The sequence below is a fragment of the Balaenoptera ricei genome, chromosome 7, assembly GCF_028023285.1.
Source record: "Balaenoptera ricei isolate mBalRic1 chromosome 7, mBalRic1.hap2, whole genome shotgun sequence".
Lineage (NCBI taxonomy): Eukaryota > Metazoa > Chordata > Mammalia > Artiodactyla > Balaenopteridae > Balaenoptera > Balaenoptera ricei.
The window spans coordinates 54,852,333-54,924,421 of NC_082645.1; the positions used below are offsets into that span (position 1 = coordinate 54,852,333).

General features: G+C 37.1%; 1 protein-coding gene across 3 annotated transcripts; it reads right to left on the reverse strand.

Moving 5' to 3' along the window:
* Positions 1-7,910: 7,910 nt before the first annotated feature.
* GALNT3 (polypeptide N-acetylgalactosaminyltransferase 3) lies at positions 7,911-52,608 on the reverse strand. 3 transcript variants are annotated; one of them, XM_059928006.1, is made up of 11 exons: positions 52,337-52,608; positions 28,404-29,027; positions 24,468-24,640; positions 20,828-20,977; positions 18,942-19,176; positions 18,203-18,320; positions 16,581-16,781; positions 14,443-14,574; positions 14,134-14,235; positions 10,298-10,450; positions 7,911-9,420 (listed from the first exon to the last, which is right to left on the reverse strand). In XM_059928006.1, exons 2-11 carry the CDS (start codon positions 28,916-28,918, stop codon positions 9,298-9,300), a joined length of 1,902 nt encoding a protein of 633 aa, XP_059783989.1. In that variant the 5' UTR covers positions 28,919-29,027; positions 52,337-52,608; the 3' UTR covers positions 7,911-9,297. The 3 variants fall into 3 exon arrangements, with proteins under 3 accessions (XP_059783989.1, XP_059783990.1, XP_059783991.1); XM_059928007.1 differs by having other exon boundaries at positions 52,273-52,340; XM_059928008.1 differs by lacking the exon at positions 20,828-20,977.
* Between the last annotated feature and the right edge of the window lie 19,481 nt (positions 52,609-72,089).

The window sequence follows — 72,089 nt, forward strand, 5'->3', positions numbered from 1 at the left end:
ATAGCTTTTAAACAAAAATGATTTAAGATCAACTATTTAAGCTTCCATCTTGAAAAGCCAAAAGAAAAAAAGAGAGAGAACACATTAAAGTCAAATTAAATAGAAAAAAGGAAACAATAAGAAGAATAGAAATACATGAACAGAAAATAGAAAAATAAAGAAAATCAACAGTCAAAAGGTGGTTCTTTGATATAAATTAATAAAATTGATAAACATATAGCAAGACTAATCAAAAGAGTAAGAAAAAAGTACAAATTACTGATATCAGGCATAAAAGAGGCACATCACTAGCAATCTTCCAGATATTAAAAGGATGATAAAGGGGATGTTTTAGATAAATTTATACCAATAAATTTGCAATTTAGAGAGAATAAACTAATTCCTTGAAAAGTATACAGCAAAGTTGATATAAGAAAAGCTGAAATACTTAAAGAACACTAAATTAACCCTTCATTAAAAAGAGAGGGTTAATGTCTAAGATATGTAAAAGAAGTCAGACAACTCAACAGCAAAAGAAGGCAAAACAAAACCAAAAAAATACGGTTAAAAAATAGGCAGAGGAATTGAATAGACATTTTTCCAAAGAAATATACAAATGGCCAACAAGTACATGAAAATGTGCTCAGCATCACTAATCAACAAGGAAATGCCAATCGAAACTACAATGAGATATCACCTCAGTCCTGTTAAAATGGCTATCATCAGACATATAAGAGATGAGAAGTGTTGATGAGGATGTGGAGAAAAGAGAATCCCTGTGCACTGTTGGTGGGAATGTAAACTGGTACAGCTACTGTGGAAAACAGTACGAAGGTTCCTCAAAAAATTAGAACTACCATATGATCCTCAAAAAATTAGAACTACCATATGATATATATCCAAAAGAAACAAAATCACTATCTTGTAAAGATATCTCTACCCCCATGTTCATTGCAGCAGTGTTTACAATAGCCAAGACAGGAAAACAACCTAAGTGTCCACCAAGAGATGAATGGATAAAGAAAATGTGGTATATATACACATGGAATATTATTCAGCCATAAAAAAGAAGGAAATCCTGCCACTTGCAACAATTTGAATGAACTTTGAGGGCATTATGCTAAGTGAAATAAGTCTGACAAAGAAAGACAAACACTGTACAATTTCACATATACATGGAACCCCTCCCCGCCCCCAAACTCAAAGATACAGAAAACAGATTGAGGTGCCAGAAATAGAGCGTGGGGGGTGGGTAAAATGGGTGAAAGGAGTCAAAATTTTTAAAAAAAGAAAGAAAGAAATCCAGGCCAAGATGGTTTCTCTAGTAAATCCTATCATTTAAGGAAAAAATAATATTTCTATTACACATTGTCTTTCAGAAAATAAAGGAGGAAACAACTTCCCAAATAGTTTTATGAGTCAACATAACCTGAATAACAAGACCTAACAAAGACATTACAAGAGAATTCCAAACAAATGTCTTTCATGAACATAGATACAAAATCCCTAACAAAGATTGGCAAATTAAATATTTTGATGTATAAAAAGGACATTGTAATGGAGGTTTTAGCCAGAGCACCTAGACAAGAAAGAAACAAAACACATAAAGATTGGAAAGAAAAAAGTAAAACTATTTCTATTCAGTTATGGCACAATCTTATGTACATAAAACCTTAAGTATTTCACTAACAAACTATTGGAACTAATAAACAAGTTCAGCAACTTTGCAGCCTACAAGATAAATGCAAATGCAAATACAGGACATAAAATCAAAGACAAAGAATCTAGAATAGCCAAAACTATCTTGAAAAAAGGAATAATAAAGTTGGGCAACTTGTTCTACAGGATTTCAAAACCTATTATAGAACTGTAGTAATCAAGATAGTGTAGTACTGCCATAAGGAAAGACATGTAGATCTAGACAAAATAGACTAGAGAGCCCAAAAATAGACACATAGAGTGCACTGATTTCTCAACAAGGGCACCAATGCAATTCTTTGGGGAAAGAAAGTTCACAAATGATATTAGAACAACTAGAGATCCTTATGAAAATTAAATAAATAAATCTCAAACTCCTACATCACTCCATATATAAAAAGTATTTCAAGATGAATTATTCACCTAAAATAAAAGCTAAGACAATAAAGTGTCTAGAAGAAATAGAAATATATCTTCACACCCTTGGAGCAGGTAAAGATTTCTTAGAACACACAAAGCAAGAAACAGAAAAGAAAATGTGAAAAATTACACTTCAATAAAAAGAAGTTCTGTACATTAAAACACATCATTAAGAAAATAAACAATCAAGCTTCCGACTGGGGGAAAATATTTACAATACGTATGTCTAACTAAGGACTTGTATTCATAATATATGAAGATCTTCTACAAATCAATAATAACAAAATCTACTCAATAAACATGCACAAAAAACTTAAACACTTTACAAAAAAGATATATGTCTGTCCAAAATGAACATGAAAAGGTGTTCAAAATCATTCCTCATCAGAGAAATAAAAATTAAAACCACCATGAGATACATGTCCACGCTCACTAGAATGCCTAAAATCAAAAAGGCTGAAAATACAACATACATACAACATACATCAAATCTATGATCCATTCCTAGGTATCTATCTAAAAGGAGTAAAACCATGCATTCACAGAAAGACTTGTACGTGAATGTTCATAGCACTCTTGTTCAAATTAGCCAAAAACTAAAAACAACTGAAATGTCCATCAATGGAAGATGGATAAACAAAGCATGGTGCATCCATACGCAGACTATTACTTGGCAGTTAAAAGGCAAATCTACAGATACATAAAACTTCATGGATGAATCTCAAAAACATTATGATGAACAACAAAAGCTCTGTGCATTTTATTGTGTATAAATTATGTCTCAACAAAAACTTAACTTTATACCGCGATGAAGAGCGGTCCCCGCACCGCGATGAAGAGTGGCCCCCACTTGCCGCAACTAGAGAAAGCCCTCGCACAGAAACGAAGACCCAACACAGCCATAAATAAACAAATAAATAAATAAATAAAGTAGCTATTAAAAAAAAAAACAAAAACTTTATAAGACAAACTAAAAATTGCTTCTGGTAGAAAACAAATTATCTAACTCTACACAGCACAGGAATGAAAAAAATATAATATCTTTGACCTGAGAGGCAAAAAAAGAGGACAGCGAGAAAGTGCTCACGATATGATTAAGTGGAAGCATTTTCATACATATAATATGTATAATCATTTAAATATGTGTGCTTTAAACTTTAAAGGAAAAGACAGCAAGGAAAGAAATCATGTTATAGTTTACAAATCCTAGGATTTGTTCTAAAGTCATCTGTCATTTTTTTTTTTTTTTAGCTCCCTGGCATCTGAACTCCCTTCCTATGCCTGTGAAATTGCTGCCTTCTGCTGCAGAAGCCCCAAAGCCAGATACCAACTTTCATAAGCTCCATTCCCTTGCGGGGAGGGCACATGAACAGCCTGGATACTGGCAGTGGGAATTCACACTAGCAGCCATGGCAGTAACTTCGGGAATCCAGTCACAACTGTAGCAGGCGGGTCATCTAGTAGCCAGTGTCAGCAGTGGCCAGTGCCAATGCCAGGTGACTAAGAGGGGCAAACCGTTCCTCTGGTGTTCGGTAGTGGTGGAAACGGCATCCTCACCAGCGTCCTTCTGCAGCACGATTTTAGCTTCAAAGCTACACGCTTTGCTTTGTCCTGCCCATTTTTCTAGCGTTAACTCCAGTGTTCCAAATGATTCTGTGAACCTACTCAGTACCCTTTCAACAAATTCCTTTTCCACAGAAGTCATCCAGAGTTAAGAACTCTGATGGAAAAATAAAATAATAAAAGCACTCTAATACAGAATACGAAATAATGCTTCTTCCAGTTAACAAAATTTTACAAATAAGTAGAAGTTATTTGGTCTTTTTTTTTAAAATTATTTAATTATTTATTTATTTATTTTTGGCTGTGTTGGGTCTTTGTTTCTGTGTGAGGGCTTTCTCCAGTTGTGGCAAGTGGGGCCACTCTTCATCGCGGTGCGCGGGCCTCTCACTATCGCGGCCTCTCTTGTTGCGGAGCACAGGCTCCAGACGCGCAGGCTCAGTAGTTGTGGCTCACGGGCTTAGTTGCTCCGTGGCATGTGGGATCTTCCCAGACCAGGGCTCGAACACGTGCCTGCTGCATTGGCAGGCAGATTCTTAACCACTGCGCCACCAGGGAAGCCTCTATTTGGTTTTTTTTTTTAAGTCATTGAAAGTAACTTTTTTTTAAACACCTTGGATTCCTCTCATACTTTCAAAGAAAAGTGTTTTTCACAATTAACGTTGTTTTAAAAGGGGAGACATTTTCAAAATATCCACCGGAAAAAAAATAGACGTCTCCATAATTTACACAATGGATAGCTGAGGTTCCAAAGGAATACCTTAAAATTAAGAAACTGTTAAATAGAAAAAAACACTCTTATAGCTAACATATCTGTGACTGATGTGCTCAAGGGATAGGTTTGGGGACATGCCTATCAGCCTTTGTGTCATCCTCAAAGCTTGGGAACATGCTAAACATCTTACCTTTCCTTATCAATTGTGAATTGATCAACCATCAATTTTGCTGAGTTTATTTTATATCTACGCAAAATTTCCACATACATAAACTCTTTAGGTAATGAGTTTCATAAATTTACTGTTTGCTATGTGAATTAGTACTGTTATTTTTTGGTTCCATTATTCTTGTACTATAGGAGTTTATACATAAATCTATGTTCTCTGTAAAACATCTTTTGAAGAAATAATGTATAGACTCAGATAATTTTTCCTATCAAGATTTTTTTTAAAATTTGTATCTATCTTCATCAGTCCAAGCAAAATCCTTTCTTTGTTGTGGTTCTTTTTATTTTTGCCCATTGTTCCTCCGCATCGTCCACTCCTAGGCTCATAGCCCTTCCTCATTGGCACCCACTCTGTGTTTAAAATACAGAGTGGTTTTATGTAGAAGATGTACACGTTACCTAAATTGTAATGTGACATGAATTTCATTGTTTCTTACCTTGCCCTCATGAAGCTGACACTTAGTGGAGATAGAAGACAAGTTCACATATAAAATAAGACAATAATTTCAGGCAACTGTAAATGTAATAAAGGAAATAAACAGGGTGATGCAGTAGTGATCGAGTTACTTTATGAAGGTAATCCCTTCTGAGAATATGTTATTTGATCTGAGACCTGAAGCATGTAAAAGATACCGTTGTGAAGAGCATCCAGACAAAGAAAGCACAGGCTCTGAAACAAGAACAAACTTGACATGAGACAAATGGAAGAGGCAACTGCTGTGTCTGGAGCACAACGAGCCAGAGAAACCTGGTCATAGATGAGGCAGGAAAGAGGCACGGACTGGGTCAGAATGACACAAAAAAAATCAGGGAAATTAGTTAAGAGATCATCTTACTCCATGTGAGATATGATGGTTTGGAGAAGGGCAGTAGGACTGGAGATAGAAGCATGTGGTGCCAGAGAAGCCCGGAGACAAAAGGGTTTCAAAGATTTTAAAAAACGAGGTTGTAGTCAATCATTTCAAATGTTACGGTGCTTAGTTGTATCAGGACAGGAAAAGGGATATTGCATTTGGCAACTTGGAAGTTGTCAGTGATGAGGTAGATTGGAGGTCATTGAAGAATGAATGGAAGTTTTTCATTATTAGATTTGACCCTCATTCTCTTCTGGTAACATCCAAACTCCTATGAAAATGACAGTAAAGATATAGAGAAAATTCATAAATTCATAGGAAGAAAGAGAAGAGTTTCAGTGACAAAATTTCGGAGTTTGGAAAGCAAACCAATTAGTAGTGAGTGTCAACAGAATGAAGGAAGGTTAATTCAAAGCTAGCAGTGGAGAAAACAGAGCAGTAATCCATTTTACACTGCAAGTCCATTGAAATAATAAAGAACTGGTGGTACTAGGTGCCTCTGGAAGTGAGGGAGAAAATAGAGTCTAAAGAGGAGGACTAGCTAAAAGTCTATCTGCCAGACATTTAGACCCCTAGTTCCTCTCCTGTACTCAAAGCAGAAGCTGAGAGATTCACTCACTGGAGAGGGTAAAACAGAGAGGGTATCTAGAACAGGTAACACAAAGCACAGTTGAGGACAGGAGTCTTATATTGAAAACATACCCCCAGTCTTCTTCTCCTAACGACATTTGGGTCTATACCCTCCAGGAAGGTGATTGGAAGATTCTTCTCAGGGGATCTAACCAGCCATTTTGTTTCTCAGTACAAGAGTCCCAATAACGTCATCTACTACGAAAGACCACAATCAACAAGCCCTCCCCATACTACAAAGTTTTCCAATAAGTATTCAGTGATTCTCTGTTAAAGATAGACAATAAAGAATCACCAGACATTTAAGGCAAGTATCCATTGTGAAATGCAGAAAGTAAAACAATATGGGAAAAATGTAGCTCAGAGGAAACAGTCAATACAGTAGATGAAAACACAAAAATTTTCAAATTCCATTAATATTCTTAGCAAAATAAAAGAAAAATTGCATTCATGAAATAACAGAATGGTATACAAGAAGCATTAAATAAATAAGAATATGAACTGGTTTACAAGAATTATGCAACAAGTTTCCTGCATAACCACACTAAAAATGTATCATCTGAAGATATTTCGTTTTGCTTTCTTTAAGGTCAATTGTGAAGCAATTTGATTTTTGCTTTCTCTTTTCTAATTCTTATCTACACATAACTTAGGAGCGTTTTTAAAAATAATTTGACTGTTTTCTAGCTTCTTCAAAGCACCCAACGTTATTTTCTCAGAAATAGTAGCTCCTATCTTTTTGAACTTATATTTTGATGGTTCACATAGTATTTAATTAAGTTGTCTATCAACAGTAAGGCCAATTCTCTGTCAATACAGGGACTTAAAAGTTCATTACCAACAGCTGTAGTAATAAGCAATTTTAGTTTACTGCTTATTTTCTGCTGTGGTTAATTGTGTGGTCACGTCACGGCTTTACACCCATAAGGTTTACCTGAGTAGGTTTGGTCCTCTGGAATGAAGGCAACATACCAGGTCTTCTGCAGCCACTAGACCATTTCCCAGGTAGCTTCAAATTGAACAAGAGTTCCACAGTTTCACACTTGAGTGCATTCAAATCTCTCAGGTAGATGGCAACCAGATTCCATAAATAACTTCCTGCTAGCACTGTTTCAAAATTCAGATTTTAAAAGATACTACCTTCTACGTGAAGGGCAAATTCTTAATGAAATGAATTATATGACACTTGAGCAACAGCCTGAGGCTCCCAAATCAGGTAAAAAGGATTCTCCCTGTGAATGCATATAATGAAGACATAATAAAATCAACCTAATCTATATAGATTTTGGTTGGATCTTAACATGACGATACATGACTAATACACAGAGGGAGCTCAGATTTGTTTTTTGGTTGTTTTTTTTAATATGCTTGACTTAAGCTCATAATTTATAAAATACCTTTGGGGATTTGTTTTGTTTTGTGAGATACAATGAACTCTAAGAGCAATATTTGCTCCTGGATGTTCACTCTAGAGTTAATGAATTGAGAAACAGAAATTATACATGTATGTGGGCTCTAGTGTATATTTCAGAATACATATTAGTATTAGAAAAAGTAATAAAGAAATACCTTTACTTACTAAAGAAATATTCAATATGAATAGTGAACTGTCATTTGCATCATAAAATATAACATCATAATGTCACTCACTGTGCTATTTCAAAATTATTTGTCTTTCTGCTCCATAAGACCTAAGCTCGAAGGCAATATTAGTCTTACTATGCCTACCATAACTTCTGGCACAAAGTTAGACACACAATAAATATCAGTTGAATTAAAATAAAAGTTGGCACTGTAATAAATTAAAGAGTGCAGAGTTTTTTTTAATGTAAGTTCAAAGTACAAACAATGAGAAGATGGAGCCAATAATTTAAAAATATTTTCTTATGTACAACTGAAGACAGGTTTAAAACATAAAGCCAATCATACATTACTTCTTCAATAAGAATAGATCTATATATAAAATGACCAAAAATTGTTAAATCTTCTCAGTAAGCATCACATTTTAAAAAAATTACTCTATCATATGCTTAAGGAAAGTTATCAGAAATTGGTACAAAATTTTCTAAATATCTAACACAAAATCTTCTCCATTCCCCACTTTTTATGCCATTACTATTAAATGTTTTTTCCCTTCAGAAATATCTGATGACTCTGCAGTTGGTGCTTAGAAATTCAGGATACAAAATTCATGCTTCCCCTAGCTATTATTCATTATATATTTTATCCAAAAAATAAAAAAAACTTAAATAGTTACAATAGTGATAAGAATTTGTTTTATTGTGTTTTCCATAGATAGTAATAAGGTTTTTTGGTGAAAAAATTCATTACAAAGACAATCTGTAATTGAATCAGTAACAAAAAAATTTTTGCTTTAAATAAGTCAAGTATTCCGCATTTGAAATTCAATTTCATAAACATTCAAGATTAGTGAATTTTGATAGGAAAAAAAGACTAACAGAAAGGAAAAAGACACCTTTTTAACAGATAGCGACTTAGAGGTTTTTCAAAAATTTCTTTGGGAAAACACACAGTATAGTTATTTTTTTAAGTCTTTTGCTTCAAGTCAAGTGAACTTTAGACTAAGAAATATTTTAAAATTTGCCAAGAAATTGAAGTGTTAAAAATAGTCTTCTCCTTATTCACTTAATTTCATGTTTAAGGAAATATTTGACAGATAAGTTAACAAAATGCAAAAGAAGTTTACCTGCATTTTTATATAATAAATTCTAGCTCTATAAAAAATTTCCTGGTTTTACACAAAGGCCAATTTTTGACCTTCATTGATCCATTTCTATGTAGTTAAAAAAATACAGTATCAAATCTTTCTCCCTCCCCCCAAAAAAACTAGAAGAAAAATTTTAAATTGTGAGTGTGTGAATGTAGCTATGCATATTCTCAAGCGTACCAAGCACACAAACATCACTTTACTTGGAAAATTATTTTCATCATACTGTAAACATCTTTTCCTCTGCATCTGGACATTTCAAAATAGTCTTTGGTATTACTAGCTATTGTGCTTTGAAATGGAAACTTAAGGGACTTCTGTAGCGGTGCTACATAGACATTTTAAGATATAAATAAGAAAAATGCACTTGGAATAAGTTACAATTAGCTGCTTTTGCATAATTTTCAAAAACTACAGTGTATGCCTAGTCACAGTTTTATGAGAAAGAATATCTCCTTTTTCAACTCCTTAATTTTAAGGAACACTTAATCATTTTGGCTAAAAATCCATTTTTGGAGTGGATCTGATGGATTGCATGGCACTAAGCTTGGATGCTCTCCACTTGCTGAAAGGCACATTTTAAAGAATGGATTATATAGAAGTTGGTCCTAGAATAAAAAGAAATACAACAAACATTAAGTTTCAAAACTCAAAGTTAACGGAGAAATATAAAAACACTTTATGGTCTCATGGAAGCCAAAGTGAGACTTACATAACAAATATACACCATTGTTAACTTTTAATCTTTCTAATATCTACTATGTCTGATAAAATCTTGTTGGTTTTTGGTGTAGGCAACATCATTTATGCCACCACTGTTCAATTCACAGAAGGTGTTATATAAATAGGAGAGGTATGCAGAAAAAGGTCTCAATCAAGTTTTCAAATAAAAAATATTTCATTGATATAATTATAAGTGACAAACTCTAAAAAATCCTGTCATAAAAGTCATTTTATAGTGTTATAGAATTACACAAAACAATATTCAGCTAAGAACTGCTAGTTTCCAGCTAAGCTTTAAAACATAGGTTTAAAAACAGAAAAAAAAACCTTTCACATATTCTCTCAATTCTAGATTCATGAAAAAGTACTAAAATAGGGAAGGAAAGAATTAATCACTTTAGGTAAGAAAAAATAATTATTTTTCTCTTCTCTGCCAGGAAAACAAAAGTATGACTGTCACAAGAAGCATCATAAGAAATTCTAAAACATATACGAACAAATATTATTAATAATCCACAGACATGTTGAACTGCATAAATAATGCTCTAAGATGTTTTACAACTATTTTGCTCCTAAGAGTATTTAATTCATAGATATCTTCTTTCTTACCACATGGGTAGACATACATAATGACAAAGTTAACAAAGACAGAAATTCTGACAGATAATATTAATATAGTATGTTTCATGTATTTTCCCAGATAAGCAATTAGAGCTAATCAAAAGGATTACATAAAGGGGTGAATTAATTGTACTGAGGTACCTTCTGGATCTCCCATATCTGTTCTCCAGTGACAAGTGTCTTGTGACCTTTGTAAGCACATGCCTTCAGCTGAACGACACCTTGAGCAGCATGAAGACATAATTCCTTCTGGATGTTATGCCGAATTTCATGTTGAACAGAGTATTCAAAGTACTGTGAAAGGAAGAATGCTGTTACTGACGAGAGCACTCTATAGCCTCAGTTGCAAAATTGTCAGCCAAAAAAACCAAAAATCAGCAACTCACTGAATAATGGAGTCATGTGTACTTCACCAAAATAATACAATGAAGTAAGTATCAGAATCGTAACCTGAGTTTTTGGGACAGAAGATATTATAGCCTTTCTCCAGCCTATCACCAACAGACAGTTACTTAATTACGAAGGTATTGTCTTCCTTCCCATGTCAGAAATTGTAAGCTATCAGGTAGGATGGAGGCTAGAATAGGTTTGCCACAGAAAAGAGCCTGGAAACGTTTAGCAAGCCCATTAACTACCTCTTTCTCACCACAAGTGTTGCTTCTCTCTTATTCATCTCAATTAATGGCATTTTCATTTAACCTAGAAACATTTAAACAGGGTACTCTTGGGAATTCCTGGTGGTCCAGTGGTTAGGACTCGGTGCTTTCACTGCCATGGCCCAGGTTCAGTCCCTGGTTGGGGAATTAAGATCCTGCAAACTGCACGAAGGTGGGGGGCGGGGGGCACACGATGACACTTTTCCTGCCTCAGTTTCCTTGCCTGTAAAATGGGTAATTTAATAGCTCCTACCTCATAGCGTTATGAAGATAAATGGTTTAATACATGTAAAGCATTTAGACCAATAACTGGTACATGGTAAGCATTCAATACATTTTTAGCTATTGTTACTATTATTGATGCTTCTCTCTCTCCACATGTCCAATTAAGTAGCCCCTTAGACTTACTGAATTTTCCTCTCAGATGTTACCATCCCACCCATCCTTACTTCCACATCCTCACTTCTTTTGTTCAGGCACTCAAAATCTCTACTGCAATACCTCCAGGTACCTCCAATTTCTGCTCCTATAATTCAGTCCACTCTGCTGCCAGTTAGTCTTTTGTAACATTGATTTGATCCCTTACATTCCCTGCTTAATGATTCACAATCACTACTGTTGCTAAGATAAAGTCCACACTTCTTAACTGGTACGTGAAATCTTCCACTTTCAGTCTAACATCAACCATTGTCCCAATTATACACTATGCTCCTTTCACACAATTCTACCAATGCAGAACATATGTATCCATAACTCCACTTTGCTTTACTCCCTAGAATATCTTTCTGGATCCTTTTCTGCCTAGCTAACTCCTTTTGATCCTTCAAAAGCCAATTCAAATATTACCTTCTTTCTTTAGTTTTCCCTGAATTTGTCCTATGCACAAAATTACACTCTTCTCAGGCTTCCCATAGTCCATCAGAGATAACTTTCATAGCACTCTATTGGAATTGTGTGTGTAGCTAGCTGACTTCACCATAGACCAAAGTCAGGCAGTGTATCTAGTAATAACATCCATTATACATCAAATACTTCATAATGTTGACATTCCAAAGAAAAAATGAGTGAACATAATTGATTTTCAATAGTGAAATAATTAGTCTTAGCACTAATATTTATTGAGCCCTTATTATGTGCTAGGCGGGGACTGTTCTAAACCCTTTATGTATATTAGAGTAGGCACTCCACAAACATTAGCTGAATTAATCTTGAGTTCCCCTGGTCTTAGCCTCATACTTAATTTATCTCACTCCACAAATATAATATGTTTATAACTGATAGCTCTTCAGATGGAGACATTGAAAAAAAATGGGTTTAGATCACGAAAACAGCACTCTGGCTGTACTTCTTTAAGAAAGATAAACCTTAGGATTTCAAAGATGAAAAGAAAGGCTGACCAGAACTTTACATTACTCATATTATTTTTTAAAAACCATTAAGAGGGAAGTTATAAGGAATGGAGAATAGTTGAAGATACTTAGACAACCAAAGAGTATGTTATTGTCTAACTGAGAACACTGGAGAGAATTTTAACTTAGAACCAGGACAACTACACTGGAAGAGAAAGGGGAAGAGGCAAAGCATTGTGTTACAAAGCCATAATGAATTAAACTGCACTGCACCAGTATATTAGTCAATTTAGTCACATTATCAAAATACTTATTTTCATTTGGCATAGTCCAATACTGTTACAATGGAGTTTTATGCTATAAAAAAAATATCATTATCTGGTCAAAACAGTAGAAGGGAACATGAGGAAATGATCGAGTTAGATGATATCTCAAAAACATCTAGCACTCAAGGAACTACAATTCCCAAACTAGTTTAAATGCAATGCTTGATTGAAAATAACATTTAAAGGAAATAAATCAAAATAAAATCAATGGCTATGTCAGGGTGATAGAAGCCAGAGTTATCTTCTTAAAATATAAACTAGAAAATATAATTCTTTAGCTCAAAATCCTCAGGTGGCTTCTGTCACACTTGGAATTAAATTCAAGTTCCTTAACGAGGCCAGCAAAGCCTTATATGACCTGGCCCCTAATTCATGTCTCTGATCTCATTTTCCACCCCTCTCTTCCTGGACCACTCTGCTCCAGCCACACTGGCTTTATGCTTGCTCCTTTTACCTGCCGCTGGGCCTCTGGCCTTGCGTCCTCTGCCAAGATGCTCTCCTCCTGGAACATGGTTCCTCTCCCAACTCCTCAGGCCTCTACTCTAAGGTCACCTTCTCAAAAACGTCTTCCTGAACCTCCGAAAATAACTACCCCCCCGGAACACACATTATCCCCCTACTCTGCTTTATTTTTCTTTATACCTAAAATTACATATTTATTTTTTCCTTTCCTTCTAGAATACAAGCTCCACAAGATAGAGACTTTGTCTTTTTCCCTACTATAAGAGTGTGAGTTACATTATAGGCGCCAAACAAATACTTGTTGAAGGAATATGTGAATTACTTCAGCATCCCCAAATTTCTAAAAGATGGCTATATGCTATTTATAATTTAAAAATTATTTTAGAGACAGAACTATAAAAACATCTTTATGGCAATGATAGGAGAAAAACAGACAAAGCAATGTATAAAATATATCTTCAAGTTTTATGATAAAATAGATGTAATGCTAGAGGAGGCCTGAAATAAATTTATAAGTATTTACATTTAGTGATAGGATTTTTACGAATGAGGAAATATTTCTCATTGCTCAAAACCTTAATTTTTACTGGATAGTCCAGTGTTATTTCCAAAAGAATGTAACTATTTATATAATTATTTTTTCTTCTAATATATAGTGTGTAAGGAAAATTTTAAGATATGAATATATATACACATCATCAACATATATGTACATATATGTATGTGTATCTGTATATATCTGTGTGTGTGTGTGTATCTCCATCAAACTTTTAATATCATGGACCACAAAAATACAGTATGAACATGATGTTATTTGCTGTCAAATCCAGTTAAATATAGCCTTTACGTATAATTTAGCAAAATCACCATGCTAATAGTCATGCAACATCAAAGATTCACACAGAAGATCCTGTTTTTCATTTCAAATGGCATTATTCTATTATTTTCTCATTTGCCTTTCTACTAAATGGGTAAGCAACCTCAAACTGCTTTCAGAGGCAGAATGAAAATCAAAATAAAGTACTCTGCAACTTCTATATGAATTGCCAAACTTAATCTAAAAACATTTCACATACCAGTTTACCTGAACATAAAATTGATTTAGGAATTCTGAAAAACATGCAACAACTTACTTCTGTTTGTAGGTACTAAAGAGAAGGGAGGATTTTTAGTGCAGTGCTCACCTGGTTTCCCCCAAGTCCATGACACGTATACAAAATTAATGGTTTGCCTCCTTGATTATTTTCTCCAACATCCAGACATAGAGGCTGACCAAAACTTTTAATCTAAAGGAAAATTTTCAAGTTATAAATTTTTAAAAAAATCTATGTGGTTTATATTTTTTTGCAATTAATTTCAGGAAGTGGTGTTAATAATAATAATATAAAATCTCAAAAGCAATAAAACAGAAAATATTTCAGCAATTTTTCTGAACCACATAAATATTGGTGGCAGGGAGTCTACCAAGTAAAAAGGAACAGGAAAATACTCACATATCCAGCTATAACAGGATTAAGGTCTGGCACATACGCTTCTGGATAAATATTGTTCAGATACCATGTAAAATTTTTACACTGAAGGCGGTGCTTTATTTCAAATCTTTTTGAAAGATCACCAAATGACTTCTGGAGAAAGATGAGACGTGAAGGCGGATGCTTAATTAAAACAGCACTGATAAAGTACTTCGAATGCTACTATTTGTATTTACATTTAGGTCTTGAAAAAAAAATTCTGGGCCAAAATGTAAGATGCGATTTAACTACAGTCACCATTCATTCAGGCAACAAGTATGTCTGGCTGCTCACTTCTGGCTTCAAAGAGAATCAGGGACCACTGCAGTGCTGACCTAGTGCTATTTTATTCTTCCTTTGTGCCACAAACCTCTGTCATGGGACAAAGATCCCTAGCGAAATGCTGAAGGCAAAAAATGGTAGTGGGGGCATCCAAAACTGATCCTAGTTTTATACGCAAAAGTGGCCTGTAAAGTGTGGTGTGAGAAAGCAGGTATAGAGAAACAGTGCTAACGGTGCATGATGTAACATAACTCTTCTCCAGTCAAGACCACAAAAAGCAATGCAGTTGGGAATATTTTTTTCTAGTTTTAAGGGTATTGCTTACTCCTAACAGCATCTTCTAATAATATCCTAACAATAACAATGTTTTAGTAGAAAAAGTCAAGTTTTTAATCAATTGTATTTTATTTTCCTTTACCTTATTTAAAAGGACTAAGAAAACTTAAAAAAAAAAAGCACTATTAAATTGAAAAGGTATTTGGTACAGGCAAAATTTTAAAGAAAAATTACAGTGGGTGCCTAAATATATGAAAAAGTAAATACTCAAGCTTATCAGTTCAACTAAGGAAAATATTTTCTCTGCCACCTTCAATGTTTTGAACGCAGGTGTTTTAGCAAAAAGTATGAAACTCTGAAGGACTTCTGGGTAGCTTATGCATTTTACCATATGGGTCTACTTGCCCTATGTTAAAAACAAGGGTTTGCTGGCTCACTTGCCCCTTTGTTGGTGACAAGAGAGCATAAGCTGAATTTAGCATCCACTCGCCTGGTTAGCCAAGTACTTTTGTGCAGTACACAATCTGCCCGATTTGTTTTGGTGGCCCTGGGTAAAAAGTTAGCAATCTGACCCAGTAGTGCTCTGACTTTGCATGGTACTGACATGTTACAGGGAGATACCAGAGACCAAAGAAAAAGTGAAATGAGGTAACCAGATCTTTCTTTATGACATTCGAAATGTTGATGCCCTTTAATCCCAATATATACCTGCTTGCAAATCGGCACTGTTTCTTACAAAGAGTTGGATGCCATTCGCCGAAGCATGTCCTTAAACTGTCTAGCTTATTTACCACATCCAATATTGAAACTGCTGGGACTCAGTTCTAATGCATTAGGCATGATGATTCTGCAGAGCTTTGATCTAGGACAGGTCAATAACAACCACAGTGCCATGCATTTGTTAGCACTTATTTCCTTATTTCACAGCTGCTCTGGGAGACAGACAAGTATTTTATCTCAAGACAGGGAGGGAGAGAGAAGAAACGTGGTGGAGCACATGCTTCACGTCTGGCCAATCTGTCAACCACCCTATGAAGCAAGCACCATAACCATTTCACAGTCTCAAGGGGCTTTGCCAAAGTCACCCCTCCAGGGAGCAGTGGAACCAGAACTGGAAATAAGAAAGCTTGATACTTCTGGTTCATTCTCCTGTCCCATTCTGACACTGTCTAGCTCTCCAGTTCAAAATGCCACTTAGCACCTTGATTTAGGTGCTAATCACATCACCTAAAACCAGTTAAAAGCAGTTCCACTTAACCTTATTTTCTTTGAGTAAAATACTGAACCAAAGCAGTTACAAAAACTAAATATCTTCCATATTAAAAGGGTAACATCAGGTAGAATGTCTCAACTTTTTAAATGCAGTTTACTTGACTTTTTAAAAAAAAAAAAAGAAAAGAAAACTGACATCAATGAGTTATATATTTTTGAGCTCAAAAGCCCAGCTTTAAAAATAACTTTTTAAAAAAATGTTTTATGCTTGAGTTGACTCAAACAGGTAAAAGGACATGTGGACTTGTTGTGGATTTTTACCGTAATTTAATTATTTAGTCCTAACTTACTTGTTTAACAATTTTTGCTGCATCTGTGTTTCTCCTATAAAATATTTCCTTATATTCATCCATCCAGACTTCTGCAAGGCGAACTTGGTTGCGAGCAATCACCTGAGTGCCTTTTGGAAAGGTATGAGGGCTTTTGCTGCGAAAAACATGTCCAACAACAGAGCAAGGCATAATCTCCAACTGCCCACCACATTGCCACACCTGATAATTAATGATATTTGTTTAAATTTACAGTATTTTAGGAAAATCAAAGTGTTGCTTTTAAGTTCACCTTTAAGATACTAATAAAAACAAAATAAGAGATTTATTGCAGCTTTACAAATAGTCTCTGCTCACTGCCAGTTCAACTTAAGTTCTCAAAGATAAAGAACTATTTTTAAATGGTACAGACACAAGAGACAAAACAACTCCACATCTTCAGAAATTACTTTAACAAAATAGTGATTTCAGATCTCTCATAAAAGTAAAGTCCACAATTTCTTCTTTTTTTTTTTTGCAAAAATTATGCAAGCTCTCTAGTATCCACAGAAGACCAATGGCTCTTCTGCATTTGACTTCCACAGCAGACTTGGAGTAAGTGAGCCCAGACTCTATTTATCTCTTGTATATTCAATTTTGTGACCAAGAAACAATCGTTATTACCAAAGCACAATCTATTAAACTTGATCATTATAAAAACTTCATACTATTTAGAGATAGAGGGTCAAAAAAACTTATTTGCATTAACTCTAAAACGGCAAATCGCTAAATCAATACCTACTCACTTAAATATCTTGACAGTTTGTTCTGCCATAAATGAAAAATCTAAAAGTCATGTTTAATAATATGTGCTAATATTAGGGCAGTAGTTGTATTCTCTCTCTCTTTCTTTTTTTTTTAAACAAGTGAGAAAGCTTGGTGATATGTTCAGTTCAACAGACTGCTTGAGATCCAACAAGTGCTGGGGCTTGGGAATATTTAAATGAATAAAACAAGACCCCTGCCCTTAAGCAGCTCAAACTTGGCCAAGATCATCACTGCCATTATGTGATGAAGCCAGAGCCAAAACTTAAATCTTCGAACTCCTAGTTCAGTTCTTTTTCCACTACATTCCAGCCTAAGTGATAAGAAATGAATGACAAAATCATTGTAGAAAATAAACTCATGAAATCAAATATGTACATGTGGAGATCATCCAAAACCTTTCTTTTATTTCTCATATTAACTTTTAATATGTATAGGGAAAAAAAGCTCGTTTAATCCAAAGAGTTAAGTTCAATGTCCTTTAAAATTATACATAAATGTTTTTCCATTCTGACTCACTTGATAATCAATCAACCAATTTCCTGAAGCACTAGATTTAATTATATTTATCTTGGCTGGAATTCAGTAGCTACAAGTGCATTAATTGGTGTTAATGCCTGGACACAGGCGTTTAACTGATACTTCTTGTTACACTGGCAGCAATAAATAAATATATTTAGTTACACTTTAAGAGGAAATATATTTATTCTAAAATTTCTAACAATTAAATTTTAGAAAGCACAAAAAGTAAAGACTACATTCATCCATGATAATCTGTATCAGCCAACTAGAAATATATATTTCATTGTTTAGTATGAGCGCTATATTTATAAACTTACTCTGAAAGACATTTCTATATTTTCACCTCCCCAAATTTCCATTTCTTCATCGTAAGTTCCAATATATTCAAAATAGTCTTTTGATATGGAAAAAAGTCCTCCTGCAAAAGTGGGTGTTCTGAAAAATAATCCATTGTCAAACTTTGTTATAAAAACCAAATAAGAAAAAAAAACATATTTTAAGAGCAACTGAATCAAATGTACAAATAAATTAAAGAGAGACGACAATTTCAAGTCTTTATATAGATTAATAAAAACTAAAAATGCTATCTTCAAAGTCAAGTTTTGGGGGATGCGGAGGAAGTACTTTAAGTATCTTTCTGTAGCAGAACAAAATTATTGTGTCTTCTAACCAAACTTAAAAGATTCTCAAGGGAATTCCCTGGTGGTCAGTAGTTAGGACTCCGTGCTTCCACTGCTGGGGACCCGGGTTCGATCCCTGGTAAGGAAACCAAGATTCTGGCCTCACGGCTCGGCCAAAAAAAAAAAAAAGATTCTTAAGTAATGATTATAAGGAAGACATAAGAGCTCACTTAATTCTACTTCCTACTCAGTAACATCATGTATAAACAAGTACATAAATATATAAACGACTTTCCTATTCTTTCCATACAGAATATGTGTACTCTTTATTTTGTTAATGTGAATTACCTTTGCAGAAATTACTGTAAAAAGCAAAGAATGCATACATATTCAAATACTTGAACTGTATATAAGACTTTGAGAGTAATCATCTTACTTAATTGGATAAGTTTCATCCTTCCTTCTTTGCTTCTCATGATCGGGAAGTGACTCCCAGCCAAATGAAAGGCTCCAGTCAAAATTCCCACGGTTGTGGTTACTTCCATAAGGAGAAGGCTTGTTGAATTCGAACGTGTTCAGATCTATGGATGCAATATCTGGGCTCACGACAGCAGTGTAGTTCTCAGCTATTCTGGCCAACAAAGGTTCTAACCAGCCATAGAAACACTCACCTAGAAGGAATACAATTTTAATTAATTCAATGAAAACACTCAGGGTTTTTTTCCTTTTGTGTTTTGGAAGAGGGTTTACAGAGAAATGAGAATAACCAAGTCATTAGTGTTTTGAACATTTATATAGGGGAGATTTCTTAAAGGTTTCTTGTGAGATAAGGGTAGGATGAAAAATATAAGACAAGATTAAGCATAGTTAGGAAATGACTGATTTTTTTAACCTTACAATGGAAGCAAAATGATACTGATATATTTAAGTTTCAGACTGTGTATTTCTCTTTAAAATGGGCTATGAATCAAGGATAACGTTTTGCTGATCCGTACCACCCAGCTCCAGAAGTGTTCTGATTTACTTAAGCTTGTCTCCCTGAGTAAGCTACAGTAACTGAAATCTTCATTTCTCTGACAGGGTCTTAGGAGAAAGCAAGTAAAGGAGTCAGAATATTCTTGATGTTAGCAGTTGGAGACAAAGCACCATTCAAACCTGCCCAGCCCTGATGAAAGAGAGTGGAGGAGTGGCATGAAAGGTCTGGGTTCTGGCCCCAGGCCAGGCTGTCTCACATCACACATAGAGTTCAGGAGATGCGGCATGTACAGTGCTACTCGGGGCTTCCCATCATTCAGTGGAGTTTGGCAGTCATGGTCCAGGAGGACCATCAGACACATTTGCCCAGAGGGGAAGAATGCCCAGTCTGACAGTACTGTAATTTTGGACCAGGAGAGGGAATGCTGGCGAAGCAGCCATTTCCTTTTGAAAACACCTCTCCTGGATTACCTGTAGACCTTTCTTAAATGCGAGGTATTAAGAGAATACTGAATGTGAAAGCTCTAAAGAGACCCAAGCAAATCCAAAAGCCCTTCTGTAACAATTAGCATAGGCTCAAAACCATTTGCTTGGTCAAACATAACCTAAAGGCGGGCCAATCCAAAGCTAAACACTCATACAAAGAGTAAAACTCACTAAACTTAGAGCTCGAGGGAATAAGTGACATTTTAGTAATACCTAACATGTACATTAAACATTGACTCTAAAAATACTAAGTACTTTATTTAAAATCACTGACACTGAAAAAAAATTAAAATACAAAGAAAAAAAACCCAGCAGCAACAAAAACAAACAAAAACTAACAACGTTCATGGGAAAGATACCAGAAGCTGTAAAGGGGTGCCCCTCACTTGGCACAAAAAGGAGCGTGTGAATCTTTGGGGGGGAAAAAAAGAACTGAAATATAAAAAGTAAAAGTGTTAGGACTAGGACAAAGTTTAATGATAGGGTTGACTACACTTAAACAAACAAAACTTGCACTCACTTCAAAGTGTAGTAATCAAGAATAATAAGGAAAACCACATTTTTTTGACAAAATGAGCATATGAAAAAATCCTAGGCATGGATAACTCGCTGGGGAAGCTGGTCACTGGAGGCCATAAAGTTAAGGAGCCTCAAACAAAAGGACGTAAGATCTTTGAATAAGGGAAAGGAATTTCCTACCCAGAGCTGTAATCTGCTTGGGCTGTCACTGCTATAATCACTAGCTGAAAATGATGTTAAAGAAAATGCAATTAGGCATTTAAAGAAAAGGCTTCCTTACCTTTTAAATTAGAGGGAGGGGGAGGGAAAATGTTACAACTATGTCTATACATGTATACTTACAGTGAGCATCTAAAAATGTGAGTGTTTCAGCTGTTGCTACTGTTGCCCCTAGCAACCTTGCAGTGATCAGACCTTTTCTCTCCTTTTGTCTGACTATTTTTACGATAGAAAATTGTTTTATATATTCCTCTAGTTTACCATGCAAGTACTCTGTAAGAAAAAAAAAATCAAGATTAACTCATTTCTAAGTATATTTTCATATATATGAAAGCTAATAAAGAAACCACAGGGCAATGAGTCCTCCACATGCATAATCTTAACAGTTGTACACATCCATCCTTAAGACAAAAATTATATCTTCAACTCTTATTGGAAAACAAAAATTATATATACAGATCTTAACTTTTGAACGATTATAATGCGTGACATTACCACACATAGTTATCCTGCCCATGTCATATCAGTAAACACAATGTGTTTTGGGGGGGAGACTTCCAAAGGAATAGACCCCAGGAGTTAAGAAGACTCATTTAGAGGCCAGAGAAAAGGGACAAAGGAGTGAAAGAAACTGAATTTGGCCAAAAAGATATTTGATTCTTATTTAAATTGGCATTTAAATCTGCAAATGTATAGAAAAATGTCAAGTATCAATAAATTCTCTGATATTTAGGCAGTGGTCAAAATAATTTAAGACCAAAATCTTGAGAGAAAGATGAGTAGGAAAATCCAGGGCTACAGCAGTTTGGGAATATTTCTACAAAGAGTCAGCAAAAAATTTTTGAAAGCTCTAGAGTCTCCTGACACAGAATTTTTTCCAGTAAAAATATGAAGGAAGAAAAGAGTATGTAAATCAGGAATGAGGTTAGAAACAGGCAAAATTTTAGTCATGGGTGTGTATAATTTAAGATACTCAATATTCCAATTTGGATGACATACATACTAAGCAAGAGTTAAAATAGCAGGTAAAAGAAAAACACATCAATCAAGTCAGTCAAGTGTTGTCCATATTTTTAAACAACGTCTTAAGCCTGCTTGTTCACCATTGAATTCTTGACTCTTTGTTGAGTATATAATGCAGTTCTTCAAGTGGCCTTCTTGGACCCATAGCACAGACTCAAAAAAGATTTGGGAATATTGAGAACGCCAGCAAACATCCTGGGTAGATGTTTGCTTTTGCCAGATTTCAGAAGCAATTGCAGGTGACTTTGACTTTATCTGTAATTATATATTTTTAAAAATTCTCCAGTGGTGCAGATAAGAGAGTTGCTTATTTAAAGCTTAAGCATTCATGAAGGAGGTAAGAGTCCAGGAATAACTTTTGTGGAAAAATCGTCTCAGAGTAACAGATTAACTTTTTTAACACCTTCTAAGTACCTCAGAATTAATACTCTGAAAGACAAGTAGGATTGTAATTTGTCTTAAAAATATAATCATAGCTATTTCTGCTTTAATCATAGACTTATAGAGCAGCAACTTATAAAATAGAAACATTTTAAAGGTCTTAATGGGAGTTGATTTTTAAAACGGAGTCACTACAGATTCCTTCAATAAACCCTCCCACTGTCCATATGTTAAGAAATTTTTATTCACCCACAACTTCTGAACTTCCTATAAATTCTTACCTGCCCTTTAAATTTAGCCCCCATCCACACCCTAATTTTATGAAGTTAAAAACACAAAGCCATGAAATCAGATTTCCTGGGTTTGATTTATAGCACCATTACTTTTAGCTATGTGACCTTGGGCAAGTTATTTTACCTTACTGTACCTCGGTTTCTTTACTTATAAAGTGAGATAATAGAAAAAATGGGGCTAATAGGACTAACCCTCACAGGGAATTGTTAGGAGGATACAATGAAAGATTATTGTACAAATAAAACATTTAAGACAAGGGCTAACTAGCACATGGTCTATGCTCTGAAAATCTTAATTATATTTTGTTTGCTATCATTGGGATTTAGCTATCTGTTAATTGATTACCTACATATTTATGCTGCTTTTCCTTAAGCAAATTGAAGTCAGGGACTATGGTTTCTACTGCACAAGCTCTTCTATGGTAATTAGGGACACATTTTCCACAGTGGGGAACTCATTAGATAGTTCTTTGACTGATTCAATAAGACAAATTACATTACTATTCAAAGATAGCCCTCGCCAAGAAAACTTTTCCAAATCTATTGTTGATTGCTATAAAGAATTATAAAAAATACTCAGACCCTTTGACCAAGCAGTCCTACCTCTCCTAACTTATCTAAGGATATAATTCAAAAACAAAGGAAAATAACATAAGCACAAGGATATTTATTGTAGTATTACACATAGTAAGGCTAAGGGGTAAATAAAAGTGAATGGTTAAGTAAAATGTATCTAGTCCATTTTTGTCATTAAAACTAAAGTTTTGAAGGTAACAGAAACAGGCTAATAATGTTACATGAAAATGTCAGATTTCAAAACTAGATTTCTGACATGGATATAATTAGATAAACATTATATGTTTATGTAGACAGTGATTAGGAAAGAAAAGGAAAAGATTAAAATGGTTGAAACATTAGGTTAAAAATGTTATGCTTTATTCACTTACAACCACGTCTAAAGTCTGGATACATCTTATAATTAATTGATGACATGTCACCTAATAGGTAGTGGGGTTTTTTTTCTCACGGTCTGTAAAGTAATGATCTACCTTACGGTAGATGGTGCTTTGGATTTGATGGGAGAGTGTTATCCTCAGTTTACAGATATCAGGAAACTGCTCATTAGTGCTGGAGCTAGAATTTGACTTTAAGGAATGTAGTTCCAAACTTCGGCTCATTCAGGAATAAATTTTGCAATCATTGAAATAATCTGTATCTGTTTGGTACTTAAAATACTTGTAATGTTTGAAAACTCAGCAAATTATAATATTTGTTCGATTATCCTTGTGAGTCCAATTTAAAATGAGTAACTTAGCAACTGATTATTGACATAAAATTAAGTGAAAATTCATTAAAGATTTTGGCTAGCTTTGTAAATGGTATTGGAATATTTAAAAGCGCCAAAATAAAACAGGATGTGGTAGCTCTTCAGTAATTTTTAACTACTCTTTGATATTATTTATTAATTAATATATTATTTATATTAATTCTTCTAATCTTTAAAACAACCCCAGGAGTTATGTACTACTTATGTATTCCCTCATTTCTAAGCTATATAATTATATACTTCTTACAAGCAATGACATGTTCATTTAATTGGCTGTAAGGGTCTTTCATTCTACTGGTATGTAAACTAATGATGCATTATACAATAAGTTTGATGAAATATGGCATTTCCCCCATTTTACAGATAACGAAACTGAGGTATAGGGGGGTTAAGTAACTTTCCCAAGTTACATAGCTGGTTAGGACCAGAACTGGGATTCAAATCAAGGCAGCCTAACTCAAGGCTCAAGTGTGTGCTCTTAACCACTATGTCTTACAATAAAAGTCTCACACTGAGGACTACAAAGTTATAAATAATGGTGTTTCACACATTTCTGAACTCCAAAATATTTGAATATGGACTTCCTTGGATTCTCCCTTCATCCATCATATATAGCATCCAAGACACTATATTCAAGATCTGAGGTGGCATACAGAGAGCACAATATACCCAAATAGACTTTGGACAACGCCACATGGATTTACTCAGGAAACAATCTAATTTGCATGTGCTTTCTTACCATCTATGCTAGCATCATCCACCAAAATGATCTCCTTCAGCAATATGGCAGGTGAAGAGTAGAGCACGCTGTGGACAGTTCTAAGCAGCGTGGACCATGCTTCATTATGAAAAACTATTATGACACTGGTGGTAGGCAGGGGAGGACAGCGCTTAAATTTTTGTTCAATACATCTAGAAAAAGTCAAAGTAGAAGAACAATTATGAATTTTATTACTTTATTTCACAGCTCTACCATTACTAAATTATCATTATTTAAACCTTTAAAACAATAGAAATGATAGTGGATACTTTATTTTTATGTAAGGTGATCTTAATGCTATATAAAGGCAAATAGATCAAAACAAAATTTCTTACAAATAGACCACTCACCCAGAGATCATGTCCACTGATATTGATCACATGTCACGAATTAAAACATGCTTTATTGTAAGCTTTCTCCATAATATAATTTTAAATACAAATAACATTTTAAATAAGAAAAATAACCTAGAAGTGAGACAACCTGTAAAAATAGCAAATACTTGTAACTGCTCAAATACAAACCAAGTTTTTTTCTTTCCTTGTAGAAATCATGCATTTTTCTTAACATGTGAAATTTTTAATCATTAAATGAATATTCATCTTTGTAGAGATTACCTTAAATTAGATACTTTCCTAGGAATGTAATATTTTCTAAGTTTAATCAATTTCCTTAACCTGTAACTGAACCAAAAGGGGAAAAAATTGCTTACTATAAAGCCCATTTCCTTCAGCAAAAACTTAAGTACCTACCATATGTAACATGCCATGCTGTGTTAAAGATTTTGCTCCAGTAAGGAGAGAGACCCTAAATAGTTTTTGACTGATTAGTGGTATTACTCATTCACTAAAAACTTTAGTTATAAATTTATCTTGAATTCATTTTGAGAGCAATGTCATCCTCAATGAAAATAATCTTCATATGAAGCCATTGGGGTGTGTGTGGGTCTGTACAATCTCCAGCCTTTGAGAATGGAGATGACCACAGTCCCTCACCTGCTGAGTTGAGGTGAGGATCAAATGAAATAACATATAGGAGAGGGCTTCAAAACACTGTAAAATCAAACAGAGTGAAGCTGGGACATAAAACATGTGTGGTCTATGGTAAAGATAAATAAGTAAAATAACTGGATCTTTGATAACCATAAATGGTTGTACAATTTTAGACAACAGATTATAAAATCCTCCTACACAGTCAAAAGCCACTATAAGTAGTGTGTGAACAATCAAACAGTGCTGTTCAAACCCAAAGATAAGGAAGTAAATCATTCACTCATGGAGGTACGAGCCCAGCACACTTTGGTTGCCCTGCCAGGGCCAATGGGGAAACCAGAGCCCCCAGAATGGTACTAGAGGCCTGGGAAAGCCAGCCTAAAAGAGATATTCTACAAACTCTCATTAATTACTACTTTTACAGCCATACCTCAGTATGAATGTGTTTCAAATCCTTTCCAGAGAGGACGTCTTTAGGTTGAAATATTTGTAGTGATAAGAAAGGAATTAAATTAGGGATAAAATATTGAGAGGGTGTCAACACCACTGAGTAGGAAAAGAGGAGGAAGGTGAAACTGATTTTGCTCTCTCGGACCATCATGATTTTAAAGTGTTAACATACATGCATAGCTAGAAGAAAATAATCACATTCATCCTCACTGGTAGATGAAAGCAAATGATTTATTCTAAAGTGAATTTTGGATAAACTATCAATTAAAAATGACGTCCAAACACAAACTACCTATTTATCTATCTTCGAGTTAAAATTACACGGAAACAAATGACTAAATATAAGCTTGTATTTTTAATACATAAAGTCTTATAAGCCAACATAAAAGTATAAGTACAAATTATGAAAAACTCCATACTATAGTATTTCTTTTTTAGGAAAAAACTTTATAATTTTGTCTTATAAGCATTTTGGGGAGGGAGTTTTGGGATTTAAAAAAAATTTTTCCTATATTTACTTGCCACGTGACTAATTAATATAGTATTAATATAGAATTATAAAAAGGTTTTGAAGATTTAAAGTATGACACTTTACAAAAATTCACACTAATAAAGTGTTATCTCTTTAATCTCACAAGGCTTTCCCTCAGTTTAAGCAAGGATTTATTTGCTTAACTGATAAGTACTAATATCAAGTAAAAGTGTCATGTTATATCATCAATGCAAGTGATAATAAAATTTCACAGTATGATTTCATAAACCCCATTTATTTTGAAACAATTAGCATGCTCAACTTATGTTTAAAAGTTGTTTCACATGTCATTTAAAGTAGTGAAATTCAAATAACTTGCCAAAGTGATTACAGATTCCCAGTCAAACCATTTGAAAAATTTGGCATATAGAAATGTGCTTAAATTATCAGTCACAAGACCATCTGGCTTCGGGAGAAATGATCTATATTTCTAATGAGCATGTAAAAGATTAGCAGTTCTTCAGAAAATGTGTTCCTTGATGATATAAGTTAAATTTAAAGTATGAAAGTATTAAATCTTCACAGTTCTAGGTACACATTCCTGTCCAAAAAGAAAGGTTCTTTGTGTGCTTAGCTATCTTGCACTTACATATTGATTATCATTATTGAATATTACTGCAGTTTCTCAAAGCTATATTGGAGAAAAGGCTTATCCTGAGCTCCCTTTGTCATGTCAAAGAATAAAAATCATGCTTCTTGATTTGTGATGGGGATTGCTTTTCAATCAAGACCGCTCCCAAAATCAGTAAAGGGCCATATTGCATTTTAACCTATTAGCATAAAAAAGGAACTATACTATGCCCTGTCAGAACAACCAGAATATTTTACATTCGTTTCTTCACACATTCATTTAAAATGATGAGCAATTTAACCTTGAATCTCACAGATTAGAATAGAGCAACAGAAATCTAATCTACACAGCTTCAATATTGAGGATGGAGCAGGTATTCATGATCATAAACCTAGAAAAATATGAAGGAAGCAATAGACCTAAGTCTACTAAAGTACTTTTCTTCAGATTCACTTATAAATTTAATTATCTTATAACTAGAAAGTGAAATATGTAAGCACTGTTTGCTTACAGTTTGTCTATCTTGCACTTTTAACAAATCTACAGATTGTTTGAAAGTGCTGAAATTCATTTTAGCTATTTCAGTTCAAATAGAGCATTTGAACACTACCTCAAAGATAACAAGATGGTTAACTAAGAACAAAGAGACAGCACAGTAGAATCGGGGGCTGGGGGGGATTTTAATCAAAATACTGTATATTTGAGATAAACATGTAAACAAAGTAACAATGAAAAGCAATGTTGGCCTCTCAGAAGCGAAAGGGAGAAAACTCTATAAATACAAGAGCTTATTCAACAAAACTCCAGAGAAAGAATCAGAGTTGAATTAGTAATTAAAACAATACTGTCTCTTAAAAGAAAGGTTACAAAACACAGGACATTCTGAAATGTAGTTATAGCACTAAAAGTAGCCACAAAGTCTATGACTTAGCTCATAAACTATCATAGCTCCAAAATCTTGGCACATTTTTTAATATTTCTATTCTATAGCAATACACAGAAGAACAGAAACAACTCCACCTCCCACATTTCCCATAAAATCCACCCCATATTTCCTCCTTAATGGATGAGAAAACTAAAGCATTTAAGAATAAAGGATTTCCTTGTGGTTCTATAGAGGTCAGATCTAGAATTCAGTTCTCTAATTTCTAAGATGATAATTTTTCACATCTGCAATGCCTCACTAAACACAGATATAGAAATCTAGCCTCAATAACAATAAGCAAAAAATAATTAAGACAGGTTAAATAAATGGTATTTGCCGATTCTTTGCCTCAAAGTGGCTAAAGAACAAGCAACTTCCTTAACTAATGCCCCTCCCCTGAAAACACTCCTGATAAACACTAAACAATGAATATTCTTCAACGTACTCAGGAGGTCGAGTGTCTGGTCCAAGATCTCGGTGTAAAGAAATCCTGTCACTTGCAAAAGCATTAAAACAGTGTTTTGCTTCTCCACGTTCTTTTTCCTTCTGCTCTTCAATACTTAAATTGGTTGTCTTGAATGCTTTGCCAGAAGCACCAGGTGCATTAGAATCCTGAGGTGGGCGGTCAAGAACGGGTTTCAATTCTGCTGCTGTATAATATCCTTGCAAACAGGGTCTCTCACCAGCATCAATGTTTTGCCTGACAGGTGCTCCTATTTGCATTTTTGGCATTGCATCTTTAATATTGTTTACAGCTTCTAGCATTAAATCAAACATCTTGTTTTTGTTTTTCATGTTTCTTTCCATCCTTGATTCCTCTTTGGAATATTGAACACTTACTTCTCTTTGCATTAAAATCAAAAATATTATAAAGAAAAAAACTACTGCACCAAGCTTCCAGAACTTTTTATGGTAATGTCTTTTAAGATGTAGTTTTACTAGTCGTTTTAGGTGAGCCATTCTGACATTAAAAGCTTGTCACTTGACAAATAACAGTTACAGTTTCCTCTGTTACGTATATTTTTTATCATAGATTTGCTGGCAAGAAGGTTTCCTTAAATTGCAATACCTATAAACAGAAATGACAGATTAGTAGCTATTCATTCCTATAGGCATGGTTCACTTCATTCACTCAGCCAACAACTGAACATAAGCTATAAACAATGTACTCTTATGGTTAATAACAATACAAAGATATCTTGCCCTCAAGAAAATTACACTTTTGGAAGAACACAGTTGCTATCATTAACTATAATCTATTGGGGTTATAAAATATTAGAGACTTCTCTCCAGTAAAAAATACATTGTTAACTCTGCCTAATATCTGCCATGTAATATGCATAAATGAGTTTTATAAACATATTTTGAGTTTTTAAAAAAAAATCTTAGCTCAATAACCAAGGGGCTATAGAACTTCATTAAGCTGACTGTAAAGAAAGGGGTAATCCATAAGAAAGCAAAGGTACACTGACAGGTACTGTCAGGCATACATCTAAAACTGTGGCTTTTAAGAAGTTCACCATCAACCTATGAACTTCAACTAAATCAATTAAGATGATAAAGCAGCTTCATCACCAAGTAAACTGGCATTCTCCCAAATTTGCTCATCTGATAGCACTTGAGTTTAACAGAACCAATAAAGACTGGAAAATTAAGATAATGTGTTATTATATAACAGCTATTTTCAATAGCTCACACAAATACAAAAAAAAAATAAGAAATAGAAAAAAAAGTGGCAGTGAGCATCACTTGGAATTGTCTCTAAAGAGGCAATAGAGATCATTAAGTTATAAAAGCAGTATCTGGTGTGACAAAATGCTGCTTGCAGTTGATCCTAAGAACAGAGCAGCATGTTTACCAAACCCTAGTATGGGCCATCAGGAGCAAAAGAAACAAAAAGTAAAAGAGGACATTCACTACTGCCTGAATCACAGTGAAGACGGACTTTCTTCATGATGTCTAAAAAAACGTAATGTGAAGGGTTCAGTACATGATTACATACCATGCACCATTATAGTCAGTCAAGTAATTAGCAGAGACAAAAGGGCAAGGAAAATGCCTTTGCTCCCTAACCCTAAACACATTTTAAGGAAAATGTCCTTTAGAGGAGTAAAAATTAACACTTTATTTAACTTCTTTTCCAAAGTTATCACTAAATTTAAAATAAGAAAACCAAGTTCTGAGATGGATTCTCTGGTCTCTAAGCAAAAAATTTGAAGCTGAATAAACAAAATAGGCAGAACTTGAAAACTTAGTTCTACATACTATTTCTAATTGGACTGCTCTATATGTTTTCAGTACAGACTGGACACTTTGGTTCCAACAGAGACCTCATTTATGATGTTTTGCCCATAAAAATGAGTCAGGAAAGGGCAGGAGGTGAGGCTGGAAGGTCAGTTAAAGACCAGCTCACACAGTGAATTTGGAATCTACCAATTTTGTCCTGAATGAATAGAATGGAACGTACTGAATGATTTTAAGGAAGGATTGTAATCATATTTATGTTTTAGAAAAATCACAGGTTCCTCGGCCCCAGTAAAGGTAATGTATACCAAAGAGTTGAGGGGAGCAGGAAGGATGGAGAGGGCTGACTCAAGAGAGTCCAAGAAATGAGATCCAATAGGACTTGGTGAGAGAAAGAAAAGAATGGGAGGTGGATGGGTAGAGTGATGACATTGACAAAGGCAGGGAATATAGGAAGAAAGATTTGGGATGGGATGTTCAGTTTTGGTCATGACAAATTTAAGGTGCTGGTACGGTTTCCAAGGTGAGTTCCCATGAGCAAAAAGATACATAGGACTGAAAATTAGGGAAAAGCTCTGTGCTAAAGATGAACTTTGACAGTCTTGGGGTACAAAAGAGTTCACCTACAGTATATAAAGTAAAGAAGGCCAGAGAAACAGCTACAATTAAGGGTTAGGGGAGGAAAAAAGAGAACCTGGAAAGAAAGAGCAAAAGGAATGAGAAAACAAAACAAAGGAGAATCAAGGGAGAATAGATTGTCAGATAATGTATCCATGTCAAGTGGATACAATCTACATCTTACCCTTGAGAGATGTTAATTGTTTGACAGTGGTTGATCTTTAAAAGTAAACTTCAGGAGACCTGGTCCAATGGGCTTTAGTGCAAACCAGAAATGAACTTTGGCAGAGAATCCAATAGGCTAGTTGTAGTCATGCCCCCAAGATCCTAGGGCTTAGGATTCAGGACACTTTCAGACTAACGGGGCAACAATGATCTAAGAGGTTCCAGGGAGCTAAGGATGGCCAAAATGTTGAGTTTTCATAGGATAATGGTTTCCCAACCTATGAAATACAACCTGATCACCTTTCTCTCTTCTAATGGCCTCATTAGTTCCACCCTTCTTTCTAATTCCCCATCCTACCCACAAATATGATTTCTGGCATAAAATATTCATGCTTGACAACAGATAAATAGATATAAATTAACCTTTGTTCATCCTCCTTTCTGTCTCTGAGACAACCATCAAAAATCCCCTTCTCCAGTGCTATTTAGTGATACTAAATTTCCTCAGTAGCCAGGATAAGCTAGATTAGGAATTTGAGAAGGAATGAGCTGATCTCCTTAGAATGTTTTAACACAACATAGAACAGGAAAGAGTCCCAGGAAAGTACAGAGTAGAAGGAGATGACAGAACGAGATCTTTCTCTTTTTTAAAAAAAATTAATTAATTAATTTATTTATTTGCTGCATTGGGTCTTCATTGCTGCGTGAGGGCTTTCTCTAGTTGCAGCAAGCTGGGGTTACTCTTCGTTGTGGTGTGTGGGCTTCTCATTGCGGTGGCTTCTCTTTGGTGCAGAGCACATGCTCTAGGGCACGCGGGCTTCAGTAGTTGTGGCTCGTGGGCTCTAGAGCGCAGGCTCAGTAGTTGTGGCTCATGGGCTTAGTTGCTCCACGGCTTGTGGGATCTTCCTGGACCAGGGATCGAACCCATGTTCCCTGCATTGGCAGGCAGATTCTTAACCACTGCGCCACCAGGGAAGCCCCAGAATGAGATCCTTCTACAGTAGTGATGGGTTTTCCAAAACATTTTATGCCAGAAATCATATCTGTGGGTAGGATGGGGAATTGGAAAGAAGGATTGAATTAATGAGGCCAGTGGAAGAGAGTTCTTTTTTAAGGATGCATTATAAACTAGAGGAGTTCATCAATAGGGTAATAATCCTATACTGTGTGCATGTTTATCTATTTAAGGGAGTCACTTAGTTAGTTTTTTTTTTTTTTTAAGTCTTTTATTTATTTATTTATTTATTTATTTATTTATTTATTTATTTATTGTTTTTGGCTGTGTTGGGTCTTCGTTTCTGTGCGACGGCTTTCTCTAGTTGCGGCAAGCGGGGGCCACTATTCATCACGGTGCGCGGGCCTCTAACTATCGTGGCCTCTCTTGTTGTGGAGCACAGGCTCCAGATGTGCAGGCTCAGTAGTTGTGACTCACGGGCCTAGTTGCTCCGCGGCATGTGGGATCTTCCCAGACCAGGGCTCGAACCCGTGTCCCCTGCATTGGCAGGCAGATTCTCAACCACTGCGCCACCAGGGAAGCCCTCAGTTAGGTTTTAGTATAGGATATCTCTAATGAGAGAGTCAAGACAAGCTCATAAAGGACATGAATAGTATCTCCCTTACTCATGGTTGTTTTTTTTGGCACTTACCACAATGTTGGTGATGTAATGGGTACCCAATAAATGTTTGTTGACTAGAAAAGGGATAAAAGAAGACCAAGATTTCATTTACTATCAGAAATAACAGAAATAGTTAACTTTTGTTAAATGTTGATTAGGTCCCTGATACTTTAACACTTACTACATAAGTTCTCTTTTAGTCTTTCCAACAATCTTGCAAAGTTTATGTTATTCCCATTTTACTGACAAACATTGAGAGCCAAATAGATTGAGTGGCTTGGCCTAGGTCATTCAGTTTAAGTGGAAGACCAGCATTTCCCCAACTGTATTCCAACTCAGGTCTGATGTAAAATCCTGAGATTTTCACTGAAGTTGTCTGAAGTAAGGTCTTTATAAAGGAGTCAAGAATCGATGCTATAAATGTAAGGAAGTAAGGGGAAAACCTAGGAGAAAAAAACTACAGATAGCCTCACATCACCTCAAGTGAGGTTTTCTGGACAAATGAGTTAAAAAAAAAAAAAACTATTTTCAGAGCATGTTTTTGGAAATAAAGATCGAGGAGGATGAGACTGTAGATTTTGACAATGGCAGGTTAAAAACTGAGACTGCTTAGTGGTAGAGTCTACTAAAGTAGGAACATGATGCTTTGCTTTTTTCAGATTATTTCTAAGGGAATAATTTTCTTTTATTGATTGCTGATCAGTTGAAGATTCCAACATAGATCCCCCAGGGACTGTGTATGGCTTTTCTTTGCTGCTAATGTACAATATCAGCCTTCCATTAATGATAAATTACACTCAACATTAAGCATCTCCATCAGTGGTCTTCAACTCTGGATACACATGAACAGAAAGCTCTTTAAAACTGCAGTGCCTTAGGCCCCATCTCTACAGAATTCGATTTTATTTATTTTTATTATTTATTTATTCATTTATTTTTGACAATCGTGTCTTTTATTGAGAGGAAGGAACTCCAGCTGTTTGGATCACTATGTATTATTAAAAAGAGACTTCTTAAAACTTTTTTATAGCTTTACTGAAGTGTACATGATGCACAAGTTGTACACATTTAAAGTATATAATTATTTTTGTTGTTCTAGGGATGGGGCTTAGGCCCTGCTTTTGTTGTTATTTTCAACTCTCCATATAATTCTAAAGGGTGGCAAGGGTTAAGCATCACTGGTTCAGGTAACAGGACTTTGGGCAAAATTAGCACCTGATAAGAAAAGGACTGCATCTGGATCTAGAGACTGTCATACAGAGTGAAGTAAGTCAGAAAGAGAAAAACAAATATCGTATATTAACGCATGTATGTGAAACCTAGAAAGGTGCTACAGATGAACCGGTTTGCAGGGCAGAAACTGAGACACAGATGTAGAGAACAAACGTATGGACACCAAGGAGGGAAAGTGGTGGGGGGTGGGGGTGGTAGTGTGATGAATTGGGCGATTGGGATTGACATGTATATACTGATGTGTATAAAATGGATGACTAATAAGAAACTGCCGTATAAAAAGAAAAAATTAAAAATTAAAAAAAAAAAGAAAAGGACTGCATCTAACCAAAGGCAACCACATTATTAATTTCTAATACTCCAAAGACAGGTTTTCAAAATAAACTCTTGATGTAAATTGAGCAAGTTATTTTGACATGGAGGGATAAGATAAAAAATTCAAAGCAAGAATGACCCAAGGATTCCTGAAAAGTCTAAGGGATTAACTGCTGATATAAATGAGGCATTGAGGTTATATTCCAAATTATGATGTTGTAAAATCATTTTTAAAATATTTTATTCCCATAATAAACATGGAAAAACTGAGACTCTGAACAATAAAAGACATAATCCAAATTAATTAATTAATGAGATAATCCTAGTTAATTAACTAGGATTCTTTATTTCTATTCCTGGGAATAACACCATGTTCCTAGACCACACTACTTGCCAAACTTGAAGACCAATATAAAAACAGCAGAAAGAGAAAAACAAATACCATATGCTAACACATATATATGAATCTAAAAAAAAAATGGACATGAAGAACCTAGGGGCAGGATGGGAATAAAGACACAGACCTACTAGAGAATGGACTTGAGGACACGGGGAGGGGGAAGGGTAAGCTGGGACGAAGTGAGAGAGTGGCATGGACATATATACACTACCAAATGTAAAACCGATAGCTAGTGGGAAGCAGCCACATAGCACAGGGAGATCAACTCGGTGGTGCTTTGTGACCACCTAGAGGGGTGGGATAGGGAGGGTTGGAGGGAGGGAGACGCAAGGGGGAAGAGATATGGGGATATATGTATATGTATAGCTGATTCACTTTGTTATAAAGCAGAAACTAACACATCATTGTAAAGCAATTATACTCCAATAAAGATGTTAAAAAGAAGAAAAAAAAACAGCCAGCGAAACAAAGCAAATCTCTCCAAAACCAACTTCTAATTGGATTATTAAGTTTGAGAATTAAAAGAAAAAACTCAGCACAACAGCAAGCTCAGGATATTTGCACATTAGAAATGTTGTATTTGCACATTAGAAATGATTAGCAGACAAAGGGTTTGTTCCTCTGGTACTCTTTCTAAAATCTTTAAACACACCTTTCCAAAATGGTCAATTGCTAATTATAAAAGATCACATTCGCAGAAGAAGAGAAGGGAATACCATAAAATAGTTGTTTAAAACTAGAAAAAAAAATTAAAATTTGGAGATTTTCTAAATTCCAAATCCCTATAAATGTCTAATGTTAGAAAAAAATTAAAATTCAGAGAACTTCTGGTCTTAAAAAATATTAATCTATATCTTAGTATATATGTAGACATTACAAAAAGGCATTAATAATAAATAAAGATATCCACAAAATGATACTTTGAAAGGTTAAAACAATATGCACAATTCTAACAGTCTGTGAGACTGGGTTAAAATCAGTGAATTGTTCTCAGGAGTAAAAATATGCTTCCACCTGAAGAGAAAAAACACAAAATCTCATAAATTAAAATAATATAACTACAAAACTGTGCTGCCAGGTATCTGGACCATGGCTTCTTAAACTATGATGTGGCAATAAATCATCTGGGGATATTGTTTAAATGAAGATTCAGGTGGGAAAACATCAAGATAAGATCCATCATCCATCATTATAGTCATGATTGTCCCTTCACGTGAAAAAGCACACACTGCAAGATTAGTTGTTAGCTTAATTTTTAAATTCCACCTAAAAAAATCTTCTAAAGCAGTGAAACGTAGGACTTCATAACTGCACATGAGAGTAACATTTACTAAAATAAGCGGACTGTGGTTCTCTCCATTTCTTGTTTCTGTGTTTGTGACAATAAACCTTTACAACTCCAGGGATTTAAGGTCTGGTTCCAGTTGAATTTAATTGGCACAAAGCCTAATTGTTATGTGAGACTTGTTTACAACTTGAGTTAAAGCATGCTGCAAAGAGTTAAGAATAACTACACAAAGCAAGAAATTACAAAATTACACCCTCAAATCACAGTGTAGATTGTAGATTAACAAAAGTACACTACTGTGAATTAATACTCATTGGGTCTTTCCTATGTATTATCATCTGGATTTTCTAACTGAATTTAAAGACAAAACAAAACAAAACTTGCCCTGATAATAAACCCTTAAGTGCTTGGGCAGAAATTTTAAGTGCCCCTCATCTGCTGGTGAAAATGTTAGGGAATGGAGCAGTGGTAGGAAGTCATTTCTGTTTGTATTTATTGGTGGGATCAAATTTCATGGTGATTTGCTACTGTGGTTTGTTAGTTTTGATTATGTTTTAGTCCACATTCACATCCTCGCCAACAATTCTGAGAGGAAGTAACTTCCGGATGTATGACAAGTGACAGACACTGATGCAAGGCAAACCGCATTGAGAAAGCCACACGCAGCGGACGTACCTCAAAGATCCCAGCTAAAGATCAAGTAAAGCTGCTCTGGGTGGCTGGAAAATGCCACCAGCAGCCAACTAAATGCATGAAATTGTCATAAAGTAGGATGACTTTTGTCATAAAGTAGGACGACTTCTGAACCTAGGTATCTTCAGGTTATGAGACAAAAAGCCTAGTGACAGATTTGACTTCCAGCAACTGTAAGGCACAGGTTAATAAGGAAAAGGGCATGGTCTGACATCCAACTTCTCAGCCACACCTGGTCAGATAAATATCTCCATTAACTTTATCTTAGGTGAAAGGCTGTAGACAGGATCTTGATTTGTGGACCAGATAATCTATCTTTACAGTTTGGAACAAACAAGTAATTACAGAGCTACACTTACCCATGGGGCTAACAGGGTAGGTGGGGAGGGAGGCTCACATACTATCTCCTGCCACATCTGCACCTATGAATGAATTTCACATAACACATAAAAGATATACTATATTATTTACAGCATACTAGAGGGTAGAGGAATTTTTCCTCTATTGGAGTGATTCCAGGGGTTCCACAGATTGTCCACTTAACTGATTTTTCCCCCAGGCAGAAGCACTGCATTTTGAAAGATCTGTCCGTCTAACTATTTACCTTGAAACATAGTTGATGGCTTTGGGATTAGCCATCCCCAAGAAACTACATAGTGATTTGAACAAGGAAAGTTTTATCTACTATTAAGAGAGGACTGGAGTAACAGGGCATTGGCTAGTAAGAGTTAACAGGAATGCTAAAGAACACAGGAGTGGTAGATATAAGGGGCAACCGCCACCTCTAAGGCTGAGATGAAGACCCAAGGAAGAACCATCCCGTCTTGAGGGCTGAGATCCAGAGATCTTAATGGAGATGGCAGAGCACTGGCTCCCTGATGGTGGAAGAGTCACAGAGATGCCTCACTGGTGATACTCCCTCTGGATCCTGGAAGAAGCCATTCAGAGAGAGGTGTCAAACCCTGGAACTTGCTAGGTGCTGAGGAAAACTGCTGGCTGCTGATGGAGTTGAAAAGCTGTCCTCTGTAGGAGTCTAGTGCACTTTCATGTGCATCTTGGGCCAGTGTAGCTCCAGGCTGGTACCTGAGATACAAGCTGGGCAGTGGCCTCCCTAGACACCCAGTGCTGTGGGGTTCCCAGTGTGTACATGTGTAGGGCTAAAGAAAGAGTATGGGGAGTGGTGACCTCGGCTGGGAATAGGTCCATGATGTCTGTGGCTCCAGCCAGTACACAAGTCAATCTCTGGAGAAAGTGCAGGGGGCAAGAAGGTGCCAACTCCAGAGAAAGCTGTGCCATGCAGTTACCTAGCACTGGAGAAAACCATGTGGGGCAGTAGAGGAAAAGTATGCCCAGCAAGAACCTGGCTAGTGAGCCACCCTGAAACCAGGAAGAGAAGCTCCTTCTACCTTCAGTGTCCCTCCCGTGTCCTCTACTGAAAGGCTCAGGAGAAATATTTACAGGGCCCAGCTCCATCATTACAAGCAGGCAAACAGAATGACTTTGGAGCTGAGAGAAAATAAATTGATAAGCAGCACAGTCTGCCCTTTTGATGACTCAGCCTCTCTGCCACACATCTGAACTCCTGGACAATAACAAAGTAATTGTTATTTACTATCTCCTGCCACATCTACACCTATGAATGAATTTATATTCCACCTAACAAGATGCAAGCATCCTTCTCACCAGTGAAGGGGAGACCTCAAAATGAGGAGACACAGAGCGCCAACAGCCATTGTATGCATTGTTGTGACTATGTGAATTACTTCTCAAATTCTGTCACAGTCCCACCTAATATTCTGTCACCTAAAGACTAAACTGTAACCTCTAACAACTTCTATGTAATATTTTTTTAAAAAGAAAATGGGGGGACTTCCCTGGTGGTCCAGTGGTTAAGAATCCGCCTGCCAATGCAGGGGGACATGGGTTTGAGCCCTGGTCCAGGAAGATCCCACATGTCGCGGGGCAACTAAGCCCGTGCGCCACAACTTCTGAGTCCGCGCTCTAGAGCCTGCGAACTGCAACTACTGAAGCCTGCGCGCCTAGAGCACGTGCTCGCAACAAGAGAAGCCACCTCAATGAGAAGCCTGTGCACCGCAACGAAGAGTAGCCCCTGCTTGCCACAACTAGAGAAAGCCTGCGTGCAGCAACAAAGACCCAGTGCAGCCAAAAAAAAAAGAAAGAAAATGGGAAGAAAAGAATAAAATCAGTAGCATATACAAATAAACACATACATATAAAAAGCAAAGGAAAAATGTGCAAAGCTACTACAATCCTCATTTATCTAATTGGCCACAAGGCCATAACTGATATCTATGTCTTCCTTCTTCCACTACGCATTCTGAATTTACCCTGTCCTCAGGCATTCCATGCTGTTGACGTTGGCAGAAAAGGCAAATCCCTATCTAGAATATTTGTCTATTTTAATGAGGAAAAATCTGCTCCCTCAATGATGGAAAATGTCATATATAATCAACCTGCCACCCAGTGGCTGGCTGGTGCCTGTAGGCACTCAATGTTGGCTTCTCATTGGCTAGGAGGAACTCAGCAGTAGTGCTAGCAAGGTCAACTTTAGAAAGAAGAAGTCCACGTTGCTTAACCCATGCACACATAGCCTCCATTTCTGCCACCGTGGCCACTATTCGTGGGCTCCCTGAGTAAGTATCGGAGTGGCCGGGAGAAAGGCTGACTGACATCCACAGAGTGTGTAATTTGGCCCACTTGATTATTAAGAGCAGTAGATGTCTTATGGTAGGCATTAAGATGGGACATGAATTTCTTCAGGGTCGACTCTTTTTGAAGGGTCCATTCTCATACCTCTTCCTCAAAATTCCTTGTCACCAATCTTCCAACCCTGTTCCTCCCAAGTCCCTGACCATACAGTCAAACCATTAGGAACTGCCCATGGCCCATTATATATCTTTACTTCTGGCCCTCTCTCATTCCAGATATTGTATACAAATCATATCTACTATTCAAAATTCTGCTGGCTGGGAGAATTTTCCTTCACTGTCCTTCACGATTGCTCGTGAGTAGGGCTACAGTGTTGCAGCTGTCCACTCTTGAATGGTACCAGCATAACCTGTAGACTCCTCTGTAAACCAGGCTTGAGGTTTTTCTTCTTCTATCAACGAGACTAAGGAAATCCTCAAGAGGCCAAAGGCATGGGTTGGAGGAAAAGAGGCAATACAACAGGAGTTGCTATCAAAGGAGTCTGAGTCATTTGCTCGTACGACTTACTTGTACTTTCCAGAGCTGCCCAAGCTCTGTCTCTTACATACTACTGAGGCCCAGGGCAGGCCTCCCCCAAAATATGCCTCAATGGCATACATCCGATGCAAGAAGGACACTTTGACCTTCCTGTCTCCCAGAAAGCAGGAAATAAATCTCTCATGTGAACAGCGCAGTCCCTGCATCTGGAGGTAGAAGGACACCTTTATCGCCAGAGACAGGGAATTTGAGGCCAAGAAGCCTGTATTTAAAAAAAAAAACAAACACTCTGTTACTTCTTTAATTGACTACTCCAAGCCCAAACTCTGTTTAGATTCTTCACTAACTAAGCACCCAAAGCCTAAGTTTCTTTGTCCTGTCAATTCCTCACAAATTTATTGTTTGTCTAAAAAGTATAAAAGCTGCCTGCTCTGGCCACTTCTTAGGTCCCATTTGCTATGAGAACTCCATGCACACGAATTAAAATGTGTTTCTTTTATTCCTGTTAACCTCTCTCGTGTCAGTTTTATTATTAGTCCAGCCACAGAACTCAAGAGGAGTAGAAGGGGATATTTCCCCCTCCCCAACAATACCATGTCCACTTGTTGGCAGACTGCTGCTGGGCATGGCCAACCTTGTGGCCAGGTAGGTCAGACAACACCCAGTTAATGATGAGAAGCCAGGTCCATATGATAAACTGACACCCCATGGTCATGTATTCAGGATCTACCTGGTAGCAAGCCAAAAGCAGTTTGTCAAAGGGTGAATAGTTAGCTGAAGAAGTCAGAGATTTTCTTCAATATCTCAGAGATCTGCATTGTGATTCTGCTATTGGTTCTTGCCAGAGGCTCTGTGCAGCCTCACTATTTGCTACAGACTTAGAGAATCATTGAATCTGCTATATCTTAGAGCCAAATTGGTAGCACAGCAGGTACTGTGTCCTGGACTTGCTGCACAGCCTTCTCTTGCTCTGATCATCATTCAAAACTAGCAGCCCTATGGGTTACTCTGTAGATAGGTTGAAGGGGCATGTTCAAATGTAGTATATGTCACCTCCTAAATCCAGAAGGGCCTTTTGAGCATAGGGACCACCGAATATCCAGAAATGTTACTGAAGTGCTCTTGAATTTTTGTGGGGCTGGATTATTACCCTTTGGTTCTCATATGCTTTACTAAGACATCTAAAGTACTTGCTACTTTCTGCTCATTGGAGACAATCAACATGATATCATCAGTAGTAGACCAGTGTGATGTTTTGTGGAATGTTGGGATGATTAAGATTTCTAGAACAGAAGAACTAACTAACTAACTAACTAACCCTGAGGCAAAACTGTGACAATATATGGTTGGCCCTGCTAAATAAAAGCAAATTGCTTTTAAAGAGGGGATATATGTATACGTGTAACTGATTCACTTTTTGTTGTACAGCAGAAACTAACACGACATTGTAACAACTATACTTACAACTATAGTTGTAAGCAACTATACTCCAATAATAATTAATTTTAAAAAAAGGCAAATTGCTTTAGGTAGTCCTGGTAAATCCATGAAGTCAATAGCCGCACACCAAAAGCCAGGGGCTGTGTTGACTTGATCAAGTAAAGACATTGTATCTGGGTCAGCAACTACAGTTGATCCTTGGACAACATGGTTTTGAACTACATGAGTCCACTTACACGTGTATTTTTTCAATAGTAAATACTACAGTATTACGTGATGTGAGTTTGGTTGACTCTGCAGATGCAGAACTGCCAATACAGAGAGAAACTACATAGTTGGAGGGCCGACTATAAATTATATTCAGATTTTCAACTGCTCGGAGGGTTGGTGCCCCTAATCCCCACATTGTTCAAAGGTCAGCTGTATAGTATTTGGAATCAGCCAATGATTAGATTTATGATAGTCCAGTCATTCTCTAAGATCCATCCAACTTCTACACAGGCCAAATAAGTGAGGTAAATGGAGACATGACAAACATCACAAGTCTTATTTCAGATCTCTGATGGTAGCATTAATCTCATCAATTCCCTCCAGGATATGGCATTACTTCTGATCTACTGTCTTAGAAGGGAGAAGTTCTAAGGTCTTCCACTTAGCTCTCCTTCCACAATGGTCCTAGATCCATGATTTAGAGAGCAAATATAGGGATTCTGCCAGTTATCTTGTATGTCTATTCCAATTATACTTTAAGGAACTGGGGAAATAAGCACAGAGTGGATCTTCTGACCGCCTGGGCACACTGTGAGTCAGGCTTGAGCTAAAACTCCATCTATTCCTTGGCCACTCTAAGTCCCCATTTTGACTGGTGGACCACAAGGATATTTTGGGTCCTCAGGAATAAAGTATGAAAGGTCTGATTATTTCCTTTTCCCCAAAGTGCAATCTAACAAATGGCTACAGGTCCCTTTGAGGAAGGCTTAACGGAGGGTTTATGGTGTATGCTTGAGGCAGTGATGCAATGTTCTTCCTCAAGGGCAACAGGCCTCCACTTCAATCAAATGGCTCTGGATCTGTGAACTGACTTGGGTTTGGAAACTGGATGAAAGGTCATGACTCTCAACTGTGGCAACTAAAGTCAACTTTTTTGCTACCAGACCTAGACTTTTTCCTGTTATATACACAAAGTGACACTGGAGACTGCCATCTATTTCATTCATTACCTGCCACGAGAAGTCTGCTGATGAATTTACCTTAGACTTTACCCACAGAACCATCTGTGGGCCAATGCCTTCTGATTACACCTATGTCCCTGCTTTCCATTATTGTACAGGTAACCTACTTCATCTGCGTTAGTTAAGTGCTGCCACTTGGTTTCTGCTACTATGGGATCCCACCATCTCCACTGAAATCAGGGAGCCAATCTCAATGGGTTACCAAGGAGAGCAGCTACAGAATTTTTTCACCAATACAGGGGCTCCCTCATTGTTTTTTCTCAATACTTTAATGAAGGAAGTGTGTACTGGGCCTTGTCACGGAATATAGTTGGAAGATGGGTGTGCAAGTTGCATACAATAAATCCAGTCAAACATTCCTTCTTTGAAGGAGTCCCAAAACTCACTAGTAGTAGACAATGTCTGTCCACTTATTCTCCTTTTGAGGCCTCATAGCATTAAGGGATAGGGGAGCAGGGGAGTAAGATTGCTTGCTCAAATTGCTATCACTTTGCTTTCACCTTTCTATAGGTTTATGCACAGCTCATTGAGTAAATGCTCATTCTCCACCTCTCAACTTGCATTCCCCTCTAGAAAGTGTCAGCAAACTTTCTGTAAAGAGCCAAATAGTAAATATTTTTTGCTCTGTGGGCCATATGGTCTCTATTGCAACTGCTCAACTCTATTTTTGTGGTGCAAAAGCAGCTATAGACAATACATAAATGAAAAGGCATAGCTGGTTCTAATAAAATTTTGTTTACAAAAACAGGTGGTAGACTGAATTTGGCCCAAGGGCTGTAGTTGCCAATCCCCCAGTCTAGAAATTCAAAAAGACTCCCATCTCAACATTTATGTATTTCCCTTACTTATCCCTTCTCCATTAGCTGCCACATCCCCAGATGTAAAAGAACAAAATATATTCTCCACAAATCCATAACATTATTTTTTTAATTTATGCACAAAAGCAATGTCTGCCTTTAAGATTAGGGTAGACACGCGCCTAATTTGAAGCACACAATATCCCGCCACTGATCCAGTTACCATCTGAAATTTCTGCATTACCCACTCCTCATGGTTAAAGTATGAAAAGACCCTTTTAATATATGTTTCAGTTGGAAATAAACCAATGTCAGGCTAAACTTTAATTTTTCTTTCAACAGCCGGCCTCAAGTAGGATAATTTTCATCAGGACCATACCTAGACAATTACCACATACTGAGGCCTATGAGACACATGCTGAATGCCAAGCTCCACATAGGGAAGGGAGGGGTACCTAATTCTGTGGGATTTGTACTTAATTCTTTAGGCAAAGGGGAGAGGCCTTAATGGATTTTAAGCAGGGTGATGACCTAATCAGAACTGAAATTTAGAATGATTGTTCTTGAAGCTGTGCTGAATATGGATTTTCTTTCCTGGGGGGAGGGAGGGTGGGAAGACCAGAGAGGAGGCTAGAGGCGATTAGGAAACTATTAAGAGCAATCCAGGTGAGAGACGAGTAGAAGGGGTGTGGAGGCTTGGGATAGGATTCGGAAGGTAGAGTTAGCTGAACTCAACAAATAAATCAATGTGGAGGCTGGGAATGCTGTTAAATTATAAAGTGTGTTAAATATGGGTTCTTGACTTGTTGAAAAAGACCAGCTAATGACATGCTCTCTACTCTGGATTATCTGCAGAGGTAGACCTGGAGCTAAAATAATGGAGCAAGAAGCCATGAACACCAAAGGAGGTGACGACAAAGTTCAAAAAGATGGGTCATTTCTGAAAAAACAAAGGTCATGGTCAAAAGCTCAAAGACAACAATTTGCATTAGAAACCCTCTCTGCACTATTAATTGTCCTCCAGAAGGGCCCACTTACTACCAGGTGTTCTTTTACCCTTTACTCATATCCCATTTGACGCAGAATTATCAAACATGCAAGGTCTCACACTACTCCAGTCTCCGTCAAGGTATCAATCAGGTATGAGAATAACTTCTAGAAATTTATCCCACTGATATGCTAGTACTCAAGTGAAATGACAACGTGTAAGCTTGCACATTAAAGCACTTTTTGTTAACATCAAAAGGTTGAAACAGCCTACAACTCTACCAAAAGGGAACTAGATAAATAAATTATGATAGAGTCCTATGATGGAATAGTATGCCAAGTTAAAAACAAAGAAGCAACTTTATATGCTGATATGGTGTTAATTCCATAATAATTAAATTTAAAAAAGCAAGATTTATTTGCATTTCAAAAACAGAGAAAATATATACATATTGCTTTTGTTAAAAAAAAAAAAAAAAAAAAAAAGCATTGGTTGCCTCCAGAGAGGAAAACGGCGTATCAGAGGGCAACAGCGAAAGGAAAAGGGCTACTGGGGGTTGGGGGGTGGGGGGCGGTGTTCCATACACATTAGGGAGTAAATAAACACCAGAAGTCAACGTATCTAAGAAATACGAACTCCGTCAGAAATGTCAGCAAAGAAAAATCCCCAACAATTGCTGTGGAACAGGACTAGAAAGCAATAGTCCAAATAGAAACAAGAGGACAGAGAGCTCCGGGAAGGGATCCATAAATCTGATAGGTCTGATTATGTGGAAAAATCTTACTGAGAAAGGGTTGGATTATATAGAAATAGAAATTCATATATGGAAAACCTAAGCACATTCTTTTTTCTTAAGTGAGTTTATTATTAACTCCACAATTTTAAAAAATTCTACAAGTAAGGAACCATGTTCATAATACACGTGCTTGGCTCAGCAGTGAACAAGATTTACACAATAATAAATACATACTAAAATGCAAACAAAATGTGAGAATTATATTGCGACATCTATTGGGAAGTCAAGAAAGGGAGGGCAAGGGGTATGTGTGTGAAAAAGCTTAATATTTATGTACCATAATGGATAGTCAGTAGGTAATGTCAAATATTGATACATTAAGAAATAGCAGTATAAGCATATTATTTCAAAAGGTAAATATGGAAAGAAACATCTAAAAGAGGTGAAAGTGGTTGCCTTTACGTAGCAGGACTGGGGGAGATGAGGGTTGAGTGGATTTCTGTTGCTGTTGTAAAATGGCTAATAGTCTTACTTAATTTTATTTACATATAAGTCAGGGGGAAGTACAGGATTTGGAATGAGACTGCTTAGATTTAAATCTTGGCTCTGACATTTCACTAGCCTTGTAGATAGAGGCAAATTACTTACTCTTTCAATTTTCCTATCTCTAAAGTAGGGGAAAAATAATATGTACCTCATAGAGCAGCTTTGAAAATTAAATGATTAATTCATGTCAGTTGCTTAAAATATGCCTGGCACATAACTGCTCAGTAGTAAAACAGTAACTAAGGACTAATACTTCTTAAGACAATAAATATTAACTACTGTTACTTGATAAAAATATAAAGGTGTTAATAACTAAAATATTTTTTAAACATATGAGCCACATATTAAAGTCTGCTCCTTTTGTGAGGAAACTTTTTTTTTTTTTAAGTTAATACTCCCAGGTACTAAGTAGGACTTTATTTCTTTAGGCTACAATCTTCACTTTAATCCATAGTTGGAAGGGGGAGAAGACCCATGAAAAATTCCAGTCATAGTAAGAGCTTAAATTGGAATCTGAAGATAAATTTTAGTTAGATTGGCCAAAATGGGAGGGAAGAGAGTTCCAGGCAGGGAGAATGACGCTTACAGAGACCTAGAGGCAGGAGGAACTTGGCAATTAAAAAAAAGGCTAATAGAACTAGAACAGAGAGTGATGATGCGAGAGGTGTGCTCTGGGCAGGAACTAAATCATGCCAGGCCTTTAGGCCACGTTAAGGAGTTTGACTTATCCTGTTAAGCAGGGGGTAACAAGACCAAATATTTTGAGAAGATCCCTCTGGGTGCAGTGTGAAGAATCAATCAGAAAGAAGTTCAGATAGGCAACAGGGAGGACCTTGCCAAAGTCCAGGCAAAAGATGATGATAGTGCTAGGAATAGAGAAAAGTAAATGGATTTGAGAAATATTAATTAAGAGGTAAAACTGACAGAACTTGGAGAAGGGAGACTCCTAGGAAGGAATAGTTTGCCTTTTTTTTTTTTTTGGTCTAGTCTAATTAAATTATATTCTTCAGGTAAAAGCTGACCTCCTAAACTTCTCACCAATACTAATGTACTCAATTGTAGAATATTTGCAAACAAAAGCTGTAAGACATTTCAATCACAAAGTTAACTTTTCACTTCTAAATGGTAAAATCCAGATCTTGGAACAGAGGCACAAAAATAACATCACAAAGGAATGAGATGGAAATAACAGCAACCTAAATTAAATAGCCTAATTAATTAAGTACAGTGAAACAAGTCTCCTACTTCCCAGTTTCTGCAGTTGCTGCCCATAAAAAAGGCAAATATGCTGCTGCCCAATGCCTCTCCCCTTCCTGTGCCACTTTTACTCTAATATTTTTACTCTACAATAGTCTTAGAGGAAAGAGAAATTTTACATGCTCCGCAAATAATCTACAAGTTGTGTGTGTGTACACAGGTGAAAAAGCAGACTGTATTATATCACATATGTAAGTCACATGATAAAAGGATACCTCACCCAGCTCAGGTGTATGTGGAGGAACGTTGGTTGGGTTGTGCAGTGTCCTCAATGAGGTGAGACCTCAGTTGACTCTTAAGAACCGGAAAAAATTATAAAGATAAGAGGAAAGGAGCTCTCAGCGGTGGAGAGTAACAACAACAACAATAGAAAAAAACACTGAAATCTGTTGCTGGAATAAAAAATTTTGGTTTACGGAGTATAAATCCGCAGTTAAACAAGGGTCATATACTGTGGGACCATTTTAAGGGCCATAGGTTCTCTATCCTGTGAGCTATGAAAAGTCACTACATGACTTGAAGCAGAGGAGACAGAAGTTCAGGTTTACATTTTTAAAGAGATCCATCACCTCAGGGGTTCTGCTGAGGATGGATTTAAGCTTAACACTATCCACTGAGATATCAGGTAGCAGGTGACTGTGGTACCAAAGTCAAAAGTTGATGAAACCCTTAACTAAGGCAGTAGAAGTAGTAGAGGAATTTGTGAAAATAGGTAGAAAACCTTGAGCAGACCCGGTGATCTGATAGTTGTGGAAGTTAAGAAAAGAGTAGGGCTTCCCTGGTGGCGCAGTGGTTAAGAATCCGCTTGCCAATGCAGGGGACACGGGTTCGAACCCTGGTCCGGGAAGATCCCACATGCCACAGAGCAACTAAGCCCGTGTGCCACAACTACTGAGCCTGCATGCCACAACTACTGAAGCCCATGCGCCTAGAGCCTGAGCTCCGCAACCAGAGGAGCCACTGCAATGAGAAGCCCGATCGCCACAACTAGACAAAGCCCGCGTGCAGCAACGAAGACCCAATGCAGCCAAAAATAAATAAATAAATTATTTTAAAAAAAAAAAAAAGAAAAGAGTGAAAAATGACCTCTGGATTTCTGGCATGACACCTGGATGGTAGTACAGATCCATTACCCATTCTCCAACATCCCAGGAGCCTAATGTGTTTCAAAATTCAGAATATTTTGGATGTTAGAAAGGAGATATGGTTTACACACCCAATATAACAGTGTACCCCCAGCAGGGCCTGGGACGGTACCATGTAATCAAACACAGAACTATTTCTGCAGCAAGACACATCCTCCAAGCAGAGTAGATGATAAATAGCTTCCTGACAGTTCTCTCAGGTTTTACAGCAAATGCATTCAAGTTTTGCTGAAAAATGAGTTAACCAAAAAAATTTTTGCTATCAGAGATTTTTTGGTTTTGGAATTGTGGATAAGAAATGGTAAATGTACTAATACTCATAAATAAAATACAGGAAGTAAAACATTGTTTTTTGTTGTTGTTGTTGCTGTTTTGATGGGATAAAGTTTCTGGTTTACACATGTAAAATCTCAGGTAATTATGACATCTTAAAGATGTCCAGCAGGCAATGGGATAGATGAGATGAGCAAACTAGTTTGGGCAGTTTGAAACAATTATAGGGAAAAATGTGTAGCTGGGAAAATAATCTCTATTTAGTGCCAAAAAATATGAGCCCAACCCAGAGAATGACTGAAGGAGACTTCATCGAATTTCCAGTAGTCACTAATGACCTAGAATTCAGAGTCCTACTTGTCTCTGCTTTGCCATAAGTTAATGCACTTTGGTCTTTTGCCTTTCCTGGCATTGATTTGAATTCATTGTTGCTATTGGCAGTATATTAATTGTGTTAAGATTACCCAAATCATATAAAACTAATTATTCTGATACTAACTAGATGCATAATTAGATAGGTGATTGAAAATACTTCCTTCTCAATCAGATTTTATAATCATAAAAGATCTGGCATACCAAATGTATTTTTACACTTTATGGACCAGAAAATTGAATATGTCTGAAGATGATTTGGGCATTGATCATTTCCAAAATATTAAATACATCAATATTTTCTTTTGGAGAAAAATTCCTTTTACCAGGAATCTGAAGGCATGTTAAAATTAAAAGCTTCTATGGAAGGCTTAATCATCCAATCAGAGCTTCCAAGCCTACATCCCTACAGGTCCTAGGGAATCTAATGTCTTAATTTCTCAATCTTTTTTGGGGGGTGAGTGGTATGAGTCCCACAATATGTCTCATATTTGTTTCATAGTGAAAGAAAAATATATATTAACAGACTACAAACCAAGCAATAAACTTGCCTGTTTAATGATTTTTTTCAGACTCCACCCAGCATTATAACTCAGCCATAAAATTTAGAACTTATAATAGAGCTGGACAGAATTCTTTTTCTCTCTCAAACTTTCACTTGATAATATTTGGTATTATCAAGATTATACCTGGTAACTTCAAAATCCCTTCAGAAAAACCTTTTCAGTTTTTCCTATCCCCAAACATACTATAATATGCTGAGAACCCATTTAAGAAACAATAATGTACAATAAGATTTCACACAGTTCTTAATGTTTGAGAGTTTTAGTCTAGCACCAGATCCTAGAGTCTCAAGCCCTCCAATAAATGTTTAATAAGGATTATAGTATATTTTTAAAAGTACAGTTTGATTTTCTATCCTGTGAATGCATGGGTGTGTGTGTGTGTAAGACACAGTAAACTGGCAGAAAAATCAGCCTTAAAAAAATGTAAATTCAATAGGATACCGCTATTTTTATTGCAGGTTCCAGCCCATTGTGGCCAGAAAATCGATGAAAATCAATGTCGTGTTTTAAGACCAACGTTTTTTAAAAGTAAATAATAGAGAACATCCATGCTGTAGGATTAAGTATTGTTTTGTAAACCTCGTTTCATTTATATACACACATACTTGAGTGTATTGTGTTGAGGAATAGAATGCATTTCTGAGGATTGCAGTCCAAAAAAAAAAAAAAAGTTTAAAAAACACTGATGTTAAGGAAGTGTGCTTGCCAACCAAAAATCTAGAGTGTTGCAAATGGAAGGATGACCCTGGGTTGCTGCCTCATAAAATATATTTTAAGCCAATATAATAAAAGATCAGAAGACTAAATTATGTTGTCCGAGTTGACTCAAAAAAATTAACTGTGGCTCTGAAATACCAAGAAAGGATTAAAAATCTCAGTCCACATGGCATCTTCTATACACATGTGATCCATGGTGACAGGTGAAGAATGATGGCCTCACTCAATCTCCCTGGAGTCAGGCATCATCTGGACAAGTAGAAATTAAGGTAAATCAGAGCTGGACAAAGAACAATTGACTATTCTGTAATTACAAAGGCCTTACAAACTATATGAAAGACAACAAGGTAAACATCTTATGATAAATGAGAATGTAGGTGGTGAAAAGTACAGATAACATGAGTCATGAGTCAAGCCACTCAAATAATAATGCCATGTCTACCACTAAGTTGCTGGGTGAACTGAAGTTAGAATCTCTCTCTCAGCTTCAGTTTATCGCAAACTGGATGGGTTGACTAGATATCCAAAGTGAGAAGGGGATCCTAAGAAGGCTAGGGCTAGAAGAGATTCCTGATTTAAGTCCTCATTATCTTAATCTAGGGAAGTATTATTTTTCCTATTTTACAGATAGTTTAACTGAGACACCCTGTTACTCTAGCTAACGCAAATATGTTTTACATTTCTCCCTAAAATTAAGGGTAATCTAATAACATCTGGCCCAATAATCAGTGAAGATTAAATTAATACCCTACACTCAGAAAGCAATACCTACATCTAATTTTTAAATAGTATTTAGCACATATATCTCTCCGTATGGAGACAAGATTAAGAGGACAGGTGAGGCTCTTTTCAGAAAAACAGAAAGCACTGGTTAAAGGTATCCTAAATAATTATGTCCTATTGTGCTGCGGTTGACTTTTTAACTTTGATTGCACCTTTAAAAAAAACAACTATATGTGTTTCCTAAGGCATTTTATGTTAAGTGTGCAATTTAAAATACATTTTTAAAAATTAGCAAAGGTAGTACTAAACAAATATAGGCAGTGAGATTGCCATTTATTATTAAAATTTCTACGTAAAAATGTTAGTTAAAGCAATGCAAAAAGAAAGATGCTTGGTACAAGCTCTTCAGAATGTTTTAACTAATATGTATGCTAGACTTCAGATATTAAAAGTTAAGTTTAAAGAAGTCTATTTGTAGGGTATGACTTTAACCTCATGTATTTTAGACACAAACTCAAAGAAAAATATACAGTAAAAGAAGCAACAGATTTTCCCACAACCAGAAATTCTCAAATAAATGATTTTTTTAACAATACAATTTGAATTTAAGTGTCTTCATTATGTGGTATAACTTTTACAGCAAGTTATGTTCACTTAATAAGGTTTTCTGAAAACCAGAAAAATTGGTAGCTCCATGGAGTTCTAAAAACAGAAATAGTTATTTGATAAATTTGAAGTGAGGTGTTTGGATGAATATTTGAGAGAGAAGGAAGTGTTTTGATGGGCTTTGAAAGAAAAGGAAATAAAGTCTAAGGTAAGCACCAGTTTCACCCTCAATTCTTAGGCTTCAGAAAAGCCTAATTAGGCAGGGAAAGGAATTTGGGCCTGGCACACCCAGGTTCATACGTGGCAGGTTTCTGAAACAAAGTTTTTTTGAACCTTTGACTCATATGCCACAGGCAGACCAAAGCCGCGATAGGCAGGGCGTTTAGTCAACAGGTCCTTCAACGAGATGGTGTGCGGTTGGTGAGTGGCAGTTAGATTTCCTCCTGCCACGAAAAAAATAACTTCTCGATCAAACCGGAAAGTGGGCGCAGCTCTGTCTTAGGGAGCGCACCCGGAAAAGTACAGAGACCAGAAAAAAAAGAGAGAGAGAGAGAGAGAAGGATGTCCGCGTCCCGACCGCAGAGCGCCTTCCAAACCACTCGGAAACCATTTGAACGACTCGGGCGGCCGCGGTTTCCAGCCTAGGACGGTCTGGGGTCCGGCTGGGAAAGTTGCCTGGCCAAGCCGTGCCCTTCTCGCCGCGGGCTCGCCCCTCCGGCCCTCGCACCGGGGCGGCAGGAGACCAGCAACCTGTGAGCCCGAGAGGAAGCCCGCAGCCTCGCGCCCGGCCCTGCCCCTCCCACCCCCCACCCCCCACCCCCACCCCCACCTCGGCCACCCTCGCAGGGACCAGCTCGGGGCCCCCAGGACTTCGGCCCGGGTCCGGCTCTTCTGAAGCCTCCTTACAGAGACCGACAGGGGGCACTGCGAGTGACAGGCAGGACAGGGCAACCCCCGGAGCGCCACCTCCTCCCCGGTCTCGGGAGTCCCTTTCGGCTTCTCCCGAGGGGCAACTGAAACATCGCTCTCGAGACCATCTCCAACCGGCCACCGGGACCTTCCCTGTCTCTCCGCCACGTGAGCCTCCGCGTCTGTCCGACACCCACCCCCGACACACACACACACACACACACACACCTCCGACGCTGCCCAGGGGCAACGGGTCCCCCGCCCCGACCCGAGCGCCGGCCCGCCGAGTTACCTGGCGGGTGGGCAGGGCAAGGCGGCGGGAAGCGGCGGCCGGGCGGGCGCTGGACGTGGGCCGGGCGCCAGGTGCAGGTGGCGGCGGCGGCTCCGGTGTCTGTCGCTACAGTTGCCGATTAGTCCAGCTCCTCCTCCGCCGCCGCCTCCTGCCTCTCCGCTGGGCCTCTGGCGTTGCCAGGGAGAGGCCGAACCGAGGCTCGGCTTCCTCTCGGAGTCTCCCAGGTGAGCTCCAGCCTGCGACGTCGGCAGGGGCGAGGCCCCCGCCCCGCGCCTGCGCGCCGGCCTCCCGCCCCGCCCAAGCCCTACCTGAGCGCTCCAGGTGAGGACCGAGGACCGCGCGCGGGGCAAGGGCGCCGTCCCGGGCCGGGCGCGGCCGCTGCGCGGCTCCTCTCTCCGCGGGAGGCGAGGCTGGTTCTCGGCGCGAGGCGAGCCTCAGCCCGTCTGCCCCGGGGAGTCCTGCGCTGACCTGGTGGTAGGGGTCACCTTGTAACCAGAACACGGTCTGGGTCCTTAGGGAACCAGAGGGTCTAGATTTCCTTCACACACACTTCCCTTCCTCTGCGTTTTGCCAAAATGAAGGGGTGCGCTGCCCGGAGATCCGGGGGCCCCGTGCCTCCGAGGACCACCTCATGACGGCAGCAGTGGTTGGCTCGTAGGGTTTCCACGAGCAGGGTTCAGCAGCGTCTGTCACCACTTAGGTTCGTGAGCTATTGGGTGAGCCTCCTTCCCATGCAGTCTTGATTTCATCACTTGACTCACTTCAGCGCAGCTAGTGGTTTCCGTTTCTGCAAGCGCGCGCTCTGGTAGGGGCGCCTCATGTCCAAAGGAGGAGCCTCCCTCTTCCAAAGAAGAGCCTCTGGTATTTGGCAGAGCCTCGCGAATTTGGGGGGCACCACCCCTTCCTGAGTTGCTATCGAAAGGCAAACCAATTCCCAGATGAGAGGGAAAGCAGCGACAATACAGAAAAACCCGCGGTCCTTGTTTGAAAAGACACTGTGGTTTCCTAGAGAGGGCTTGCTTCTCCTGCTGGTGTGCTTAAACCCAACATCTATTGGGAAGGTGAGAACGCAGACTCAAGGGAGATGGTGGGGTTTGCCGTTGTTTCTAAGACAAAAAAAAAAATTAATTCCTTTCTGTTTGTCTTCCTTCTGCTGTTCTGAACAAACATTGACACACCCGGAACCAGGACTTAAAATGACCTTTCTACTTTCCTATGAACTTATTAATTTATTTGGCTCTATCTTCAATGTTCACAGGAATATAAATACGAAAAGAGCTGCAAATGTTTTAGTGGCATGCTTAATTACATGTTGGCAGATTTTCCATAAAGTTTGCCTGTGGCCTTCCTCCTGTATTTTGACACATACTCTTATGGTTCCCATTTATTGGTATATTAGTGTTATGTGTGACCTAAAGTTAAGGTTTGGAAATACTGGTTAGTACAGTATCAACAGGTGTAGCTTTAGGACTCAGCTAGTCTGACATTGGTTTTAGCATCCACAGTACTATTTTATATTACACTCATGAATTGGATTTAAAACTTTAGTTAGTTGTTTGTTTTGTATATTATGGTTACTTTGCAAGCATCAAGGAACTATTATATGTTTATGACATTTTAATATCAGTACTTACCTGCAATTTTTAAGCTCTCCCTCTTTTCCCCCCAAAAGTTCAGGAGCTACTTATGTGCATTACCATACCAACTGGATAATATTTGTCCGTAGAGCCGTAGCTAAAAACACTACCTAAATTCCACACCACCCTCCTCTTTCTTAAAAAAATTCTGCCACTTTCTTTGTTGTTTGCTTTTAAATGGAGATTAGAGTGTTAGTCTTTGGGAAATTTGGGAGAAATCCTAAATGTATAATCAAGGAGTATCTGTATCTCTTGTTTTGTACTACTCATCCCTAAATGAAGCAGGAGCCAAAGCCTATCACATTTTTGATGTCCCACCAAGCAAAGAGCCAGAATTTTCACTGACAGAGCAGAACAGAGCAGATGAATATAGAATAGCAATCTGGAATCCAAGGACTGAAATGCATTGACAGCAAGACTAGTAAAGCCAAATAATAACTGAAACGAGAAGCTAGGGGAGACCTATAAAAAGAGAGAACAAGCAAATAGGACCAAAATGCTGCATGAGTGAAAAAAAAAACAGGAAAAATATAAAAATCAGAAATTACTAAAAATTGACTGTCAGTTTTATGATGAAGACAGATAATTTAAATAAGGAAAACAATATTTCTGTGTCTGGCATACCTATCAGCGTTACGTGTACTATTTCATTTCATTCTGAAAGCAAAGTCTTAAAATTAATGAAAGTTATTTACTTAATAATAAAATTAAAATGCTGCAGGCCCAGAGAAAAATATTGTCATGCTGAAATGTTTAATGTACTAAATGCAATCAGTTGAAAGTATCATCCTATTCAAAATTATGGAATAAAGAATTTGTTTTATAAAGGGGAAATTAGTATTTCATCATAAAATAAAACCCAGGAGACTTAGTGTAGACATGCTTCTCAGAAACAAGCTTATTTTAATACTACATGCTTGGCATAAAATGGCAGTTAAGATAGAAAACCATACAGATTTTATACAGGAAGGAAGACAGACATTCTCTCTCCCCCCAGCCCCCCGCAGGAAAACACACACACACACACACACACACACACACACACACACAGAGGACTAACCACAAATGCTCGTTTATATGGGTTTAAAATAATACTCACTGTTTAATCGTTTCTGTTAACATGTAAATTAATGCCAAGACCAGTATCTGACACTTAGTAGGTAGTCAATAAATATTTGTTAAATGAATAAATAGATCCATTAAATACCATGAAAAAACCAATAATGCAGAGTGTCTTGAGCAGAGTACAAGTCTAATACTTTAAACAATATGGAGAAATAATCTGGGCAAGTAAGAGTAATGGACTAGGAATCTGAGGGATAAGCTTCTAATAACAGTAGTTACCAGTTATCATATACTTATGTTTCATAAGGCGCTATGCAAAGAAACTTAACACTCCTATGAGTTACTTCTGGGCTTACATTTTCTCTTCCACAAAATAAGATAATGGTATAATGTGATTGCCAAGTCCTTTACACACTGATTCATGTAAATGCCATGATAATTGTCAGGGGGAAAAAAAAATCCTCTAGATAAAGGAATAGCAATGGAAAACAAATATGAGGATATGTAAATTACTTAACTAAGATTGAAATTTTAATTCAAAAAATTATAATATATAATGTAACTAGTGAAATTGTTCAGATTCACTTAGTCCAACTTTAAATGTTTTGGATTTGTTAATTGTTTAATTTATGGTTACCCAGGGTTTAGCAACTTTAGTTTGAAACGTACTGCCTGATTTAACTTTTAAAAACAATTTTGCCTTATGTGGGAACTGGAGTCTCCAGTTCAGGATCTCAAAGTCAAATTGAGAGTTTTGGCTCAAAAACTAAACAGATTGAAATAATTTCTACTAAAAGAATTGAAAGGCTATTGATTTAAAAGGAGAATGATGCTGGTATCATAATGAAGAGCCACAAATATGTGGGTATTTTTTTAAAATAATGATTCAGCATAATTCTACATTGTGCTTAAAATATTATGAGTGAAAACATGGATAGATTATTTTTAGTATGAACTCTCTTGGACATTGTCTTGTATGAGGTTTGCTTATGATTTTTTTTCCCTGTAGGCTATCATCAGAACAACCATCTGGGACTTTCCAAGATGTACAAATTTCTATGACAGCACTTATTGACTTAAATTGCAACAGAATTATGTCTTGTTAATCTTGTATCCTTAATGCTTGGCACATAGTAGGTGCTCAATAAATATTTGATGAAATGGATTGAGTAGAGTGCAGACTTTCAAGCTTTTAAGCATTAGCATAAGAGCAAAAAAAAAAAAAAATACTATGCTGAGTCAGGCTATATTCAATCTAGCCAGCTCTAAATTCTGATAGTGGCACCAAAGGATATTCTGTGGGAAAAGATGGGGACAGTCCTGCATGATGTTGACCTCAGAGAAGTACTCCAGGTATCCCTGACTCACTTTTTTCCTCAACTTATCTATTTTCTGTAAAATGATTGTTTAAACTGTAAAGCTATTCATGTTCATTATAGAAAAATCAGAAAATGCAGACGAATTTTGAAACATCCAAAATTTCTCCCATGAGGATAAATCAGTACTAACTACCAGACCCTTTTCTGTTATATATCTTTCCAGATATCTTTTTTTATTGGAAAAAGTTGGGGGAGCGGAACGTGAGATATGAAGGGAGATAGAGACATGTTTTTAAAATAAAAAGTATATCATTGGGGGGTCTTGTTTTGTATCCAAAGTTTTCTACTTAACATATATTTCCACATCAATAAATTCACTTTTTTACAGATTATTTTTAAATTACTGCATGGTTTCTTTTTGTATAGATGTGTTTAATCAGTCATTTATTATGGATAATAAAGATTGTCTCCAAATTTTGCTATTGCAAACCATCCTGTGATGATCAAGCTCTTCATCTGTTGAACCATTTGTAATGATTTCCTTCTGACTTTTATTAAGCCACTTTGTATCAATCATTCAAGATCCTAAACAATGATGATATCACTAGAAGAATCATATCACAAAGACAAACAGTAAAAAAATAAACAATTTAGCATTTTCTATTTGTAAGAATCTTAGTTACCAAACCTTTAGGTAAAGGATGTTCATTATGATTAAAACCTTATTACTTCAGAAATATGGAAGTAGAGTGCCCCCTTATTTTAGAAAAGTCAGATCTTTTACCATCTCCTGATCATGCCACACTCAGCTTCTCACCTCTGAAAATCCATATATCTTTTGATACAATATTCTTCCCTCTCTTCACTTCTCCAAAACCTCTTTAGCCCAGCTGAGGACCCTAGTCTCCTACAGAGCCTCCAAGGTCAGCCCAAATCACCTTGATACTTTTAAATTCCAGTGCAATGGCATAAAATAAACTACCCTCCTCCCTTGGTCCCTACCCTCTCCTCACTCCAGTATCATGAAGGGAGAATTGGGGAGAGACACTACCTGGGCATGGTATCATTTATTGCCAAATAGGTTACGAAATTTATTAAATAACTTAAATCATAGAAGACAGGGATGCTCTTTCAGCATAATAGGTCTAAGGTATTATACCAAAAGAAATAGCATCATTGTAATTAAGTTAAAGAGAGAAATATTGACTTTTCATGCATACTAGAAGGAAAACTTTGAAGGAAATTATATTTTTCAGTGGCTTTGTTTTTAGTTGATTAACAGAAAAGTCATTTGCTCCTTCTCTACGTCTAATCACAGAATAAGAATGTACCTGTTTTCTATTCCCAAGGGAGTCAGCAGACAGACCACAGCAGACAGACCACAGCCCACTCCCCCCCTCTGCAAAGCTTCAAGAATAGGAGTCCCTGACAAGCAGCTGACATTTGCAGCCACACACACAAAATCACTGCTAGGGAAGGAAATGTGCTTATTTCTGTTAGAAGGGTTGATGAACCACAGAGAAAAGGGGAAGGGGAAGGAGATATTGCTAAAAGGGGTTAAAGGGTTTAGAAATGATAAAGAAGGAGAAGAGTAGAGGACAAAGGACTCATTCATGTGGGACATCCTCTGAAGGCTTAAGAGCAGCCTTGGGAACACATCCCTTCCAAGGCCTGGTAACGTGGCTTCACTCCTGGGATTGTATAGGGAGCAAAGGAGGTAAACTAGGAACGACATCCAATTTCTTTCCCTCTTCCCTTCTCCCACCACTGCAAACTCTATGCAGCTTTGTAATAGCTACCTAAATCCTGTGGGAAAGACCTTAGCCTTCATCGAGATCCAGTGTGTATTTGATTCACACTAAGATGATATTCAGCTGGGCCTCTACTAGCCTAAACAGTGTTTTGTGTGAATTAGAAAATGTCACTAATAGGCAGAGGGAGTTCATGGGCTCATGGCTTGGCAAGGGGATGACCCCATCCTCCCAGTAGATATAAATTCACTCCAAGGCATCCAGTTGGCTGAATGGAGCCCAGAATGCATTTCAGCCCTACTTGTCCTTTGACAGGATACCTTTATGCAGGCAGGGCACAGCACACACAACCTGGTGTCCACCAGGTAAAGCCTGTTTCCTCACCCTTTGAATATGGAGTGTTCTGCCACCTGTGTTGACCAATAGAATATGGTGGAGGTGATGTTATGTGACTTCCAAGGCCAGGCCTTAAGAGACTTTTTACCTTCTGTGTTTAGCCTCTTGGAATGTTGCTATGCCATGAAGAAGCCCAGGGTGAAAGACCATGGAGAGAGAGGCCCAGCTGTCCCAGATGCTCAGCTGAGCTCAGACCCCAGCCGACCACCAGCTGAATGCAACTTTGTGACTGAGCCCAGGCAGATAACAGCAGAAGAACCACCTGGCCAACCCAGTAAATCATGAGAAGTATTAATTTGTTGTTGTTTTAAGCCACTACGTTTGGGGGAGTTTTTTTAAGTTATTTAACAGTTTCATCTAAATTTGATCTCTCAACAAGAACAAGAGCCTTTAATATTTCTGCTCCCTTTGTACTCTCCCAGTTCATACAGAGAAAACTTTTGAAATGCAAAAGTTTGGATTTATTGGAATTTTGAAGTCTAAACTTTGCGCAAAACATATGCCATAAACCCTATATTTTGAAGAATATGTGCTCAGTTGGAGCTAGTTTTCTCTTCCCATCCCAAATCTTAATAAAATGTGTGCAGAATGTGGAAAGAGAAGAGAGGCAAGGTGGGCTGGGGGTGAGGGCGTTGGGAGAATGCCTGAGAAGAAGCCCTGTAACCTGGCTGAGCAGAAATGCCATATTGCACAACTGCATGCGCCACCATTCACAGAATGGTGTGCAGAATAAGATGTGCAGAAATGCAAACTTGACGCTAAGAGCCAGACTGGTGAGGCGAGGTGACTCTGAGAGCAGAAAAGAAGCTGGCTTCATAGACCCTAACCTGGAGAACAGAAAGACCCCCAAGTTTATTCCTTGCCTAAGGTTAAGTAAGAACAGAAAACACTTCTAAAGGGCATCTTGAGGCAGACGGGCCTGGTACAGCCCCAAAGCCCTCTTGGGCCCCAGGAAGACTCAGGGAGGCCCCAAAATGTTTTTCAATATAAGTAAGAATAGATATGAGAAAGAAATTACCCTTAGGTATAGATATGGAGAAATAATTTTACATTAAGTTTGTTATATATCTGATTCTGTCTTCAGAACTAGCACCCACTACAAGGCCTTCCATAGTAAGAAGCACAAAATGATGCAAAAGAAATCTATATTGAATGTTCAGCCTCCATGGGATTTTCTTTGGTCTCTTATCTTACGAAAGCACATTCTGTCATCGCCATTTCATATAGAAAGTATGTTATTCACAACTCATGTCTTCTATAAGCTTACTTCAGTGAAGATGGTAATGATGATGCACATTCCTTTTTAGTTCCAACCCATCCCTCCACGGTAAGTTTTTCCATTCCCTGAGACACCATTTCTCTCCCTTATCCCAAACCCCTCAAATGAAAAAGAATGACGGATAGGAAAACATGTATGACGTGAGTGGGAGGAGACAGTAGGGCAGGAATCCAGAAGTCTGTTGTTTATGTCACAAAAAAACACTGGTAAGTGCTTTGGATGTTAAAGAATTTGCTTTTAATCTGTTGCAATGACTTGATATTCTTGTACTGAAAAAATTTTACTTCCTGCTTTGACCTGTGATGTGGGGCAGGGAGAACATTTCCTGAGTAATATCTTTGTACCAGGAATTATTCCTGCATTATCTAATTTAGTCTCCATAAAATCCGTGTCATCTTTCAGGTGAGGAGATCTCAGTAAATAGCTCAAAGATGCACAGCTGATAGAGCTGGAATGTAAAAGCAGGTCTGTCAGACCCAAATACCTGTGTTCTATAAAGTACATCATGTCAGAGAAGTTGTAAAATCATTTTGCCTTGAATCCAAGGGTGAATAATTTGGCATCTTCAGCTTGTCTTTAAGCATTTGTTGACAATTTCTATTTTCACAGTTTCTATTCCATTCATGTAATGATAACATGTGGAAAAATTAAGCAGTAAGATTTTTTTTCACATATAAATCTTAAAATATCTTCAAATATAATAAAACCAAAATTGTTAATTTTGTTTCATATGAATCTTTCTTTAAATATAAGGTGCTATGAAACAATGTCATACCAAAAAGCAAACACACTGATTTCTACAATCAAAACATTGAGGATTGCAGGATCCTCTAGATAACTCAGGAGGATAAAAGAAGGTATAAAACTAACTCAGTACAGTGCTCCATTTAACAATAGGGGCATGAGTTGTTCATTTAGTACTTTAAGTACAACAAGGTTTCCCAAAAAATGAATTGTTTACATTTTGGTGTAATTGTAAACTGTAAACTGGTAACATGATATATAAAAACATAAACAAAATTCTCCAAAGTAATGCTTCATCATATTTAATAGTATAGTTTTATCCATTTAATTATAACTAGAAAAATAGAAATAAGATACCTCCAAATTGATATTTTGACATTAAAAATAAGAGTCTCTTACTTTTAAGTGATACATATACTTTAGTTGAAAGTGAAATACTTATAAAGACTTTTGGACCCATTGGTCCAAATCTATCTCTTGACAAAGTAAAAACATAAAGTGAGAAGTACAATAAAGTTCATTAATATAAAAAATGAAATTGTGAGTTTTGTAATTTAATTGTATTGGCGCCCATACAAACACACTAGATAGATGGAATTGCAGTGATGGATTGTGTTTAAGGAATCATTCTAGAAGTGTATAATATAAAACTATTCAGTGAAAAGGTAGAACGAAATAAAAATCCTCATGCAAAATGTATTTTATAAAATCTCAGTGAATTTTCAAAATAACTTTTCATTTTTAAAGATTGTCCAAAGCAAAAGTCTTGGGACAGCCTGTCAACTGGTTTTATGGAATTTGACCTTTTGTAGCATCACAGAACATAATGAACTAGACTGACTAGTTTTGCCATTTTTTTTTCTTAATAGCATTTAAACACTTCCATAGTCTCATAGAAATCAGGAAATAATGTCCCAGACCACACACAAGTAGATGAATTATAAAGGACTGAAAATTATATTACTTTTAAAATATTTTGCTTAGGTATAATAATGGCAGTAATTGTGTAGCACCTTCTGCTTTTTATTGTTTTTACCAAATATTGAGCAGTTTCAAAAGAACATTTATTAAATATGTGCAAAATATAAAGAATCACAATGCAATGAACAGCTCTCTACCCACCACCTACTTAAAGAGAAAGAATATTACTCTGATATTCCCCATGGGACCCTATCAGGTCCTAATCCTTCTCAACTTTGAATTTTGTTCTAATTATTGTCCTGCTTTTCTTTAGTTTTGCCACATATGTTTGTATGCCTAAACAAAATAATGGTTAATTTTGTACACTTTCGAACTTTATATATTATGGAAATGTATGTGTAATATTCTGCTACTTGACTTTTTTGCTGTGTAGACAATATTCATACGTATTTTTGCATGTAGCTGTAAATAATTTATTTTCACACTGTATCAGGTTTATCCATTCTGCTCTTGATGAACACTGGAAAAATCTCCAGGTGCATGTGTGAGAGAGAAAGAGATCACAAACAGTGCTGCTAAGAACATTCTTATACTTGCCTTCTGGTACATGTGAAAGATCTGCTCTTGGATAAACACCCAGGAGTAAAATATCTGGGTTACAGAAAATTTACCATATAGTGCCCAGTTGTTTCTCAAAGTGGTTATATAATACATCCCCATGGTTTTGATGGCATGCTCCTTTACTGAACTATACATACGCATATAATTATATATATATAAATAACTTTTTATATATGTATTACTTCTTTTCTGAAAATAATTTTATATACTAGAAATCTAAACACTATTAGTGCTGCTTTTTCAAAGAACCAAGAATTGTGAAAGATGTGGTTGATTGGGAATTTTTGATATTTGTTGCCAGGAAACAAAATATTACGGAAAAAATGAGAAGAATGTTTCAGTTATGTCTTAACAGATGGAAAAACAAATGTATTTATCTTTCACTTGCCTTCTATTACACTACTGATGTCTTCGTTTCTAGGACTGAAATAGGCATTCACTCTATTCTCAATCTTGGTCTTTGGTCTAAATAAGTGCAAGGGCTTATTGCTGACATTCAAAATAATGTGTTATACAAGAAACCAATTTCAGGGATGGAAGGAAAGCTGTACTTCTTTAGCTATAACTCTTAAGAATCATCGAAATGCGAACACTGGAAAAGATTTCAATATCTTTTGGTCTCCTCCATAACTTTTTTGGTAGATTTTTTTTCTCTTGTAACAGTTCTCTACTTTTTATTTATTTATTTATTGGGAAAGGGCTAAGTAATTTATGTTTTTTTTCCATTAATTTTTATTGGCATGTGCTTCCTTTACAATGTTATGTTAGCCTCCACTGCACAACAAAATGAATCAGCCATACACATTCAGATATCCCCTCCCTTTTGGACTTCCCTCCCATTTAGGTTACCACAGTGCATCAGGTAGAGCTCCCTGTGCTATACAGTAAGTTCCCATCAGTTGTCTGTTTTATAACAGTTCTCTACTTTAAGTTGAAGAGTGTTCATTAACTACCCAACTGGGTATATTTCAAATGCTCTAAAAGTTTGGACTTTACTTAACTAAAATCCTCTGGGTACCATACCACCAGAAGCACATGCTTCTCATTTATATCTAATAAGGTTTCTTTAATCAGTGCAGGCCTATAAAAACATGTTGTTCTTTAGAAGGAACATTTTGTAAATGCCAAAAAAAAGTTTTCTTATTTACTCTCTTTGGTCAACATTCTACTCTTCAAAGCTTCCTAATCTTATAAGAACTCCAAATTATTTAAATTAGAATCAAGCAAATGGTAATATTATCTTGAAAATTCCTTGAGTGGTACTTTCCCAGATCTTGTGCTCAGCTGGTTAATGTGTGTGCCCCTGATGGTCTCTTGCACTAGGACAAGAAAGCTGCAAAACCCTATTTTGAAATTAAGGTACAGTGGCCTAGATATTTCATGATGTGTTCATTCCAATGGGGCAATGTACTCACTAATATACATTACTCACTAAGGTACTCACTAAAAAGCATTTATAATATGCTTTATAAATACTAATTAAATAACCAGAGTTATTTATAAGAAATCATTGCTATTAACCTAATGAACAATAATTGGACATTAAATATCATGATAAGAAGCATATCACAGGTCTCTACAAACATTAAATGGAGAACTGCAGAAACTTTTTTGAGATTTCCAAGCGAAATATATATGGGCCCTAAAGTATTTGGTCACTGTTATTCCTTGGATGATCAAGGGCTACTCAGTGCAGAGATGCTTTCTAACCTACTATCAAATATTGCAATGCAAGCATATCAGCCATGAAAATATCAAACTTCTTAAGCTCAAATAATAATGATACTAAGAGTGAATAGTAATGAGTGTGTATTATGTGTACTAAGCATTTTATGCACCTTATTTCATTTAATTTGCACAAAAGCCCTACGAGGTATGTAGTAGTATTACCATGTTTCAGGTGAGGAAACTGATATTTAGAAGATGATGTAAGCTACCCAAGGCTACAAAGCTATCGAGCATCAGAGTAAGGATTCAGCCCATGCAGGCTGTTATAGAAGCCTGTGCCCTTAATCACTGTATAATTCGGAATACTCTAATATTATGAGGTTTTCCATTAGTAGCTCCCTTCTCACAGCTAAGAACTCTGATGGTCCAAACACTAGGTGTATATACTTATGTTTGAATGAAATGCCTACTTTGTACACTATGCTGTGGGGAGTGATATAAGGACTTACTATCCCTCTCCCCAAGGAGCTTACAGTGTTGATGGGGGGATAAAATGTAAACACAATACATATAATCAAAAGCAAAATATGGCAAGTGCCATAAGAGACATACTGTGGTGATGCACAAAGGAAAGAAATCCAGTTGGCTAGAGGGACAAGAAGTGTCTTTGTAAAGCAAGTGATATGAATCTTTTGAGGAGCAGGGAAGTAGAAAGTCGGGATTTTGGACAAAGCAGGCCCTGCAGCTAAAAGCTTAAGGCATGTTGTAAGCCAGCCCTGTTCTATTTTAACCTGGTTGGGCTAGGACAGGTTATGTATAAAGAAGACCTAGATTTTGGGGTGAAGAATTTGTGCTAAATTATTAGACAGGGAGAGCCATTGAAGGTTTGAAGCAGGAAGGATATCATTCATTCAACAAATATTTTAGGAGTGTCAGTATGTGCCAGGCATGGTGCTAGATGCTACGGTGAACAAGACCAGCCCATTCCTTGCCCCATAGCTCCTACAGGCCAATGGGGGAGAAAGAGGCTAATTTTCACTCTCACTGAGAAAGTGATGACTGTGTACAAAACAGGAGCAAAGACTCTGAGTAGAAATGAGTTTTAATGCTTTGGATTGTATTTTCACTATCACCTTTTTAAAAAAAGTTTAGTTTTAGAATAATTTTATATTCTATTAAAATTTATTTTAAAAAAGTATTATGTAATGATCTTTTTCTGTTTTTGAAATGTGCTTATATAATTCATCTGAACTTCACTGAGTATATTCACAGATATGCAAAATATTTTCTTGATAATGATTTCTAATAAAGGTTTTTTGGTTTTTTTTTTTGCTAGTAAAGGATTTTCAAAATCCATCCCTATTTTTCACTATTAAAATTGCTATTTGATCATTTAAAGGATATCATTCCATGTCAGAACTCTGTGGGATAAATTTCAGAAAGACTAAAGCCACTTTTTACACATAAGTTCGTTGCACAATACAAACTGCTGCTGTGACTAAATAGATATACATGTTGAAGGGATGTCTTTGGAACTTTTAAATTTGACTCTGATCCCTCTGAATATAGCAAATCACAAGGTTCCATTTGAGTTGGAAAATTTTGTAATGACCAAAAATGTATTACAAATATAGGAAAGTCAATTTAAAAAGAGGTCCACAGGAAAGGTATATAAACTAACTGCCCAACTATGATCAAACACCTTCATGAAAAAAATTTTATGGTAAGACCTACTTGTATTAGAAGCTTTTATAGGCTTAGAAATGTAAAACTCAGTTGTTTTTGAAACTGAGAAAGTAAAGAAGATTACTGAATTTATCCTGAGGTAATAATGTCTCAGGAGAAAATTGCAGTAAGGTGCTTGGGGATTCAGACTGACGTGTGGTGGCAGTGGTGAGGAAGGGTTCGTTAAGAGGAAGAAATCAGATTGCAGGTGAACTTTGAAAAAATGGAAATGGGATATACTGATGCTTAGTTTCCTTTAAACATCTCAACACATGATACTGACAAATGTGGAGACAGCTGGCAAAACTGTATGTGGTAATTGCCAACATTATATGACTAATATTTACTCTAAAAAAGTTCCCCCAAATAATTTTCTTTCATCATCAGATAGCCATATACATCTAGCATTCTTTATGTTTTGAAATGTATATCTTTTCTTTCTCCCTTCAGGATCAAAATATAAAGTTTTATGTTCCCTATTATATCTTCTTTAAGAATAGTATAAGTATTGAAGATTTTGTTTATGCAAATAAATCGTATCCTCATGAGAGAAAGAGTTCCTCAGAAAAACCTTCCTTTTTTCATTGTTTCCATGCCAATGATATTTCATTCCACTGTTTACTTGTCCTGAAATTTCACAGCAGCAGAAATTCTACTATACATTATACTTTTATCTGGTATCGATTAAGAATACCTTTGGTTGCAATTTACCAAAAATTATCTGACTAATAGTGACTTAACAAATAGAGGTTTATTTTCTCATGTAACAAGTCTAGAAGTACATGGTTCCTGCCTTTGGATTAGTTACTCAGCAGTATAATCAGTAGCTTCATTCTATTTTTCTGCACCACTGTCTTTGGCATGTTGATTTTTCTTCCCCTGGTTGTCCTATCAGGGTCACAAAATGGTCACTGCCGGCCAGCAATATATACATGCTTAAGCCAGGACAGGATGAAGAGAAGGGCTCCCAGCTACTTGTCTCTTTCTGTCAAAAAGGCAAAAGCTTTCCCAGAAGCCCCCTTAATGACTTCTCCTTACATCTCAAGGCCACTACAAGTTTCAAAGGGGGCTGGGAAAGCAGGAAACAAGATTCTCATGATTGACTTAGACTGCTGCAGGAATGGATACACTGACATTTTAAAGAAAATCATTACTTCTGTCAGCAAAGAAGACGGGTGAATGGATATTTGTTAGGGAGTAAAAAGGGTCTGTCTAAATGCCCTAGGTCATTTGGAATAATGTAAAATTCTTAAAGACTGGGATTGTGTCTATTCTCTTCCTTCTGTATAGGACTTAGATCATAACAAAAATAGCTGAACCTAAATCCTGTATTAGATATAGATGTAAATATGATATATATGCTATATTCTATATACTAAGGCAATATCTCCAAATCTCACTCAGTTGTACAAATAGGAGAGGTACTATACAAAACTAGAGGGTTAAATATAGATGTGTACGTATACATATATATATATATAGTCTTAGCTCAGGCTGCTATAACAAAATACCATAGACTGGGTAACTTAAATAGCAGCTATTTATTTCTCACAGTCCTGGAGGCAGGAAGTCCAATATCAAGGTGCTGCTGGATTCAGTTCCTGGTGAGAATGCATTTCCTGGTTGCAGATGGCCTGCCACCTTCTTGCTGTGTCCTCATGTAATGGGTAGAGAGTGCTCCGGTCTCTCTTCCTCTTCTTATAAGGACACTGATCCCAATGTGAGTGCCCCATTTCATGACCTCACCTAAACCTAATTACCTCCCAAAGGCCCTACTTCCAAATTTCATCACACTGGAGGTTAGGGCTCAAAATATGAATTTTGTGGGAGGGATTAAAAACATTCACTCCATAACATGTATTATATATGTAATGTACAGTATTACATATACATAATATTACATATATATGTAGATTTTGGTTCCAAGTCTTCGGGTACTTATTATACATTCTTGTGACCAACAGAACTGTAGACACTGAAAAATACTAACAGAAAATGGTTCCAGCTTTTAAGGCATTTAACCTGAGATTAAATAAATAAACAAACTATAAACTAAGATCCAAGCTGAACTAAAATGTTATGTAATTTATATCAGCCTTTTACCTGGTGTCTATTATGTATTTGCAACATAAGTATTATGTAACACATTTTACTTTATTTCATCTTCCCAACAACCCTGCTAGGTGGTTATTGACCTCATTTTAAGGATTAGGAACTGAGAACATTGAGGGTTTAAGTAACTTGTTCAAGGTCCCCCATGTCATAAGCAATGGATCTGAAATTTGGAATAGACGTCTTTTTTCCCCAAAGCCATGCTTGCATATAGTGTGTACTATACACACTATAGTGTGTGTGTGTACACACACCTCCACATGCTGCTTAATTCATTGCATGAATGAAAGCTTTCCTCATTTTATAATGTTGCTTTGTTTCACCCTTTTTCACTTCTAGCTTTCTCACTGGGGACTTAGGTAAATAAATGATAGGTGGAAACAAGAGCAGATTATAGAGAGATGATAAAATAATGACAGGTCAGATTATTAAGAGAGACAATGTTAAGAGTGAGGGGGCATCAAAGGGTAGAAGAAGAGCCAAGAGAAAAACTTGGGATTATGAAGGGACCAGACAGGAAAGGGGAGAGGGAAGGGAGTTAATACTAACTGGCATTTCTCTGGGCTGCGGACTGATGGAACGGCAGTATCCCACGCCACGTCCCTGTTTCCTCTGATCACTGGCCCAGCGTGTGGCTTGGCGTTGTGCATCTAACAGTTAGCAGGGTTCTGGGAGAGGCCCGTGTTAGTGACTGAATTACACTTTCCGGAGCTATTCTTGTGTTCTAAGCCTCCCCTGAAGGTCTTTTATGGTTAATTTCAAACCACATAAATAGTTAACTCTTCTTTTAGTTACATTCCAGAAGCCTGTTCTCAAACAAGCACAAGTTAATACTCTAAATTTCAGTAACCACGAACTGATATTAATCTGCCCTAATGTCAATGTGTTCCTCCTCTTCAAGGGTATTTAAAACATGGCTATGCAAAAGGCCTTGCCCATTTCGTGGCTACTTTTACCTTACTATTCTTGTAGCACAGACTCTCACATATGACAGGGAGCTTAAGGTCTTTACCACTCAGTCAATACTTCAATCCACCTCTCCCCGCCTCCACCAACCCCCCCTTTTTTAAACATCTTTCAAAGTTGTCTGTAGCTATATTTGAATACTTCTAGTTCAGGAACCTCACCACTTCTCCAGGTAGTCCTTTCCATCTTTGGACGACTCTGACTTCTACAGAGTGCTTTCTTATTTTGCCTGTCAGCATAAGTGAGGTATTCCACAGTAATAAAAGGCCCAAAAATGTCAGTGACTTTTTTTTTTTAACAACAGAGGCTTACTTCTTGCTTACACTGTGTGCCTAACACAGGTCAGACGGCTCTGCCCCTCATCAGTTTCCATCTGGGATCTGGGCTGATGGAGAAGCCCCTCTCTGGGACATTGCAGATCTCATGGCAGAGGAAAAGAGATGATAGTGGGGAATTCATGCTGGACCTTAAAGTTTTCACATTTTGTTAGCCAACACAAATCATATGGAATCCTCCCCCAGAGAGGGACAAGACAGGAAGAGAGACACCCCAGAGAAAAGCAGCAAATATTTTGAATAATAATGCACTCTACCACATAGATTGAGTCAAAATCCTTTTCCAGGCTTCCCTGGTGGTGCAGTGGTTGAGAATCCGCCTGCCAATGCAGGGGACACGGGTTTGAGCCCTGGTCTGGGAAGATCCCACATGCCGCGGAGCAACTGGGCCCGTGAGCCACAACTACTGAGCCTGCGCGTCTGGAGCCTGTGCTCCGCAACGGGAGAGGCCGTGACAGTGAGAGGCCCGCGCACAGCGATGAAGAGTGTACCCCGCTCGCCACAACTAGAGAAAGCCCTCGCACAGAAACAAAAACCCAACACAGCCATAAATAAATAAATAAATAAATTTATTTTAAAAAAAAAATCCTTTTCCTACTAACATCTAACCTCTGGTCCTTGCTTATTACCTTTCCCTCCGACCAGTTCTACAAATGTTAGAAAACTGCAGCCAGGGTTTCTTTGAGTTGTCTCCTTTCTAGTCTAATCAGCTCCAATTCCTTCATCAACCTACTCCCTATATTTAGGGCCTCCCCTAACATCATCTTCAGAGCCTATTCAACCATCTTAGGTCCCCTGGTGAGAAAATTATTGGTTTCTGCTCCAAAGGAGAGCATGCCCTGACACGCTGCCCTTTAGGATGATGGGTTTTGGCTAGTGCTGAGCGTTCTAGACCAAAAAAAAAAAAAAAAGAAATTGTCTTAAACAATACCTTATCGAATGGCTCTCCAGTTTTTTCATTGGCTCAGACCCTTAAGCTTTTCACAAACTTCCAAGCCTTTTTGCTACTATACATCAGAAGGTGGAGATCTTTGTGTACTTCTAGAGAGCAGATGTCACATTCCTGACTATATTTTAGTTAACTTAGCAATTTGAAGAAAGCTGCAAATGGGAGGAAAAAAATAGTTGCACTGGCAAAGTTGTCCAAACTTCCTATCATTGCATAGGACTGGTTCAAAATGTGGGCTGTGGAAACAACTGATCTTAGATCAAACCTGATGCCACTATATACTACCTATGTGACCTTGGGCAAGTTACTTAACCCTGAGCTTTTATTTTCTCATCTGAAGAGATAGAGATAATAATAGTTATCTTCTTCTTGTGGTTGTTGAGAGGACTTAATGACACAACAGCGGAGCTCAGTAAATATCTTCTCTTGTTACCACACTGTGGTCCCAGCGCTCAGACTTATCTCTGCTGTAACTCAAGGACCAGGTCCTCCAGCATCCTCTGAGCACACTACACATACCTTTCTCTTCTCTCCAAGATGTCCTCCTGGCCTCTTGCAACCTCTCATTCCCAAGTTGGCATTATCCAAGCTTAACCTGTATCTCTCAGAATGTTGGCTAGGAATAAGCTGCACTGGAGTCATCTGGAGGGTCACTTGGCCCTATTTCAGATTTACTGACAAAATTAGAATATGGAATTGGTGAGTCTACATTTTAACAAGCTCCAGGTAGCACTACCAGATAAAATACAGAATTTTCAATTAACTTGGAAGTTCAGATAAACAATGAGTAAATTTTTTTTAGTATAAGCATGTCCCATGCAATATTTTGGACATGTTTATAGCAAAATTATTCATTTTTTAACTGAAATTTAAAATTAATTGCATGTTCTGTATTTTTAATTGCTAAATCTGACAGACCTATCCCAGGGATTCTGATGTTTACTAAATTTGAGGACCACTGGTTTAAGAGATTTGGCAAAAATGTCAAATTCAACTTTGTAAGTTCCCCCTTAAGGGAAAAAAAATAAGAAAAAAACAAGCCCACAGAAATAATCTAGGTATCTCACAAGTCCCCAAAACAAATAGGCAGAAGAGCAAACGTACAGTTTTTTCTTCTTCAGAATATGTTGCCTTCTGTTCCAGCAGCCACAATAAGCAAAAGTAGACAACCCAGTAGCCAGAGAAGACTCCACATCTTTATTTCTCTCATACTATTCTGTATGTAGCTTTGGGCTGGGCTTTAACTATCTCCTCTCTCTCTTTTGTTTTTTTTTTAGTTGTTTTTTTCAGGGATTTTTTTGGCTTTTTTTGCTATAAGATCCCCGTACTCATCTTCCACTGGGCACTTCCTCTTTCACTCTCCCAGAAGGCATCTTGGGTACATCTTCCTCTGTCTGCCCCAACTTCCCAAATAACAGAATACTTCACCACATAGCCAATTTTCTCCTAATATTTCAGTACGGTCTCTCTCAATTTCAGTCCTCTGATGGGAACTTCCTAACTTACAATCCATTCTCTTTTATGTGTAACAAAGTAATGCATTGTGTTTGTATGGTTTGTATTTACAATGTCCTTAAAGTAAACATTATCTTAGTTGATTTTCACAATAACCCCATAACCTAAGTAGATGAAGCACTGAGGCTCAGAAAGTTTAAGAAAAGCTAGGACAACAGTCTGGGGCTTTTAATTCCTAGAACAAGACCCTTTTCATTCATTGGTCATTTTAGGACACTGATTAAAGCATAGCTGTGGGATCTTGGACAAGTTTGTTTATTTTAACTTCTCTAAGCCTCCATTTCCTCATTTGTAAACCTAGGTGTTATAGTACCTACATCGGGGGAACTTGATTTAATGGGATGATCCAAGTCTTAGCACGGTGACTACATGTTGTCAACACTTAGGACATATTAGCCATTATTAAAACTGTACTTAGGGGCTACTTCCTTTCCAGACCCAGCTCTTCTCAGTGTTGTGTTTCAGTAAATAGAGACAGAAAACGGGAAATTTAGACTAAAATTGGCACAAAGAGAAGTATCGATAGCTGTGCAAGGAGGTAATGATGATCTATGCCACATTTTCTCTTAGCAAATACTTCCACTTTCATACTAACCCACTCCCTGAACTCCAACAATTTTATGTTTATGTACAGTTAAAAATATAGCCTTTAGAAGCTAGACTTGACAATTCAGAGAATAACTGGTTGAAATATTAGGGTCTTTAGTCAAGAGCAGGAACTAGAGCATAGTACCAAGAAGATTAATTTTA

Coding starts and splice junctions, on each gene's coding strand:
- GALNT3 (XM_059928006.1), bottom strand. CDS start 28,918: ATGGCTCACCTAAAACGACTAGTAAAACTACATCTTAAAAGACATTAC. Junction 14,236..14,442: donor ATCCTGTTATAGCTGGATAT/GTGAGTATTTTC, acceptor ATTTTCCTTTAG/ATTAAAAGTTTTGGTCAGCC. Junction 10,451..14,133: donor ATGGACTTGGGGGAAACCAG/GTGAGCACTGCA, acceptor TTCCTTTCACAG/TACTTTGAATACTCTGTTCA.